General features: G+C 36.9%; 6 protein-coding genes and 1 pseudogene across 12 annotated transcripts; 1 reads left to right on the forward strand and 6 right to left on the reverse strand.

Moving 5' to 3' along the window:
* Window positions 1-1,142: 1,142 nt before the first annotated feature.
* On the forward strand, window positions 1,143-2,648 carry LOC149003867 (phospholipase A1-IIgamma-like). The gene is made up of 2 exons (XM_089169492.1): window positions 1,143-1,745; window positions 2,034-2,648. The coding sequence occupies exons 1-2, from the start codon at window positions 1,152-1,154 to the stop codon at window positions 2,646-2,648; spliced, it is 1,209 nt and encodes a 402-aa protein (XP_089025618.1). The 5' UTR covers window positions 1,143-1,151.
* A 184-nt stretch (window positions 2,649-2,832) lies between these two features.
* LOC149003868 (phospholipase A1-IIgamma-like) lies at window positions 2,833-4,996 on the reverse strand. Its single transcript, XM_089168914.1, has 2 exons — window positions 4,319-4,996; window positions 2,833-3,706 (listed from the first exon to the last, which is right to left on the reverse strand). Exons 1-2 carry the CDS (start codon window positions 4,913-4,915, stop codon window positions 3,092-3,094), a joined length of 1,212 nt encoding a protein of 403 aa, XP_089025040.1. The 5' UTR covers window positions 4,916-4,996; the 3' UTR covers window positions 2,833-3,091.
* Window positions 4,997-9,320: 4,324 nt separating this feature from the next.
* On the reverse strand, window positions 9,321-12,282 carry LOC149003869 (phospholipase A1-IIgamma pseudogene; annotated as a pseudogene). Its single transcript, XR_016175559.1, has 2 exons — window positions 11,643-12,282; window positions 9,321-10,322 (listed from the first exon to the last, which is right to left on the reverse strand). The product of XR_016175559.1 is annotated as a phospholipase A1-IIgamma pseudogene (transcript).
* A 6,108-nt stretch (window positions 12,283-18,390) lies between these two features.
* LOC149003870 (phospholipase A1-IIgamma-like) lies at window positions 18,391-23,108 on the reverse strand. The gene is made up of 4 exons (XM_089168475.1): window positions 22,512-23,108; window positions 20,341-21,318; window positions 19,560-19,851; window positions 18,391-18,656 (listed from the first exon to the last, which is right to left on the reverse strand). The coding sequence occupies exons 1-4, from the start codon at window positions 23,106-23,108 to the stop codon at window positions 18,391-18,393; spliced, it is 2,133 nt and encodes a 710-aa protein (XP_089024601.1).
* Window positions 23,109-25,546: 2,438 nt separating this feature from the next.
* On the reverse strand, window positions 25,547-41,276 carry LOC149003871 (WD repeat-containing protein 26 homolog). Of its 5 annotated transcripts, none has more exons than XM_089168243.1 (6): window positions 41,028-41,276; window positions 39,060-39,978; window positions 29,050-29,151; window positions 27,813-28,442; window positions 27,125-27,365; window positions 25,547-25,963 (listed from the first exon to the last, which is right to left on the reverse strand). In XM_089168243.1, exons 2-5 carry the CDS (start codon window positions 39,855-39,857, stop codon window positions 27,126-27,128), a joined length of 1,770 nt encoding a protein of 589 aa, XP_089024369.1. In that variant the 5' UTR covers window positions 39,858-39,978; window positions 41,028-41,276; the 3' UTR covers window positions 25,547-25,963; window position 27,125. The 5 variants fall into 5 exon arrangements, with proteins under 5 accessions (XP_089024369.1, XP_089024364.1, XP_089024367.1 ...); XM_089168238.1 differs by having other exon boundaries at window positions 27,077-27,365; XM_089168241.1 differs by lacking the exon at window positions 25,547-25,963 and adding an exon at window positions 40,147-40,245 and having other exon boundaries at window positions 26,070-27,365.
* A 3,799-nt stretch (window positions 41,277-45,075) lies between these two features.
* Window positions 45,076-51,485, reverse strand: LOC149003872 (lipoyl synthase, chloroplastic-like). Of its 2 annotated transcripts, XM_089168035.1 has the most exons (7): window positions 50,316-51,485; window positions 49,627-49,790; window positions 48,388-48,478; window positions 48,119-48,276; window positions 46,799-46,970; window positions 46,059-46,169; window positions 45,076-45,615 (listed from the first exon to the last, which is right to left on the reverse strand). In XM_089168035.1, the coding sequence occupies exons 1-7, from the start codon at window positions 50,676-50,678 to the stop codon at window positions 45,532-45,534; spliced, it is 1,143 nt and encodes a 380-aa protein (XP_089024161.1). In that variant the 5' UTR covers window positions 50,679-51,485; the 3' UTR covers window positions 45,076-45,531. The 2 variants fall into 2 exon arrangements, with proteins under 2 accessions (XP_089024161.1, XP_089024162.1); XM_089168036.1 differs by lacking the exon at window positions 45,076-45,615 and having other exon boundaries at window positions 46,068-46,169; window positions 46,794-46,970.
* Window positions 51,486-51,583: 98 nt separating this feature from the next.
* LOC149003873 (large ribosomal subunit protein P3y-like) lies at window positions 51,584-56,628 on the reverse strand. Its single transcript, XM_089168037.1, has 2 exons — window positions 56,333-56,628; window positions 51,584-51,934 (listed from the first exon to the last, which is right to left on the reverse strand). The coding sequence occupies exons 1-2, from the start codon at window positions 56,528-56,530 to the stop codon at window positions 51,764-51,766; spliced, it is 369 nt and encodes a 122-aa protein (XP_089024163.1). The 5' UTR covers window positions 56,531-56,628; the 3' UTR covers window positions 51,584-51,763.
* Window positions 56,629-70,775: the final 14,147 nt, after the last annotated feature.

Raw genomic sequence — 70,775 nt, forward strand, 5'->3', positions numbered from 1 at the left:
TACCCTAATTCCCATGAGGCTTTTTGGCTTAATGTTTCCTTCATGAGCATTAGAAAGCTAAGCATACGTATCAATGTATTATAAGCTAATAGTTAATTAATCTCTCTTTTAATTACCCTTTTGAATCGACATTTGACATTTATTACAAGGTGATGGTACCTTATAGGGCTACAACTTTGGTCTTGATGGCCATCCCGAGCCCAAATACGATTTAGGCTTAAAAGCAGTTAAAAAATTTTGGTGAGCTAGAGTCTGGTCACGGTTGAGTATATTTAACTGAGCGTCTTACCATTAAATAAGAGTTTCATAAAGTCGGGGAAAATCTAAAAATGGGTTGAGTTTATTGTTTTATGATAAGGGGTCAGACGGCCAGTGTTGTGTGTTTGGTTTCCACCCAACCAGACTCTATTGCTGCCCTATTACTATCACTCTTTGCTAATTTCATATTAGATTCTTAATTTTTTCTGTCAATCTGGTAGGCTAATTGGCTAACCAAGCAAGCATAGATATACGTGAGTCCAGTTGGTCTTCTAGTGTTAAAAGCACATTACTGGGTCCTAAGCCAACTTCATTCAACCTATTTCAATGCATGCTGGAAATGCATAGAAGTTCGTATTCTATATAGCTGAGGTAGAGTTCAGAAGGCACGAACTTGGAAATCAACCTGACAACAAAGCCAAGGCGAAGCTGCATACATTGTTAACTCTATAAACTCTGGCTGGAGCTTTGTGAATTGATTACATCTTTAAGAGTACAAAAGAAATATATAATTAAGTGCAGAAAAATTGTCTACAAGCTGTTTGTCATTGAACTCAAGTTAGTTAACTTCGTTTGTCATCCACGTTCCACTAGTGATGTTCAAAGAATCAATTAGTTTAAATTTCTGGATAACAGTTGTTGATGATGTAGCAATTAGTTTCACCAGCCTTCATCATTTATTTGTACAAACAACCAGTTTTAGTAAGTGGAAGCAATTTATAATGGTAAGTTCAAAGTTGCCCAAGCCATGCATGCAAAGAAAGAAACTTCTTTGCTTCTGGGTTTGAAAATCATCTAACCTAGTCCAAACTCCTGGGCTATAAATTGTTAATTCATTGGCATAATCTGACATTCAACCCAAGAAACCCCCAAGGATTTGGATCAGAGAAATAATGGGCGACAACGGCAAAAGCTTTGCGAAGAAATGGAGGCAGTTGAGCGGCCAAGATGAGTGGTACGGCATGCTAGACCCGCTCGACATCGATCTCCGGCGATACCTAATTCACTACGGTCACATGGCTCAAGCTACATATAATGCATTCAACTCAGAGCCAAAGTCCAAGTATGCCGGAAGCAGCTATTATTCTCGGTCGGATTTCTTCTCGAAGGTGGGGTATGAGATTGCGAATCCATACAAGTATAAGGTGACCAAGTTCATCTATGCTACATCTTCACTTGGCTTGCCAGATGCTTGGCTATTCAAGTCTTTGTCAAGAGAGTCATGGAGTGAGGAATCCAACTGGATAGGTTATATTGCTGTGGCCACTGATGAAGGGAAGAAGGTTTTGGGAAGAAGAGACATCGTAGTTGCATGGAGGGGAACAATACAGCCACTGGAATGGGGCAATGACTTGCAGTTCCTCCAGGTCCCTGCTGATCAAATATTTGGACCTGGCTCCAATGTTAAGGTGCATCAGGGCTGGTTGTCTCTCTATGCTTCTGATGATCCACATTCCCGTTACAATAAGCAGAGTGCTAGAGATCAGGTAAATAATTTTACTTTCCTCTCAGGAACTTTTGGGTTTTCCTTTTCATTCAAATCTTTAAATACGTAGTTAGCATAGTAATGATCCTAGCTCAAAAGGATAACCTTCATATGAGCCTTGAACCGATTCAATTTGGAGCCAAGGCCCATGCTTTTTAATGAAGAATGTTGTGGCAAAGATCTAACTTTTATCATGTGAAATGTTTTTTTTTTTGGCTTTTTCATCTGTTTATCTTAACAAAGAAGCACTACAGTGGATTAAAAATCGTCTGGTTTGTGAGTGTCTCAGGTGTTTGGTGAGTTGAAAAGACTAGTGGAAAAATACAAGCACGAAGAGACCACCATAACAGTAACAGGCCATAGCTTGGGTGCAGCAGTTGCAACACTAAATGCAGTAGACATTGTTGCCAATGCAGTGCACAAGCCTAAAGGGAAGCCCGACAATGATAGTTCAGTTACGGCTTTCGTCTTCGCCAGCCCCCGTGTTGGAGATTTCAACTTCTTGGATTTCTTCAGTGGATTAAATGACCTCCGAGTGTTGCGACTCCACAATATCCCTGACGTTGTCCCAACTTGGCCTCCCTTAGGTTACTCTGAAGTTGGGCAAGAACTGCTGATGGACACTCGAAAGTCTCAATACTTAAACATTCTGGGCGATTTCAAAACTTGGCATAACTTGCAAGTATATATGCATGGTGTCGCCGGCACACAAGGGCTTACAGGAGGGTTCAAGTTGGAAATTGATCTTGATCTTGCCCTTCTGAACACCGATGCCAATGAGCTGAAGGATGAATATCTTGTGCCTGCACAATGGCGGATCCAGAAGAATAATGGGATGGTTCAAGTTGCTGATGGTACCTGGAAACTAATGGACTCTCAGGGAGACATTAATATCGACCTCTGAGTGTTCATCTGATCTACTCAAATAAGTTGTAGTCTCATCAAGACTCTGACTCATGCCTTCTAGGTTATAATTAGCAATAACTAGTGTGGGGTGATATTCTACCCAAAATAAATAATTTAAAACTGGTGTGGTATGATCAACTATATTTGGTATCCAATAGTTCCAACTCTCATAAACTCCAAGATCTGTCAAGCTTCTGCTGCTATGTCCTTGACATGATTTATATTGTAACAGGAATATCCTTTACTATTTAATGACAAAAACTATTTGCTATAATGTGGAAAGAGCTACAATCATCTCAAAAGAATATAAGAGAAAAATATTAGTCCAATCAATATCCAGGACTCTTCATTATTCTAAAATCTGTCAAATTACAACACAATAACTTTTTCTAGATGAAAGCACAATCACATATTCACATTCAAAGTACGTCAATTGAACACCTAAAGGCCAAAATCAATTTCTTCCTCATGGTCTACTAACTTCCAAGAACCATCAGTAAGTTGAACCATCCCCTTATACTTCTCAACCCACCATGAAGCAGGTACTAGATATTCATCCTTCAGTGCATCTGAAAATTTGTTCACAAGTGCAATATCAAGATCAACTTCCAGCTTGAACCCTCCTTTGGCCCCTTGGGTGCCAGCAACAGCATGTTGGTATGCCTGCAAGCAATGCCAACTCGAAACATTGCCGGGACTCTTCAAGAAATTAGACTTCTGAGTGTCAATCACTAGTTCTTGACCAACATCAGAGTATCCCAAAGATGGGAATTTGGGGACAATATCAGGTTTGTTGCTGATACGCAACACTCGGAGATCATCTAATTCGGAGCAGAACCTCTGGAAATTAGCATCTCCGACGCGAGGGCTGGCGAAGGCAAAGGCTGTCACTAGGCAGCCATGGTTAGGGTGGTGTTTGGGTCTGTTCAGTCCATTGGCAACTATGTCTGCTGCGCTTATTGTTGCAAGTGCTGCACCCAAGCTATGGCCTGTTGTAGTTATGCTGATCTCTTCACCCTTGAATTTTTGCATTAGTTTTGCCACCTCACTCAATACCTGATCAGATGTAACCCATCAAAGCTCTAATCCATAAAATATAAACAAATTCTATATTGTTAGAACAAGCACCAAGAATTTGTAAACAACGGAAACAAGTCGAAGCAACACAGAGACTTCAGGTAATTCACACTCCTTGCGATGTGCTGCATCGATGGGCAAATAGAAGAATTTTCACTACAAGTTATCAAAATTGCATTACAAAAACTCTCGTCCAAATTCCAAGGCCAAAATCCCCTAATTGACACTATAAAAGCATAGAGTACATTTATATAGAGAGAATTTTAGTCATGTAAACAAGTTGATGTATCATATCAGGTTGTATCATACTACTGGGGCATGGCCCATGCAACACCCCCCCCCCCCCCCCCCAAAAAAAAAAAAAAAAAAAAAAAGGTAAGGACATTAGGGACGGGCCCCGGGTTTCGGCCGGCATCACAGATCCTACAACACAGAACATTCAAATTCCCCACCAAAATATGTCAGTTTGGATCAATCTTTAAAGTCAACTACTAGAAGTTGGCTCACACATAATACATGTTAATTCAGTCATGTTCATCTTATTTTGAGAAACCTCTTTTCATCATATTCGTAAGCTCTAATATTAGTTACCTGTTCCCTTGCATTGATCTTGTTGTAAGAGCTGAGTGGATCAAAGGATGTATAGATAGAATGAAAGCCCCTGTGCACTTGAGCATTCTCAGAACCTGCTTCACACATGGGTTGAGCAGGGATCAATATGAAGTTCATGTCGGTGGCCCATTCCAAAGGCTCTACAGTTCCTCTCCATGCAACCACAATGTCTCTCCTTCCCAAAGCTTGCTTTCCTTCATCAGTGACCACAGCAACGAATCCTATCCAATTGGATTCCTTACACCATGGCTCTCTTGATAAAGACTTCACCAAGATACCCTCTGGAACATCCACTGAGGATGTTGCGTAGAGGAACTTGGTCACCTCATACTCGTAAGGGTTGGCTATCTTCATACCCACCTTTGAGAAGAAATCCAACCGCCCATAGCGGCAGCTTCCGGCATACTTTGACACCTTATTTGCATTAAAAGCCTCGTATGTTGCCTCAGCCATTCCTCCGTAGTGGATAATATATCGCCGGAGATCGATGTTGAGCGGCTCTAGCATATTATTCCAGTTGTCTTGTCCGCTCAACTGCTTCCATATGTTTGAAATGCTCTGACTGTCGATTCCCATTCTTATTTTCTTGTACTGAACTTCCCTCACGAAGAACCAACTTATATCCTAAGAGTTTGGATTAGGTCAAATGGTTGCCAAATCAAGAAACCACAAAGGTGGGTAGTTTAGTGGGAAAAGATAACATTTTATTATAGAGTCGATCTCTCACCATTCATGAAATGTGGTCCTATGCCTCTATATGTCATGATTCAGCCAGTTTCACCTCCGCATATTCCATCTTAACTTCCAGCCATTTGCATGCTCCATTTTCAAGGCACAGTAAGCCACTTAACTAAAAAAAAATTGAGTAAAAGAACGAAATGGAAAAAATCCTCTCTTTTCACATCTGATTGGATCATGGGGATCCCTACCACCCGGATATAATATGTTTTTACCTTTGAAGGTTTCTGTACTTTTGGAACTAGAACCAAAGTATCTCATTTTTGAAGGAGTGACATTTTGTGAGTCTCTTTACTCAAGACTCTTATTTTCTTTAGAACTTCAAAGAAAAGTTATTAGGGTTCCATTATTCCTAAAATTCAAGATTTCATCACTAACAAAAATGTTTAAAAGAGTGAACAATTTGGAAAGCATACTCTAAGCTAGCGTGTTGAAAGGCATAGCCCATCAAGAATCAGATCTTCATGGTAGGTTTTTGAACTTAACTTTTTGAAGGTTTAAACACTCAAAGGATTCTAATTAATTAAGATGAACAAAGTCAAATTACAAATGGATGGAAAAAAATTGATAATATCAAGTTGACTTGATTATAGTTAACTAAGATGAACAAAGTCAAATTACAAATGGATGGAGAAAAATTGATAATATCAAGTGGATTTGAATATAGTTAACTAAGATGAACAAAGTCAAATTACAAATGGATGGAAAAAAATTGATAATATCAAGTGGATTTGATTATAGTTAACTAAGATGAACAAAGTCAAATTACAAATGGATGGAAAAATTTGATAATATCAAGTGGCTTTTCAATAGAAACAATATATTTTTGAAAAAACAGAAATGTTGTATGTTTGTCTTCAATTATATTTAAAATGGGTAGATTGGTTGTTAGCATCCAAGCAAAGTAGGGAAGATGCATGTAACTTAGTGGGAGTAAAATACATGGCAGCCGGCTCCGAGAGAATTCGAATTCTAATCTTTAAATTTCTTTCTAAGTGTCATTTTCAATGATATTATTCATATGAAAAATTCTTTTATTTAACATACTCCAGAAATGATAGGTGATTGACTTCAAAATTTTGATACCATTCGAAGAATCCAGACTCTAAAGCCTAGGGACTCAATTAAAATTCAACCCACCCGTTAAATTAAAAGGATATTTAGAAAAAATGTTCAAACTAAAAGCAATCAGTTCAATTGGGGTTCCTTTAAGTACTTTCTTCTCATTTTAAAGAATTGCTATCTGGGTGTCATGCTATGACAGTTTAAGGTATAGAGACATAACCTGTAATTACTGAATTTCTTTTTATTTTCTGAGAGTAATTTAGTTGAAAGTTCAATATGAAGAAATTTCCAGCAAAATAATTGTTACGAATTTAGGATAATTTTCATTTGAACTCTTTGAGATTTGATGCAAGTCATTTTTAATCCTCAAAAAAATGACATCTTGCATCTGTATTCTCTGTGATTTTTAAAAAAACCAATTAAAGACACAAAATTATTTTTATGACCAAAGTACCATTATGCATTTTCAATAGAAAATTTTGCGTTGAAGTCTTTGTTTCTAGGCTTAAATTCGGATTGGATCCCCATTGCATACGAATTCATAGGTATGAACACCAGATATGAAACAGTCATAGTGCCCTTATATAAAATTAAAAGAAATAAAATTACAAATCTACCCTATATTTTATTTTTAGAAATTATATAGGTGAATGAAGAGATTTTTCCTTTACCCATCTTCTTCGTTCACCCACCACGACACCTACCTCCAAGAACACCCACCACTAAGACATCACTATCACCCCATCTTCACCTTGCCAGAAATCACCCATCATCACCCAAAAAACATGAAGCTTACAAGTTTTAAATTTTTGGGAGAAGGTTTGTCATGTAGAGCTTCACTCTCTGATGAAGCATCTTCCATGTGTCAAATTCTCAAGTTGAATTGCAATTTTTTTTTTATATAAAGTTAAGTTAAGTTAAGTTGAGGGTATTTTGATCATTTCATATTTCTGGTTAACGCTCATGAACTCAAATGTAATTTTAACGACAGTAGGGACCCAATCCAAATTTAAGCCCAGAAATAGAGATTCTAGCATAAAATTTTCTATTAGAAAAGCATAAAGGTAATCTGGTCATAAAAGTGATTTTATGTCCTTAGTTGTCTTTTCAAAAACCATAGGAGAAGTTGATGCAAAGTATCATTTTTTTTTAATTAAAAACGTCTTAGGGCTTGTTTGGTTACATGAATCTAGAAATTTCAAACTCTGGATTCATAAATGGAAAATTAATATCTGTTTGGTTGTGTGAATCCCTGGATTCATGAAATCTAGGGATTCACCTTTTTACACTAAAAACGTGAATATATAGATTTATGAGTATGAGGTGAGATCCTTCACCTTTATAATAAAAGTGCTAAACATTTGTGCATTCACACAAGTACCTTGACGGAATTCTCCCAACCACAGATTCAGGTTAACCAAACAGTTAATTTTATGAATCATGACTCCATAGATTTGAAATATCTAGATATTTGAAATCTCCAGACTCAAGTTCCCTTAGATCAAACCTCAGGCAATCTAGACGAAAATTACCCTAATTGTTATTACATTTAACCATAGTTGGTTGAGTTTGATCATGAAGGCCATAGAAATCTTCAGAAAGTTAAATCAATGACTTGCATGCCATATTTATCATGATTAAATTTGTGTGTTGATAGGGGTGTAAACGGACCGGATTCGGATTCGGATTAGATAGTGGTAATACCATGGTCCGACATGTCGACCTGTGTCGCCGTGTCGGTGCCCGGCGACACAACCGACACGGCGATAAAGTTCGACATGTCGGACGACTTTCAATCTCCGTCGGACTGTCTCTCTCTGTTAAGCACTTCAACGAAAGGGCTAATAGTAAAAAGCTTATGCTTCTCTTCATCTACTCCAACAACTTTGGCCGTTTCTCGAATCACAATAGTTACTCTGGAGTCTGGAGATGGGTTCGTGTTGCTCACTTGCTCCTCAAAATCTGCTGCTAATCACGCCGATCAGAACACTACTGCTGTGATCTTCCACAGCCACAATAGCACGGCGGAGGTGGTCTTGCACAAGCATCGTACCAACATACCCCTCTTGGTACCCGTGGGAGGCAGGGTTCTGGACCTTTGAAGGTTGTTGATTATGGTTTTTTCTGGTTTGATGTATAGATATATGCGTAATTTGTTCGGTAGGCGATAAAAGTGAGCTGTGTCAAACTGGTAATGAAGAAAGTCGGTAAACCTTAAAAAACATAGGACTTCTGGTTAAGGTGGAGCCGTGGAGGTGGTTATGGGCCTTCTGGCTTGGGTGCCGGAGGTGGTTTTGTCAAAGGTCGTCCAGAAAGTCGATGTCGGCGATATATCGCCGACTTAATGTTAAGTCGGTGTCGCTGGGGGGGTATCGTGTCGCTAGGGGCAAAATATCGAGGTGTCATTTTTTAATATAGTTACGAATATAATTAACATTCAATATAGTTTCTAAAATTAAGGTAATGTCATTTTTTTTTACTTCTTAATTCTTAATTTAGTGAATAGCAAAATAGACATTACATATTCAATGTTAAAGCTGCAACTTAACACTATTATAAGTGAGGGAATAATAATAATTTCATAAAGAATGAGGTTTAATTAGTAATAAAACCAAAGTATAGAGGGCAATAATAATTATCCATCCACTTAATTAGTCATAAACATTCAAAATATCAAAAACATAAAGAGAAGAAAAATGGATAATTTAAGCTTGATCCTTGACATATTCTCCTCCTAATAGAAAATACTTATATATTTACATTATCTAAAAAACAACAAAAACTACGTGCGAATGCACATGAGAATTTTCTAATAATTAGTAAAAAAAAAATTGATGATACAAATTGCAATACCTATCATACTAGAGGACAAATTACCTAAAATTGCCATCAATCATCAATAATTAGAGTTATTTTTCTTTTCTCAATAAACATCAGACCTCTTAAGTGACGAATGACCAACCATTTTTCAAGATATTATGGTTCAGTTCTACTTCGTCATACATGTAATAACCTCATATAAAAAGCTCGCTTGTACCATTAAGAAAAATGTATTATTATTATTACTTAAGAAAACACCTTGTCATAGGCCACACCGGAGTCCATACCAGTGATAGCTATCAAAATCATCGTCATCCTGTCGATTCGGACAGTTGAGATTCTCTTCCACTTGGGAGAGCTATTCTTGTGGTCTGGAATACACAAAAGATTCCCACAGCTCAGAGAATGGGTCCCACGTAAGAGGTGTAGGGCCCACACCTTGTGAAGACTCCAGGTCATGGGGGTAGTTTCCTCCTAGTGGCAGTGGGTCTGGACTTTGGTGTGGATAATGCTTCTGGAGCTCTACTGTGGTAGGCTCCCAAAAATGTTGGAAGAAGGATGTGATGCTACTCCCAAATGATTGATTACTCTCTCCATCTGATTGGAGGCTTAGCTCAGATGTATAACTATATAGTGATGAATAGAATGACTCTGGTGGATCTATGGGCTGAGTTGGGTAGTCAAAGACACCATAATGTTGCATTTCTGTAATGTCTGGTGACTGAGTTTTCTGCTTCTTCTCCTCAGCATCAGATCTATGCATGTCTCCCTGATGATCCACTAACTTCCAAGAACCATCAGCAACTTGAACCATTCCTTTGTTCTTCTCAATCCACCATGAAACAGGCACATGATAATCATCCTTCAGTGCATCCGAAGATTTGTTCACCAATGCAATATCATGATCAACTTCCAGCTTGAACCTTCCCTTGACACCATGTGTACCAGCAATGCCATGCAAGTAAACCTGCAAATTATGCCAGTTTCTAATATTTCCTGGTTTCTTCAAGTAATGAGATTTCTGAGTGTCAATGACTAGCTTCTCTCCAACGTTGGAGTAGCCCAAGGGTGGCAAGTTGGGAACAATGTCTGGAAGGTTACGGACGCGCAACACTCGAAGATCATCTAATCTGGAGCAGAACTTCCGGAAGTTGGTGTCTCCAACGTGAGGGCTTGCGAAGACGAAAGCCGTCACTAGGCAGGGATTGTACGGCTGGTCCTTGGGCTTGTTTACTCCATTGGCAACTATATCTACTGCATTTAGTGTTGCAAGAGCTGCTCCCAAGCTGTGGCCTGTTATAGTTATGCTGATCTCTTCGTTCTTGAATTTATCTACAAGTCTTCTCAACTCATCTAATACCTGAAATGGAATCGAGCAAAGAATTAATGCATATTGGAGGGGTTCTCCGTGATCACACAAGTGCTTATGAAGGTGTTTTGCCAAACATATTGGCCTTAGTTTGGTTATCAAGTAAGAGCTTTTAGTGCTTAAGGAGGACTTGGTGCTGTCTACCGTGAAGGTCGTCCTAAAGTCCTTTTCTGTAGGTTCTGATCACTCACATCTTTAAAAATGCCAATGTTGCTGTTGATGATGCGAAAATAACAAAGAATCAAAGATCAAACAGAAGATTGGATGATAAAGGAGAAAACTCTGTTTCTGAAAAGTGTTCAACAAGAAGAACAACTATTGATCAGCTGCCTTCAGAAGACACACAAAACATAATTTTGTAATATCAAGTAATCCTGAAACGGGAAACACAAAATTACAAAAATGTCACTGCAAACAGAAAAATGCCTAAAACACCCTCAAAACGATTGCAAAACACGAAAAAAACAATTTGGTCACTACAACACAATGATTCTTTCTCATAAGCCCATTTTGAATCAACGTGATGAATTTTATCCCACTCCAAATCCCGGACCCTGAATTACCCCATTGCATAAGTTGATTGAATGCAAAAAATTGATTTTGAGGGAGTCCTTTGGTGTACTTTTCAGATTCACCTCTGAATCTGGAGGTGATCCTGCAGGGAGAGTTACCTCAAGTTTCTACTGAATAGTTTTCTTTTCCTCTTGGGTCTTTAATCTATTTATGTATCCAAAAGAATAGAAAAGAAAATTTAATATATAATTAAACATATAATAAGTAATCTTCAGTTGTGACATTTAGAGCTTGATTTGTATATAAGCTAGAGCACTTCTAGGAAGAAAGATGATAAATTTGTCAATGGAGAATGGAGAATTTCTGTCCCATGAAGCTGCGAGAAGTTATTTTATGTAGTCCATGTTTGATGATGTATTGAAAACCCTTTTCAATTTCCTTTTAACAAAGTCCATGAAGCTACCAAAACTGATGTTTACAGAAACCCAAATTATTAGGATCTGGGTTGTCTTGTATCTTATGTCTTTTCCTCTTTTCACATAAATGATCGTTAACAGAAAAGGGGAAAAATTAATTTATATTTGTCTTTTATTTTACTCTTTTTTAACGGAAAAAAGAAGAGATGATGAAGATGATCACTTGCTGTTGCAACTGTGTAGAAGGTATTACGCCAGCTTCCATTAAGAACTAGTTGCTGAAATTAAATAATAAATGGATTCATAGTTTTAGTTCTACGTACGCTAGCTTCTTCTTCTTTCAGAAACTAACTAAAAATGGCAAAAATAAAATAAAAATTACCTGATCTCTTGCACTGGATTTGTTGTAATGGGAGCGTGGATCATCAGAAGTATACAAGGAATAAAAGCCCTCATGCACCTTAGCCTTGCTAGAACCAGGTCCAAGTATAGAAGCACCAGAGACCAAGATGAATTCAAAATCATTAGCCCATTCCAGAGCTTGCCTTGTTCCCCTCCATGCAACCACTATATCTCTCCTTCCCAAAGCTTTCTTCCCTTCATCAGTGGCCACTGCAACATAACCTATCCAATTGGATTCCTTATTCCAAGCTTCTCTTGACAAAGATTTCACTAAGAAAGATTCTGGCAAGTCTATTGAAGATGTAGCATAGAGGAACTTTGTCACCTCGTACTTGTATGGATTTGCAATCTCCAAGCCTACTTCTGAGAAGAACTCCGACCGCCCGTACCGGCTGTTTCCGGCATGCTTCGAAGCCTTCTCTGCGATGAAAGCATCATAAGTTGCCTGAGCCATTTGGCCATAATGAATAATATATCGCCGGAGATCGTTGTCAAGCGGGTCCAGCATTTTCTTCCATTTATCTTGCCCACTTAGCTTCTTCCATTTTCTGGCAATGCTATCGTTCAAACTACCCATCTTCTTGGTTTTCAATTCAAAGGAGTGAAAAGAAGCCAAGAAGAAGAAGATGCTGGGTTTTCATGCATGGAAGGACAACCGTGTATATATCAACAAGTCTATTGACTTGACTTGGCTCCACAAATGAAACTGACTGCCATACTCTAACCAGAGAGTGATCCAGAAAATACAAGTAAGTGGGTTTGTTTGATAAGTTCCATAGCGTAAACGGCATTGCTTCTACAGATGGGTGCCAAACCCACTAGAACTGTATGGGTGAAAAGAGAATCCAAAAAGATGTAAAAACAAATCAAACAATGCACAAAATAATTTATTTGTTTGACGAAATCGTGATTCATGACTAAGAAAAGAGTAACAGTAGCTCATCCTCACCTCAATTATGAAAAAGAACTCAATCTTAGTAAATTTATATCAAAACACCATACGTGAAATACTCATACAATGTTTTGAACCCTACGATCTCTCAATAAACAATGAGACACAAGATATTAAACCTGGGTTTTGATCCTCTACTCGATTATTGAGATTGCACCACATAATAATGGTAGAATACAACCGATAGTTACACATGAAGGAAAAACATATGTGTATGTATTTTGCTATTTATGTCACACGATCGATCTCAATGGTTACATATCAATGACATCTATGCAGTTGATTATCAAAATCATATCAAAACAGGGGGATTCTTAAAATTCAGTTTATGGGAACAAGTTGGAGTCTATCATGCATTCAATTGAGAGACCCCACGTGGAGGGTGAGTTGGCCATTGATAAAATGTCTCATGATTTAGGGGTTGATTCAGTGGTTCGGTTGGGTGTTGTGGCAAGGCCAAGATGTCCCGGTAAGAAATATTATGGGATTGATTGATGGGGAAAAAGTGTGACTTAGTGGGCGAAGCTTAGTGTTTGTGGTCTAGAGGAAGAATAGGAGATCTAAAAAAAAAAAAGGTAAAGGGAGATTGCTTTTGAAGAATTTGCTAGAATTGATAAAGTCTTGGTGGAGAGAGAAAACAGTAGGGGGAAAAATCAAACTTAGATCATTGACTATTATAATAGGAAAGCGGCTTAAAATATTCTAGAATGATATTCTTTTGGGATATTAAGGGTGAGATAGAAGACAGGACTCATGCTTTGCAAATGTAATTTTCTACTGATATTTTTTTTTTCTTGAATTTTTTTTTTTCATTCTTACTTTAATAAAATGACCTTTCAGTAAAGAATAATCAAAACAACACGGACTCACATTCTCTTTAATTTCATGCAATTATTACTACAATTAGGGTTTAAGATTGTGACACGTGACAAATAGTTATCCAGTGATCACAAATAAAATCTAATTAAAACTCAGTTAGAAATTACCTCTATTGCAAAGAATTGCAGAAAAATAAATTACAGAGGATGTCGATCCAAACAACACTACCCAACAAAATACGATTTTTTAAAGAAAATATCAAATCGTTACAACAATGCTTACTTGGTCAGCAAGGTTACCAAATTTGATACCAAGAAAATAGATACATTGAACTATACCATCTATTAAGGATCCTTTCATTAGTCTCAATTTCTCTTCAAGGAATAAAATAAAAGACATCAAACATCACCGACAAGATAGGATTTGAGCGAAAATTATTGAATCACAACAATGCTTACTTGGTCAGCTAGCCTACCAAATTGGAGACCAGGATCACTTGTTGAAAGGGTCATGGTGTTTTTGGTTCATTATTTTCTTTGTTTATTTTGTTATTTTTGACTTAAAATCAAAGCTTGCATAATTTAGTCAAAGTTTTTTAGTTCAGCGATAGCTATCAAAGACTCATTATACCCCCATTTTATGGATACAGAGTTACTATTACCACAGTTTATGCCTCGTGGGAAGTTTTTGATTTGTTAAAGAAATTGATTTCCCAGTAGATAGAAGACACGTAGATTGACATAGGAAGGGATACATAAAGATGGAAGTTTAAGCAAACAAGAAATTCTCATTTTTAATTGGTTTAAGAGCTTTCTTTTCTCCTTCTTTTCGTCTTCCATCAGCCAACCACCTCACAAGAGTCTTTTCTTCTTTCATTTAAAAACTCAATATTTGAAAGTGTGCAATCTATAGAGACATAAGGTGAGAATTACTTGGAATCTCTTCTTCAAGGAGATTTTACCCGAAGAAGAAATTATCGTAACCATAATTTGTGTTATTAGTTTTATCAATAAGCAGGATTCTAGGTTTGCGGTTGAAAATGATCGAGTTCATACCAAGAAATGATCTCTATCTTGCTCATTATTTAGGTACTCTCCACGAGGCATTAAAAAAATTATTGAGGTACTCTCACATTGCTTATGGGTTTTTTGTATATATATCAAGTTAAGAACATGTTTGGTCAAATAAAGCAAATTTTCAAATAAGAGATTGTCCATCATTGAAATAGAAATCAACCCAAATCAAAGACTTTTATCCTTTCAAATTTGCCGTATGAGTTAATACACTTATATAATGCATCTATCAGCATCTATCACTCGGAAGGATAAAACCTCAAAAATACTTTATTATTGATACACTGTTATGGACCTATGGTGCACTGAACTTGAGACAATAAAAAATAGCAAATCAGCCCTAAAGTGGGTTCTTTTGAAAATTTATTACATTGATGCCTTGCATGGTTAAATTTGGCTAAGAAAGCTCCTACTTTGGAAATATATACCTCCCTTTGAAATTATTTGAGCCACCACACACCCCCCCCCTTTCTTTTTCTCCTGATTCAATTGAGGCCGGTTTCAAGTACTAATACCCTACCTTTTCAGTACCATACATTTAAGGAGATCAATCTTATTTATTTTTATTTTTTTTGGTAAACAAAGAGGGGAGATGCAGTTGCGGCAACCTAGCGCCCCCCCCCCCAACTACACAATGTTCGGACTTTTTATCGAGTACGATCTATGCAAGCACTAGCCATGTGCACTACCAGTGCAAGCACTGGCCTCGTCAGCGGAGCCCCACCGGAGGCCTAGTATAGTCCACAGAAGCCGGTATGACTCATGCCCAGACTAAAGAGCACACAACTGTCCAATGCAAGAAACAGAGGAGCAGAGGGGATTCAAATCTGGGACATGAGGTTTACCAAACCACCTGGGAGTGAGCTTGGGGTCACTAGACCACCACCCCCAGTGGTAGGAGATCAATCTTATCAATGTTTAGAATAAGTCATCTTGAATGTGTGATAAAGAAAGCATGTTATCAATCAAAGATTCTTCACCCACTACAATATAAAAAGTCTTCAGTCTTTTGATGTCTTATCTAGCGGAGGATTCACTTGACCGGGTAATATTTTGTTAAGAAAATGATCGAACATGTTTTAGTGGCAACTTGAATGACTCAAATTTTGAGATTTACAGTGAAAATAATCTAAGTCACTAGACGCTAGCACGGAGTCCATCATTGATCTCCTTTCTTGCTCCATAGTAATAGTATAATCTGACACAAGTCACTCAATGGATTGGCCCATTATTATTTTTTACTTGTAATCATTTTTGAATGTTTTTAGGATCTCCATTGTAATCTTCTTTCTTTATATGGCAAAAACCTTGATTTCTAACTTTGCCTATGAACATAACATGCAGCACGTTATATTGATGTGTGAACCATGACACATTTCTTACGCTATTTATTTTCACTTTTAATATAAAAAGAAAGATAAACAAAACCAAGTGATCTACTCAATCCAACATCCAATATCTAGATCATGTAGATTAAGGATTTTCACATTTGAAAACCTCTTTCCCAACGACAGGAATCAAGTCTCATACATCTCAATTACTGTCTTAAATTGGAAGGACTGTTGAGGTAAGACTTCAAACAACTGTCTCTATACTATTGGAAACTTCAAAGAGCTGCATGCAACATCATATGGAAGAATATGTAGTTATATATATTTAAAAAAAAATTAAACCTTTCAAGATTTTTTTTTAAGAAAAAATAAAAGGAAAAATCATTAAAGAGAATAATTGGGATTTGAGTATCATTAGTAATTCAGTAATAAAGAAGGTAGATGCAGCTTTAGCGAAAGTATCCACAGGTGCATCGAGCCTCCCATTGAGAGAGGATAGTGCTGCTATGTAACTATTGTTTTGAAGCTATTCTTAAAGATCTTGATTTGGATGCATCTAGACGTCCTACATTTCGTTTCTGATGATTTAGTTGTTGTCAATTATGAGTAGGAACCAGTGAGGAAGGGTATATTGGGGGCAACTGTTGTTGCGGGTGAGCAAAGTAGGTACTAATTGTTGTATTTCTTTTCTTTTTCTTATTTTCGTTATAAAATGACCCTTTTAGCGAAAAAGTAATACCTACAATCTTCTTATTTCTTATGTATGTAATCTGCAAGTTGGAGAAAGCATGACTGATAATTTGAATGAATAAATCGCAAAAACTATGAAACCAAATAAAAATAAAGAAAATTACTATCTATCCCTGTATTTATTCTCTATTCACTCCTGCTCCTCTCTTAACTCAAAAAAAATAAAAAATGAACTATTACCTCTCATTCCCCCTGAAATTTTAAAAAGCTAAATTACTCTTTATTGTTACCTTTTCGATTGAGGGGATTAAGGATAAACAATCATAAAATGAATTGCTATGTCAAAAGCAATTTTACTATTAAGACATTTCCCACCTAATAAAGCATTTTAACTTGTAAACAAAAACATTCCCACACCATCCTTGGAGTCAAATTTTAATTTTATCTAGCACTGCACTAATCGTGGTCGAGCGACCCTCCCTTAAAGATATCCACTCCAAGATTATGAGTTTGGAAAGAGAGATTTGAAGTAACTCCCCAATTTTTTGCTTTCTATGAGGAGGCATATGACCAAGGAACAATTTGCTCTTTTCAAGGTTAATGTATTGCCCCAAAAATTCTTGATATTTAGCCATAAAAGCCATAAGGGATTTTACATAACACAAATAAGTATTAGCAAAAATAAAAATATCATCAGCGTACAGGAGAACTGAGGGAACTTCCACCCCCTAGTAGGACCAGGCAAAGCCTTAAGCTTACCATCAAGAATCAAAGCACGTAGACCCTACTAAAGACCTCTTCAGCCAACAAAAATAATATAGGAGAGATAGGACCCCCTTGGTGTAACCCTTTTTCAACCCAAAAAAAAAAAACCAACACGCCACCATTCAACAAAAAAGAAATTTTTAAGAGATGAACAACTCATGGATCCATCCCACCCACTTTTCAGAGAAGCCAAAACATCTCAAAACAACAAACAAAAATTCCCACGATGGTGTATCATAAGCCTTCATCATATCCAATTTTAACCCCATCCATCCCTCCCAACAGAAAAGTGCACTAAATTAGAAAGTTATGAAGTAACAACAATATTTTTTGAAAATCAACTTACATCTCTGGAAAGCGCCTTGCTCTTCTGAGACAAGTCTTGGAAGTAGGGGACATATGTGACTGGCCATCACTTTGGAGAGAACCTTGGAGAAGAAATTTTTCATCCATGCAGATAGGTCTAGATTTCTCAAGGGTAACTACATTCTCTACTTTGGGGATGAGCGTAATGAAGTTATTGTTCAGCCCCTTCGGCAATTTTCCTTTTCGAGAAAAAGACCTCCTGTTGCCCCCAAAATCAAACAAAACGACAATCTCCCAACATCTTCTAAAGAAACTACCAGAAAACCATCAGGGCCAAGAGCACTGTTAGGGTCAAGATTCCATGCCACCCTTTGGATTTCCTCATCAGTGGGCAGCACCTTAAGAGACCTATAGTCCTCACATGATTCTATAGCTCATCTTTTCCTGAAGTCCAAGAACCATCCTCTTCTCAATGTCATAATTTTTTTGCCCTAAAAAGCTTAGCAAACAAATAAAAGAATTTAGAATTATGATCTCCTTCCTTTAACCAACGTACCTTGGCTTTTTGTTGTGGAAGAGAATCCTTCCACTAGTAACTTGGTTTTCCAAGCTGCCTCTTGATCGAATAGCTCATCAGTCAATCCATGTTGATCAATATAATTCTGAAATTTTTTTTCCAACTGCCTCTGATTGCTGAACTTCTAATCTAAGAAGATGTTTGGGAAAGCTTGCTTAGCCCATATTTTGAACACTTTTTTCAGCTTCTTCAGTTTACAAATATTGGGTCTCCCATCATATGATCTCTCCAAGCCTCTTGCACCACCTCCTTGAAAGAACCATCAAACATCCAGAAATTATTAAATTTGAAAGGCAAATTGGTTGGTTTCTCTCCACGCTCTGGTCAGACGCCTGCACTTTAAGGGTCCTTTGTTTAGCATCACCAAAGCAATCTAGCCATTCTGCATTGCTAAAATTTATGTCCAACACTGGACGATCATTACCACGACGCCACTGATTTGACCAAGTGAACTTCCTACCCAACGTCAAAAGTGTAGAAGCTGGAAGTTGAAAAAAGTGTTCAAAATATGTACACAAAGTCAAAAGAAAATCCCAATCGATTAAGTAGAAGGATTGGGCACTTAGATGCCTCCACCTTATGTTCAGCAATACAAAAAATATCCGGCTCTTGAGTTGTTAATACGTGTTTCAGAGCTCTCATTCCAGCGACTTTGTTGATGCCGTGAACATTCCAAAAGAAGAGGTTCATGCATATTAGAAGAAAGGTTAGAGAGCTAAATTATCCTCCCTCTCAGAGAGGCCTCCGACTGTGATAACCCCTTCCTCATCAGTCATGGTCGCCTTGTTGCTCGGATTCGCAGCTGATTTATAAGTTTGTCACAGCTATATCGACTTCCCTCACTCACTAGGGGCACATAATCCAAGCACAGTCAAATTTTCTTCGAACAATTCATTCTTCAACTCTTCTAGATGCATTTTGAATCCAACAACAGGATATGGAAGTTCAGGTACATCAACAAACCCTATTTAATAGCAGAGGCACACCAAAACCTACGCCCATAATTGGTGTTTGTTGATGTTGTATACTTGTATGGTCAGTTCTTCCATCTTACATAGAAACGATTTGTTGTCACACCAGTTTTCAAATTGCAATTCCATCCCACATAACCTACGAACGTCTTCATCCAGTTGGGAGATTTTAATGGAATAAAATCTTCTGGAAAAAATTCCATGGTGGGGCCTTACAGCGCTTCTTAAGTAGCTTTTCTCCTTCCTTCAACTTCACAATCATGTCCTTGAGCTTCTTCGATTTATGATCGTTCAACTCTAGATCCAAATGCCTCCCTTCTTTAATCAAAGGAATCACATAGTGGAATGTATTTTGCAGCTTTTCAACATCTTTCAGGAAATTATGACTTTCTGCTTGAGTTCTAATATCATACCCAACACCTCTTCAGTAATGGCGCCCAAGACTGGATCAGTCCAAAGTTTCTTAGTCTTGTAAACTCTTAGCTCCTCCGATGGAGAGTCGCAGAGATAAGCTGAAGCAGGCGAACGAAAGGATGCCAAGTAAGCGAAAGGCTGAGACGAGAGCACATTCACAAGACTAATCTGTTTGACAATTTTTATAATTTGCTCTTTTTTGGCAGAGGAAGTGGGTGCTAGTTGTCGGCCGTGGTGGCCAGTAGGGGGAGGGGTGGTGAATAGAGTGAACCAGGGAGTCTTATTATAAGTCTAAAAAAATTAAGTGAAGTTTGATAAAAGTCAAAACTTTTATTTTCCTTGAAATTTTGAAATAAGTGAATTGTAAATTGTTTGAAATTTTTTCTCAGGACATTCACGAATTGAGATCCAAGTTAAGTGGGCACTAGAGATAAAACTCCAACATTTATCATACCAGAGTACAAATTACCCTAAAATTGTCATCGATCATCAATAACTAGAATTAATTGCTTTTATCAATAAGCATTAAACCTATTAAGTTGGTAATGACTAACGCGGGTTCAATTCTCCTTCATGAAATGTATAATAATCTCCATTTATATATAGAAGCTCTCTTGTACCTAAGAGAAAAAAGTATTACTTTAAAGAAAACACCTTGAATATCGTAGTCCATCCCAGTGATAGCTACCTAAATCACCATCATTCTATCGATTTGGATAGTTGAGATCCTCTTCCACCTGGGAGAGCCTAGCTATTCTTGTGATCTGAAAGAGACAAAACATGTAGGCCCCATAACTCAGAAAATGGGTCCCAAGCCAGATGTGTGCGACCTACACCTTGTGAAGAGTCCAAATCATAGGGGTAGTTTCTTCCCGGTGGCACTGGGTCTGCACTTTGGTGTGGATACTGTTTCTGGAGCTCTACTGGAGTAGGCTCCCAAAAATGTTGGAAGAAGGATGTGATGCTACTCTCAAAAGATTGATTACTCTCTCCATCTGATTGGAGGCTTAGCTCAGATGTATAACTATACAGTGATGAATAGAATGACTCTGGTGGATCTATGGGCTGAGTTGGGTAGTCAAAGACTCCATAATGTTGCATTTCTACAATGTCTGGTGACTGAGTTTTTTGCTTCTGCTCCTCAGCATGAGATCTATCCTTTTCTCCTTGACGATCCATTAACTTCCAAGAACCATCAGCAACTTGAACCATTCCTTTGTTCTTCTCGATCCACCATGAAACAGGCACATGATATTCATCCTTCAATGCATCTGAAGACTTGTTCACCAGTGCAATATCATGATCAACTTCCAGCTTGAACCTTCCCTTGACACCATGTGTACCAGCAATGCCATGCAAGTAAACCTGCAAATTATGCCAGTTGCTAACATTTCCTGGTTTTTTCAAGTAATGAGATTTCTGGGTGTCAATGACTAGCTCCTCTCCAACATTGGAGTAGCCCAAGGGTGGTAAATTGGGAACAATGTCAGGAATGTTACGGGTGCGTAACACTCGAAGATCATCTAATCTGGAGCAGAACTTCCGGAAGTTGGTGTCTCCAACGTGAGGGCTTGCGAAGACGAAGGCCGTCACTAGGCTGGGATTGTATGGCTGGTTCTTAGGCTTGTTTACTCCATTAGCAACTATATCTACCGCATTTAGTGTTGCCAGAGCTGCTCCCAAGCTGTGGCCTGTTATAGTTATGCTGATCTCTTCGTTCTTGAATTTATCTACAAGTCTTCTCAACTCATCTAATACCTGAAATGCAATCGAGCAAAGATTTAATGCATATTGGAGGGGTTATCTGTGATCACAGAAGTGCTTATAAAGGTGCATGGTTATGCCAAACATAAGAGCTCAGTTATTGAGTAAGAACTTTTTGTTAAGGTTAGGGTTTAAGCATAAAGTTGGTTAAAGCATTACACCCTAAGTATTTAAATTGGAGTACTCAAACTTTTGCTTCCAGCTAATATTTATAAATCAACACTATGTTCTACAGTTAGTTGGACTCTTCTATAAAGGCCCATTATACCATTGGATCTTAACTGATCCGATGGCTTATATTAAAACATACGTTGGGTATAACTCAAATACCTCAACCCTATATTTGAGTATGACTCAATACTTCAACACTTTTAGTGCTCAAGGAAGACTTGGTGTTGTCTTTCATGAAGACCATCTTAAAGTCCTTTCTGCAAGTCTGGATCACTTACATCTTTAGAAATGCCAATGTTGCTGCTGATTGAATGTAACAGATGCCTTGGTTTTGAGAGTCTTTTGGTGTTCGTTTCAGATTCACCTCTGAATCTGGAGGTGATCCTGTAGGGAGAGTTACCTCAAGTTTCTATTTAGTTCTTTTTGTCTCAGGTCTTTAACCCCTTATATACCCAAAAAAAAAAAAAAAAAGGATTTAATACATAATTAAACATATAATAAGTAGTCTTTAATTGTAACATAGAGCTTAATTAATATATAAGAGCAAACTTCTAGAAAGAAAGATGAAAAGTCTGTGAATGAAGATAGGAGAATTCTGTCACTGAAGTTATTTTATGTACTCCATGTTTGATGATGTATTGAAAATCCTTTTCAATTTCCTTTTAACAAAGTCCATGAAGCTACCAAAACTGATGTTTACAGAAACCCAAATTATTAGGATCTGGGTTGTCTTGTATCTTATGTATTTTCCTCTTTTCACATAAATGATCGTTAACAGAAAAGGGGAAAAAATTAATTTATATTTGTCTTTTATTTTACTCTTTTTTAACGGAAAAAAGAAGAGATGATGAAGATGATCACTTGCTGTTGCAACTGTGTAGAAGGTATTACGCCAGCTTCCATTAAGAACTAGTTGCTGAAATTAGATTATAAATGGATTCATAGTTTTAGTTCTACGCTAGCTTCTTCTTCTTTCAGAAAATAACTAAAAATGGCAAAAATAAAATAAAAATTACCTGCTCTCTTGCACTGGATTTGTTGTAATGGGAGCGTGGATCATCAGAAGTATACAAGGAATAAAAGCCCTCATGCACCTTAGCCTTGCTAGAACCAGGTCCAAGTATAGAAGCACCAGAGACCAAGATGAATTCAAAATCATTAGCCCATTCCAGAGCTTGCCATGCTCCCCTCCATGCAACCACTATATCTCTCCTTCCCAAAGCTTTCTTCCCTTCATCAGTGGCCACTGCAACATAACCTATCCAATTGGATTCCTTACTCCAAGCTTCTCTTGACAAAGATTTCACCAAGAAAGATTCTGGTAAGTCTATTGAAGATGTAGCATAGAGGAACTTTGTCACCTCGTACTTGTATGGATTCGCAGTCTCCAAACCTACTTCTGAGAAGAACTCCGACCGCCCGTACCGGCTGTTTCCGGCATTCTTCGAAGCCTTCTCTGCGATGAAAGCATCATAAGTTGCCTGAGCCATTTGGCCATAATGAATAATATATCGCCGGAGATCGTTGTCAAACGGGTCCAGCATTTTCTTCCATTTACCTTGCCCACTTAGCTTCTTCCATTTTCTGGGAATGCTATCGTCCAAGCTACCCATCTTCTTGGTTTTCAATTCAAGAAGTGAAAAGAAGCCGGCCAAGATGAAGAAGATGCTAGGTTTTCATGCATGGAAGGACAACCGTGTATATATCAACAAGTCTATTGACTTGGCTCCACAAATGAAACTGACTGCTACACTCTAACCAGAGAGTGATCCAGAAAATACAAGTGGGTTTGTTTGATAAGTTTCATAGCGTAAACGGCATTGCTTCTACACATGGATGCCAAACCCACTAGAACTGTATGGGTGAAAAGAGAATCCAAAAGGTTGAAAAAACAAAATCAAATAATGCACAAAATAATTACTTGTTTGACGAGATCGTGATTCATGACTAAGAAAAGAGTTACAGTCGCTCATCCTCACACCTCAATTATGAAAAAGAAGAACTTCTTCTTCTTCTTCTTCTTCTTATTGAACTCAAACTTAGTAAATTTATAACCAAACACCATACGTGAAATACTCAAACAATGTTTCGAACCCTACTGTCTCTCAACAAACAATGGAATACAAGATATTAAACCAGAGTTTGGATCCTCTACTCGATTATTGAGATTGTATCACACAAATGGTAGAATACAATTGATAGTTACACATGACGGAAAAACGTAACTATGGATGTATTTTGCTATTTATGTCACACAATCTCAATGCTTGCATAGCAATGATAATAAGATATTTATGCAGTTGATTATCAAAATCACATCAAAACAACAGAACTCACATTCTCTGTAATTTCCTGCAATTAATGTTTTTTTTGTGATACATGACAAATAGTTATCCAATGATCACAATTAAACCCAATTGGAAATTACCTCTATTGCAAAGAATTACAGAAAAATAAATTAAAAGGATGTCAATCCAAAAAACACCACCCAACAAAATACAATTTCAAAAAGAAAATATCAAATCATCACAAGAATGCTTACTTGTTCAGCAACGTTACCAAATTTGATACCAAGAAAATAGATACATTAAACTATACAATCTATTAAGGATCATTTAATTAGTCTCAATTTATCTGTTCAGGGAATGAAATACAAGACATCAAACATCACCGACATGATAGGATTTTTACCAAAATATTGATCACTACAATCCTTACTTGGTCACCTAGCCTACCAAATTGGAGACCAAGATCACTTGTTGAAAGGGTCATGGTGTTTCCATTTCATTTTTGTTTGTTTGTTTATTTTGTTGTTTTTTCCTTAAATCAAAGCTACTACTAATTTAGTCAAAGACTTTTAGTTCAGTAGTAGCTATCAAAGACTCATGATACACCACTCTAATGGTTATAGTGTTACTATTGGCACAGTTTATGCCTCGTGGGTAATTTTGATTTGTTAAAGAAATTGATTTCCCAGTAGATAGAAACATGTGGATTGACATCTGAAGAGATACAAAAAGATGGAAGTTTAAGCAAACAAGAAAATCTCATTTTTAATTGGTTTAAGTGCTTTCTTTTCTCTTCTTTTCGTTTTCTATCAGCCAACCACCTCACAAGAGTCTTTTCTTCTTTCATTTAAAAACCCAATTAGAAGTATGCAATCTATAGAGACATAAGGTGGTAATTACTTGGAATCTCTTCTTCAAGGAGATTCTACCCAAAGAAGAAATTCACGTAATCATAATTTATATAATTAGTTTTATCAATAACCAGGATTTTAGGTTTGGGTTTGGAAATGATCGAGTTCATACCAAGAAATGATTTCTATCTTGCTCATTATTGAAGTACTCTCCACGAGGCATTAAAAAAATTATTGAGGTACTCTCACATTGCTTATGGGTTTTTCGAATATCAAAGTTAAGAACATGTCTAGTCAAAATAAAACAAAATTTTCAAATGAGATATTGTCCACAATTGAAATAGAAATCAACCCAAATCAAAGACTTTTATCCTTTCAAATTTTCGGTGTGAGTTAATGCACTTACATAATGCATCCATCAGTGGGAAGGATAAAACTTCAAAGTTACTTTATTGATACACTGCCATGGTGCAGTAAACTTAGAGACAATAAAAAACTGCAAATCGGCCCTTAAGTGGGTTCTTTTGAAAAGTTATGACACTGGGGATTTAAATTTTGTTAAGAAAAGTTCTACTTTGGAAATATATAGCTCCTTTGAAATGATTTAACCCAACAACATCAGGTTTCAAATACTAATATCTTAGCTTTTAAGTTCCATACATTTAAGGATCAGTGAGCCATTTTGAATGTGTGATAGAGAAAGCATCTTATCAATCTGGGTTCCATCACCAACTACAATATGAGAAAAGTCTTCAGTCCTTTGATGTGGAGATTCACTTGCCCAGATAATATTTTGTCAAGAAAATGATTAACATATTTTAGTGGCAACTCGAATGACTTATATTTTGAGATTTACAGTAGAAGTGATCTAAGTGATCCCAGCAATGATCTTGCTTCTTGCCCCATAGTACAGTATAATCTGACATAAGTCACCCAATGGATCAACCCATTATTGTTTTCTACTTGGAATTCCTGAAATGTCATTTTGAATGTTTTTAAAATCTCCATTGTAATCTTCTTTTTGTATATGATTAACTTTACCTGTGGATATAACACGTTATATGGATGTGTGAACCATGACACATTTCTTACGTTATTTATTTCTTGTTTAATAAAACAAGAAAGGAAAAAAAAAAAAGATAAACAAAACAAAGAGAATATAACTTAAATTCATCAATCCTACATTTCAATATCTAGATTAAGGATTTTCACAATTGAAAATCTCTTTCCAAAAGACAGGAATCGTCTCATACATTTCAATGGACTGGTGAGGAAAGACTTCCGCGAACAAAAAACAACTGCCTCTATACCATTGGATACTTCAAAGAGCTGCATGCAACATGATATGGAAGAATATGTAAATAAAAATAAATAAATAAATAAAAATCAACCTTTCAAGATCTTTTTAAGAAAAGAAAAAAAGGAAGAATCATTAACAACAATAATAGGGATTTGAGTATCATTAGTCTATCTACAATCTTCTTATGTAGATAAGACTGATTTGAATGAATAAATCCGAGAAACTATGAAACCAAAAAAAAGAAGAAAAAAAAGAAATTACTATCCATCCTGACTTAAATCTCTATTTACTTTTATTTCCCCCTTGAAAGTTTCTCTTCTAATTCCACCCAAAGAAATGAACTATTACATCTCATTCTTCCCTGATATTTTAAAATGGCTAAATTATTTTTTATTTAGGGGATTAAAGATGAACAACCATAAAATGAATTGCTGTCAAAAGCAATTTTACTATTAAGACATTTCCCTACCTAATAAAACATTTTCACTGGTAACAAAAAGCATTCCACTAATCAATTCATTTCTGGATGCTAAGACAGTACAAAAAGTTGCTATAGGAATACCATTGATGTTGCTCAGTCAGTAGTAATGACTAGCACCTCTTAGTGAAAAGGTCATGAAGGAAGAAGAAAGAAGGCTATAGGAAAGCAACAATCACATGATGACAGATAACTTCCTGGAAAGTAAAATAAATCAACTAATGGGCTCAGTAGGATATGATTTCACAGTTTCTGGAAGGCTTTGAGTAATGTTGATGGAGCAAAGGAATGGTTGTGCGTGGTAAGGACATTAGACAAGCCAAGAATTTTGTTCTATCAAGATAAGCGCACTGAAGTGCCCCTATACATTTAAATTTTACATTTTTGTCGCATCATCTAATAACCTCAATGCACCTTCAAGGAAACAACAAACAATACAGACATCTATTTAATGAAACATGCTGTGAACAATCTTCAATTTGAAGAAAACTAATTGAGAGAATTGAAGAAGGAAAAACAAAAGTTCATCAGTAAATGGTTTATTGGCAGAAGGCAGCAGCAGAACTTACGAGTTCGTAAATTTACATGCTTGTTTGCTATGAATGCCAAGACAACAACAGGAAGAATTTACAAGACGCAATGGGCTTGAAATTAACAATAATACCTGACAAATTCAAGTAATAATTTGTTTCTTTTCCTCTAGTATTCGCACCTTATGTTCCTCCATTGCAGTGATTGATGATGCCATTGCTGGGATGGATTATGCCATTACAGTATGTGTCCTTGCGCTTAAGGTTCAACCTTTTTAAACCCCATATACGAATTGTACGATCATCACTCGCAGATGCCAACATGTGGGGGTCTGCAGGATTCCAGCTGACACAGTTAACAGCTCCCGAGTGTCCAGGCAATGTCTCCACAATGTTCCCAGTTCCTCTATGCCAGATATAGACCTGTTGTAATAGCAGAGTTGCTCATTACCACCAAGGTTTACAATTGCATTAATTGCAATAAGGAACATAATGAAGGATCCACTTTTGAGTCTGGAAAAATAACTCGGTCTAGACAGAAAACACACAATTAGTACTCAACCATTACTTCCCCAGAAAACAGTCTAAATAGGTGGGACATTCCTAACATCACCACCCCAGATCTTCCTTTATTATGAGTTAAAGGCTAGTAATACAATCATGTACATGACAGTCAGGTTCCACAAATGAATCCTGAGTGATAACCATGTTGAATAACTCCCTAGGGGGGAGGAATGCTCGTGGTGATAAATTGACAGAGTAGAATTAAAATGGTTGATTTCAATTAAAACTCTCATTAATATACTTCACACCCATGAGGGCAAAATGGATGAACAAAAATAAGGAAAAAAGAAAAAGAACATATCATACCTGTGAATCTTCACTTCCACTAGCAATGAAGGCTTGGTGAAAGCCTCCAAAGCAAGACCTAATGACAAACCGACTGCGTTTGTGACCAAAGTACTTGGAGACGAGCCTCAGATCACCATCAATACTCCACAAATGGATTTCTTGGTCACAAAGATTAATCAGCAAGAACTTGTTGTCCCTTGATAATGAGAATGAAGTAATTGTTTGATTCTCTTCAATCTCACCCTCCACTTTTGCTTCCCTGTCAAGCAGAAGTATCGCATTTTCCTTACACATGCTTATAATCCTCTTCCCATCATTTGTGATAGCCATGTCCGAGATTTTCAGTGTCCGCAAACCTTTCCAACACTCGAGCTCTTTGCCGTCCACATCCCACATACAGATACTCTTGTCAGTCATACCAGAGAACAATCGTCTCCCATCAGGAAGCCATCCACAGGAAATTGAACCGACCCCATCTTTCGCATAAGCTTGGAGACATTCACCGGAAACTGCATCCCAACATCTAATAACTTCTTCCATTCCACAGGTGAGGAGCTTCCGGTCATCAGGACTCCAAGAAACAGTCAGCACAGGTTTCTGGTGTCCAGTTAATCTATGCTTCAAGGATACTCCACCATCCTTGTTCACCTAAGATATTTGATTTCTTAAAATAAGGAGTAGCAAACATTATTGAGTGAAACAAAAGGGAAAAAAGACACTTGTAGAAGAATAACAATCCATAGAGTCTTCAACACAAACATCTCACATCAAAGGCCTGAAATCACTAAGCTGCAGAGAAATGCCTCATATATGGAAACACTGGGGGTCTACCAAGCTTAGTTGTGAAGGACCAAGGTGACCCAAGGCAGTGGAGGGATGTCTACTTGCCTAGACAACAAGGCATCCTGGTGTTTTTATTCTCCCTGCCCATCTATCTAGTATTGACAGATCATAAACATCATAATCACAAGTAAATTAAAAGACAATTAAAGAAACTAAAAATTACATATACATAAATGTCCATTGTAAGACCGACCAACGTTTGACAGAATATTAAGAAATTAAAAATAAATTAAAAAAGCAGGAAAAATATCATTTCAAATGATATTTGAAAGCCATTTCTGCATTGCATCGTTTTGCTTGGATTAATTAATAAGCAATGAGTTTTGTTCTACCAAAAGGATGATATATTAAATGATAGAAAAGAAACACTAGACGGAACAATTCCATATCAAAGCTTAGAAGCAAACAATACCTCCCATATGATTGCTGATCGATCATTAGATGATGACGCCAAGTATTTCCCGTTATGCGAAAATTCCAAATGCCAAACTTCATCATGGTGGCCTTGCAAGACCTGTTTCACATAATAAATTAAGAAGATCCCTTTAAGAAAATATAAACTAGAAAATGCAGGTCCTCTCAACAAGAAAAAGAATTCTTCAGTGAGACAATAGTTTGTAATCACTGTGCCCAAATGCACACTAAGAGATTCAAACAAGATCCATTCAATATACAAAATGCAAACAGAGTGTAGAGCATAAAAAGCTCTGGAAACTAAAAATCATTCTAAAGGGCAAAATACTCCCTGTTAATCCGGTGGATCATGTTTCCCCTTTCTAAATTCCTTAATGCATACCCACTGATATCATGTAGCAATATACATAAAAGGAGAAATATCGGCCACCCAGAGGGGGCGGGAAGAATTGGTCTGAAATGTCCAGAAAACAGTTTTCATTCTAAAGGGCAAAATACTCCCTGTTAATCCGGTAGATCTTGTTTCCCCTTTCTATATTCCTTAATGCATACCCACGGATATCATGTAGCAATATACATAAAAGGAGAAACATCGGCCACCCAGAGGGGCGGGAAGAATTGGTCTGAAATGTCCAGAAAACAGTTTTCAGAAACCAGTATAAGTCTCTGGTCAAATGCTGAAGGATTAAAAGAAATCAGTTTGTGCTGGATAAAACTCAGGTCAAGTAGCTACTAGGCAGAGCATAAAATCCGTCAAACTTTTAAGTACCAACATTTGAATTTTGATTTACTGAAAAAGGGACATACTTGGAGGGGTCAGAAATCAACAGCAAACAATGGTGATTTAATGAATGGCAAGTTAATAAAACAGGAACAATATCTAGTTTTAACAGAAAAAACTATGGATAGTTTACCTGGTGATTAAACAAGGAACAACCTAGAAACTAAACTGGAATTAAGCACAAATAACAGATGAGATAGAAAAGAGGATGAGAGAAAAGGGTAGGAGACCATATTGTAATGAGCAACCACTTATTTTGCACTTTGGGAGAGAAGAAAGAGAATAATGTGAAGGGAGAGATGACAGATTAGCCACATATGACTATTCCCAATAACACACTAATCCATTCATTCAATCAACTCTTATTATAAAGGACAAAAAACAGCAAGTAAATCCAACAAGGGTGCAAGTTTGGCCTTGAGCCCTAACATGGTACGGGCTAACAATTATGCCCCAAAGGCAGGTCAGGGTGGAATCGAGGGCAACAAGATGAAATTATGCATGTTTTATTGTTTTGTGGTTAGGGTTAGGGTCAGGATCAGGGTTTTAAAAAGCCCAGACCAACCCAACACTATTGCATCCCTAAACTCCAATAAAGTCTCTTAACCTACGTAATGAGTATAAATTAGGTTAAACTAACATAAAACAACTCAACTTAAACGTACTCTTTCTTGATTTGGTTACTTAATGATCCCCACACCTTTATTCCTATACATAATTTTGTATCCCAATTTTGAGCTTATCCAATAGGGGCCCGCTAAACTAACCATCCCAAAAAATAAACATCCCATGCCGAAGGACCCAACCTTGTTTCAAATAGTGTTATGAGACCCAGTTGGCCCGACTGGAAACTCTTGACACCCTCAGAATTGGAAAGATTATGGTACAGGATAATTAACGCCACTTAACTGGCATGATGATTGGTCACTTAAATTCAACAATTTGATGTTTCTCACAAACAACATGAACGAAACCCACCACCAGACTTTTACTGCTGGAAATCTAAAGTGAAAGAACAAATTAACACTTCTGATTCTGCTGAATGGTGAATCTGATCAGAATCTATACTTAGTTTCATATTTACAATTTAAGCATCAGTCAACTTATTAATTATTTTGATCCATGTTTTTTCTTGATCATCGATTTTTTGTGCCACCTTTCTTCCACTTATGGTTTGTTTTCTGAAGCTTCCTTCATACTCAACACTTTGTCAAAGGCTGTTGGAAGAATCAGCAATATCTCCAAATCCTGTTCTAAGGTCAGGACATCCATCCACAAATCCCTTTATGCTTCTCTCCATGTGTAATTGAAGAGTGAGAATTTGAGGTCCCAGTATTCCAGAATCAATTACTATGCGATTTTCTGCTTTGGTACCAATAAATTTGGTCCAAAGTGTCCTAAAAGATTCTACAAAGCACAGTAGTGTAGGATACCTGGCCAAGAGAAGAAATCACACTTCAGGAGGAATCAGATATCTAAGGACTGAAGGATCTGGCTATATCTCAGGTGAAAAAAGTCTAATTAAGCAGTAGAATATACGCTAAAATTTTGAAAGCTGACAGTCATGGAAGTCCCCCCGGGGCCGCCGGCAGCAGACAGGAGGGGGCATAGTCAAATTTTGAAAGCTGACAGTCATATTTTGTGAAGTTCCCCACAACAGTAGGCAAACTAGAACCAGGAAACTAGCAGAATCAATAGGAGTTGAAAGCATAGTACTATTTTTCAGGAAATCTCACCTAAATTTCTTAGTAGTCCTTACCCTTATGACACTTTCTTTAAGATGGGTTGGCTGTTTTATGAGGACAATGCTACCCGCATAAGGGCAGTGTCCAACTACATGGGGCACTACATCGGTTCGATGACATGGGCTGAGTATGTGCACCATTAGTAGAGGCAGACCTATAGGTTTGAGCCGATAGAGCCATCACAGCACAACAACTATCATTAGGTTATTCATAGGTGTGATGTATATGGTAAATTTGTAATTTATAATTCATTCATATACTGTTATGTTATACATTTATACTATGTTAACCGTGCACTACTGACTTCTGCACTTGTACTTGACTACTTGTATATTGAAGTTTAGTTATTATCTTTTTTTGTTGCAGTTTAATGCAGATCTTAGTGTGCTCTTGCATCATATCCATATTTACATTGGTTAAAATTCATGTTCCATACTTCCAATTTCGCCCCGTATATAGCCGGGCATGTACCTATCAAAAAAACCACTTTGGATTAGGTTTTAGGCAAAAATAACGCTCCCAATGTGTTTACTGGCCTCAAATTAGGCTGGATACCAAAAACTAGACCATGATGACCCCAAAAACCCACCGAAACTTAAGGTCGAAATCTTAAGAAAAGATTCCAAAATTTCAGTCTTTGGTTGAAAGAGAACTGACAATAACTAATGAGAAACAACTGGAACTATGATTCGATTTTAACAGAGGAATAAATGGGCAGCTTCAACATGTGATTTAACAACGAATAACCCTAAAGATCCACCAAAACCAGGATCAATGAAGGTATGAGCAGGAGCATTACCAGCTGGGAAATTATGTTATTCCGTAGATAAAGATTTTCTTCACCCTCAACCTGCAAAGCACAATGCAAGAACAGCTTGGCTTTCATGTGAGAGGGTGATCCTGTTTAGAACCCCTTTAACACAAGATTACAGAAATAAGTTTCTTCCCAAATCCTTTCGCTTTAATTCACACAATCTCATATTGGCTTAGCCTTCTTTCTAACAAGCTGATTCACTGCTCGGAACCTCAATCTTATTTAAACCAAGTCGATCAAAACACATCTAGTATTAGTCCAGACTTGACTTGTTTAACAACCACCACTCTTGTTGTGGCAGGAATTTCAGGAGGAGCTGGGGCATTTTGCGTCATTAGTAATGAAGAGTGCAAGCTTACCAAGATGCACATGTCATCTAAACAGCACGTTGCTGAAATTCTGATGGAAGCTATTATAGAAGGATGTTTGCTGGCTAGCAGGTGGCATTTGAAGATAGAATCAATTGTTACCAATTTTTATTGGAGTCACTGCTCCCCGGAACCAAAAACTCCCTGGCCATTTTATCTTATTCCTAGTTTCTTTTGGCAATTAAATAACTTAGGGCAGGTTAGGTTTGACCAGTCTTCAGACTTAGTAGATAACAACACAGCTTGATATATTTGTATTGAACTCATCTCAAGTAGGGTAAATGGATAACCGAAATCCACTCCTGAATTTGCTTAACGGTATCCGAATCCGTCCGATCACTAATCGGATGCGAATATGGTATACCCCTTTACAAACGATATAATCTGTCTGATGAAATTATCCGATTAAATTACTTATTTGGATTTATTTTTCTTATTTTTATAATTTTTTTACTTGAGATATGTGACTATTTTTATAGATTTCTTACTAAAATAACTACCAAAGTTTTAAATTCTTAAATTTCGAACCTAACCTCACAAATAAAATGGTAAAGATGTCAACAGGTAGTCGAAAACTTGTATTCAATCTATATTCATGCACATTTAGAAGAATCTACTTAACTATCCGATTATCATTTGAATCCGACTAAAGCCGTTCGAAAACCAATAAGATATTATTTGAATCCGTATAGAATGCGGATATGGTATTACGGTATTACCACTATCCGATCCAAATCCAATCCGTATACACCCCTACTCTCAAGTATGTATGTTTTTTCTTTCTATCATCAAAAGAAAAGAAAAAAAAGAGTTTTTTTCCATGTGGGTCTTCTTAGTGGATCATAAACTAATGTTGGGTCCCTTTAGTAAAATAAATTATGTTTGGGTCCTAAAGCAACTAACACCATCTACCTCTATTAAGTTTTTTTCAAACTTCAAACATAGAGGGACCAAAATACCCCTCAAGTTGTTTAGTGCATAACTGCACATGATAAGAATAAAATAACCCTAATATTCTTTTGTTATCCATCATATAGGTGTGTTCCCCCTTCACCCATCTTCTTTCTTCGCCTGCCGGAACCACTTCCGGATCCATCGCCAAAAACCACACTGCTGGAAACCACCCAGAAAAAAAAAGGAAGATCCTTTTTACCATACATATGCATTGTTTCTGGATTCGAAATTGCAATTTGCTCATTGCAGCAATAATTTGCTTTCTGCTGGATTGTCGGGACTAGTTGTGTTCGATTTAGCATCATGATGTTGTCGTCTTTTGTTGAGTAACATCATTTTTGTAAATTGAACGTTTAAATGTTTGTCAAGAGTTTTTAAAAAGTTCTGGAACTTGAATGAAGATTCTACTGAGGTAAAATAAGCTGACAGTTTTTTGGTTTTCAACTACCATTTCTTAACTTCTGGTGAATTCATTCCAAAGTTAAACAAGTTTTGCAGATTAAACGTGGAATTCAGAGTAAGCTCATGTAATGCTAGGTTCAATTGATGTTCTTAGTTCTTAACAAATGGTGGTTTAACATCTAACTGTTCATTCTATGATTTACTTGAAGTTAATGTATGGAAATTATTATTGATAATAACGTTTTGTGGAAGACAGACACATTCAATTGTTGATGGAATCAGGTGGGAGGAAAATGGCTCAGATGGACAGGAATCAGATGACCATATTATATTGTTTTTTATTTAGTATGTATTTTGTAGAAATTAACTGAACACTTCCATGTGTTCTATGACAGAAACACCTTGGCTACTTGCAGCTAGCCAGAGTTTTGTTTTTCCTCCCCTAACTGCAGTAAGAGGTCTGCTGAAATTTGATTGCCGATTCAAACCATGAAATGCCCCATTTAAAGATCCTTTTGACCGACCATTTCTCCTCCCTTTCTCCGACCTGCAACCCATCTCTTCCTCCACGGCCATGATCACCATCACCATCCTGCTGCTGCCTCCTCTAGAGATGATTCTATTGAGGGTAAATTAATGGTGGGGAGAAAGCAGGGCAGTGATGGGGATTGATGAGCAGAGATTGAAAATAAAAGTCGATTTGGATTTCAAATGTAGGGTTTTGGTTATGTTTGGGTGGGGAGGGAGATTTCCCCTTCACCCACCTATATGGTTGATAACAACAAAGTGTTAGGTATTTTAGTCATACCATATTTACCAAACAGCCTGACGGGCATTTTGGTCCCTCCAGCTGTAAAGTTTGAAAAAACTTAATGGAGGTAGATGGTGTTAGTAGCTTTGGGACCCAGACGTAATTTACTATACGAAGGGGACCCAACATTAGTTTATGCTCTACTAAGAGGACCCACACATAAAAAACTCTAAAAAAAGAAAAAAGAAGTTTCTCCCCATGGGCCTTCCAACTATGACAGGTAAAAACTGAAAGAAAAAGCTACAAGAGAATAGAATCCATATGAATCAAGGTCTGGCAGAGATGAGATAACAGGTATATGCTTCAAATTGAAAGTCTGGATTTCATAAAGTTTCAAGTTCAGCAGCAAAGGTCACTAAAGTCACCACTCCGAATACAAAGTTTGGAAGGTAACAGGAAAATTATATATGACAGATTAAACATATCTATCATTTATCAATCATTTTATTAACAGCAATAAAATTTTAAATTCAGGGTATTGGTTGAGGAAGAAGAATGATGCCAGAGACAAAATGAAACTGGGAATACAAAGTTACTGTTGTTACCATAGAACAGCAATTGAGAACACATGTAAAGAGATTGATGGGAAAGGATGATGGACCCTCAAGTTCTGATACTAAAACGGTGGAAGCCCAGCCATTAGAAGAAAGTAGAATTTGGAAATAGGATTTTAAAGTTGCAGAAAAAAACATGGGGAAAGGAGGAAACTGCATATGGGGGGGGGGGGAGAGAGAGAGAGAGGAAATATAATTAAAAAAAAAAGCAAATTGCACTGACACCCCCAAAATGGAGGCCTTAAAGCACTGACACCCCACTTTATGTTTAAAAAGCACAGAGACCCCAAAAATAGATTTTCATTGGATATATTTGTCAAAATTATCACTGAAAACCTTTCATACACTGTTTATTATAGGGATTTTTTGAAAATAAACAGTGACTTAACTGTTTTCAGTGATAATTTTGACAAATATATCCAATGAAATCCAATTTTGGGGTCTCTATGCTTTTTAAACATAAAGTGGGGTGTCAGTGCTTTAAGGCCTCCATTTTGGGGTGCCAATGCAATTTGCTCTTAAAAAAAACAACAACAACAAAACAAAAGTAGGGGAAGGGGGGATGCACCAAATCAGCCACACAAACTCTTCACAGAAACAATTCAATTAATTATTATCCCAATAAGCAAATGGAAAGACAAATAAAGCAAACAGAGGGAATAAAGAAGTAGACTGCAACAGAGATTTATAACTGTTGGAAGTAGGACAAACGTTTCCTAACTGGAATAAGACTACTCTTTAAAACTTCTATTTTAATTATCTTTTCTTATATTTTCTACTTTGTGTTAGACTGGTCTCCTAATAAGTCTAGGATTAGTTTTATATCTCTCTTTGTTTTTGTATTCCTATTCCTACTCAGAGTGGGACCTACTCACATTGTAATTATAAATACCCCATGGCCTACGAATAAAACATATTTTCTAAGCAAAAATCTCTCAAAACAAGGTATCAAAGTCTACTTGAAATTGCTGTTTTGGAACCCTAGATCAATGAAGAAGATGAACTAGAGTTGCCAAAAAAATTTAACACAAGAAATCTCCCTCTTTGTTTCTGCTAACCAATGTGATTTTTATTGAAGACAAAGATTAAAGATGGTTGTGGTTGCTGAGCCTTGCCGTACTTATGCTGCCTTGGTCTTATGATAGTTTATCTAGGAATTCTGCTGTCCGTCAACATATGGGTGATTCTATATTATTCTTTTTTTTCCAATTCCTTTTTGCTGAATCCATCATTCGTCGGTGTCGAGCAAAGACGCTTATTGTCCTTTAGTTCTCTTTTAAAGGTTTCAATTGTTTCCGGTGTCAAGTTAACCCCCCAATTTATCATATTTATCCATTATTTTTTGTTTATTTTCCTCTCACCTCACCTTACCTTTTTTACTTAGTTCATCTTTCCATTTTTTAGGTAACTTATTCAATGATTATTTCTTTACCAAAAAAAGAAAAATTCAATGATTCTTTCCAACCTTAACTTCCACCCATTCTTTTTCATGCTATTTACATCTTGTCATTAAAGTTCTTACCTTACAAGTTTACCCTCTGGCTATAATTCGTGTTTTCTTTTGATAATTCTCCTAATTATATTCATGTCATTCCCATTTATGTTTGGACATATTCGTCATACTTTTCTTATATTTACCAAAAATCCCCTGAAAATTTCTGGTTGATTATGATATTGCCATTATTTCCTTAAGTAGGGTCAATTTTCCAATTTTGGAAGCCTATGGTCACGTGTAAAGCTACACGTGAGGGGGAGATCGAAGATGTCTACAATCCAACGTCTACTTCGAGAAATATTGTCTTTTATGGACTCCACAATGAGTCAAATCATTATCAAAGTGCCTTTCTTCAGAACTGTGCAGAACCTTATCTCTGATGGCCTTAGAGATATGCCCCATATATTGGCAAATTTCCTCTTTGGAGAGCTAACATTGCTGCAGATCTTTTATTTTTTCTGTTGTACCCTAACAATTGTTACCCCCTAAAATATATTTCCCCTTAGACCTGCACAGAAATTGGTCTCGTCAATATTTGAAGATTCTACCATTTTCCTTAGCATTCTTCCTTGGAGACCTAAAGTTGCAGCAGATACGAGAACAAAGCAAGTAGAAATTGACAAATATTTTATCAAAGAAAAATTGGAAAGTGGACATAATCTATATGCCATTAGTGAAGTTTGAAGATCAAATTGCAGAGGTTTACCAAGACAGATATTTCATCCTATTTTGAGTATTTGACCAAGTTCGGCACATGTGATATCTTTGCCTCAACTTGAGGGGGTTGGAACTGAGGATTCCTAATTGAAAAAAGACTACTCTTTATACCAAGACAGATATTTCATCATAATTATGTTTTCTTATATTTTCTATTTTGTGTTAGATTGGTTTCCTTATAAGTCTATGATTAGATTCTCTATTTCTATTTGTTTTTCTAGTTCTTTTCCTACTCAGAGTGTGACTTACTCACATTGTAATTATAAATACTCCATTGGGCCTAGGAATAAAACACATCTTCTGAGAAATAATCTCTCAAAATTACAACAATAACCCTCCAACCCAACACCCCCCCCCCCAAAAAAAATCAAGATATTTAATTAACCAATGATCACTTGAAGGTAATGAAACTTACTCTATTAAACGATCCACTTCAAACTGACTATCAAGTTGGGTAAACTTATTGTGTAAGTACCCAAAAAATTGAGGTAAGAAATTTACTTTTTGCTTGGGTTAGTGGAGATAATGTATAGAGATTATTTTGTTCTCCAGATTGTGCATTATAAATCCATCCTAAACCTATTCCTTCACTTAAAAACTCACACTTCTCCAATAAATTAATGTACAAAATTACGGTTTATAATATATGTTCCCCACTTGGAATCAGATAACATAAACCAAATAAAGTATAATTTTAAGAGGCTAGAGAGGAAGACTTCCATTTAGAAAATAGAATCCAATTTGCTGACAGTCTCACTGATTAACAACAATTCTAAGAGACTTCCTTTCTTCACCCATTTTCACACACCAAAACCATCAACATTCTTTTTCTAGGTATCTATCACATCCCTTCCATTGTAAGTAATTTCAAAAGTCATAGTTAATGGTACAATCAAATGAAACAGGATCCAAAATTTAATCAACCCTAATAATTTCAGCCTTCTCTATGATACATAAACTAGAAGTCACATTTATAAATTCTATATTCTAACTTTTAGGCAAACATGTGAAATAGAAACTCCCAATCCACCATACACGGGTAATGGACTAAAGGAAAGTTTGCTTTCACACACATCCTATCAGGAACAAATAACAACTATGCATCAAGTACAAGAAAATCAACTGCGTGAGATACAATTTGGAAATAATTAGTATCCGATGGTGTAAAGGGCATTGAATACAGATAATGGTATTAAAGATTCACTTGAAATTTTAGTAACTTTGTAAGACAAAGATAATCGAGGCAGGTAGCAATACCATAGAAGATTGTCATCAAACTAGTCATGCCAAAAGAGGAGGTGCACAATAAGAAAAAGAATAAGAATAGATATGAAACTACATGTACAACTTCTAAAATGATTCCTGACCTGTAAAGTATGAGAAGGAATCTGATCCTTTCCACATTGATGATCAGCGTACAATGACAGTGTACTCTCCAAAGAGTTGTGAAAGATACAAGCTTCCCGTTGCAAATTAAGAGCCTGCTCAACCAAACATTCTAATCTTCTTTCAGGTATCATAACTGTCGGGGGAAGCAGCTTCTGCAATTTTTCCAGAAGCTTTGCTCGTGAGTTTGCACTCACAGTATCTTCACTGGAAAGCCCAGATAATAAGCAGTGAGAAGGACACACAATACAGGCAGAGAGCTCATGCACCCGACTTGTGTTAATGCATAGAGGTGCTATCTCAGACCTTAATGTCTTCAAAGCATCCATGAAGTTATCCTTTTCCAAAAGCTCAATGAATTTACGCTCCAATATCAAGAAAGATGCTGACTTTACAATTGTTTCATCAGCAATACCAATTTTATGCAATGTGGCTACACTTTCATCCCAATTTCCATCAAGAACTTGTTGTCTTAATGACTTAACCAAGGAGAACTGTAAAGGTATTCCTGATTCTTTCTCTAGAAGAGCCCCACTCTTCTCATATCCAAGAGAGTACAATGCCTCGGTTATGATCCTGACAAACTCTACTCTTTTAATTATTCCTTTAGTACCAACCACCTCTTCGTCCCCTTGTGAAGGTAGAGGACGAGCCATCAAGTCTCCCAAAGAGCCAACAAGAGGCTCTGTAAGAGATGAGTTGTTCAAGAGGCTCCTCAATTCACCTGAGGATACTTTCACACGTTTTGTGGGTGGTTCATCATCTTCTACACCTCCCATGAAATGTCCAAACTCAGCCCATACCAGATAATGGTCCAAGAAATTTAAATAGCAAACAAATAGTGACCCCAATGCCTCTTGGTGAATAACAAGTCAAAGCTTAAAACGAAAAAAGCTCCAGCTTCACATAGACAACATGAAAAATTACAACAGAGAATATTAGTAAGCAGTGAAAACACAAAGCTTGCTTCTAAGCCTTGCAGAATTCCAATTGCCCAGGATAAAGTAATACTGAGAAAAATGTAGAAAAAGAATAAGCAGAGAAGAGGAGGGAGAGGTGAAATGCAACAAGTAATGTCACTTCAAAATATCAAGAAGCTGTATGCTCTTTGTAATGACATTGTGAAGACTTGTTGTCACCTAGTTCCACTTTGTCTAAAGAGTAAATCTGATCAAAAGACAAATTAATACCGGGCAACTTCAGTATCATTTGTCAAGTTACATAAGCAACTGCAAAACTAGGAGAAACCCACCTATAAACTAATATCAATATAAAATGATTTTGCAAATTTTGATAGCAATTGTGTTACTGATATGTAGTTTGCTTAAGTATTGTAGAATTGGAAACAGGTAGTTCTTACTTCACAATTTAGTCACATGAGTTTGCAAATGGACAGAGAAATCAAAACCCACTTCATCAAAAGCACATGTATCATTCCCTTAAAAGGTGAACGACAATGACGATAATAATAAGAAAATTAAAACTCCCAAATACCCACAAATATTCTCTAGAAAACAGCAATGACGATAACTTTAAAAGATTAACATTTTCTTATCACAGTCCAAAGGGAAAATATATCTAAACCAATCAGACCCCCCCCCCCAACAAAGAACAAGGAATCAAAACCAGTGAACAAAAGGGAACCCGTCCCAACTAGGCCACAGTAAAATATCAAAACAATAAAGATCAATCTAGAGCAGATTCCTGACCTGTAAATAAATCCACTAATGAAGCCTCCCTGGATCTAACCCCAACTAAAAGCCCCAAGACCAGAATCTTGCAAGAATTACAGTAACCAGGAATGGAAGATACAATCGGATTTGGGAAACCCAGTAATCTATTTCAGTCGGCGCCGCTTCAGGTCAAAAGGGCTCAAACCCAGTCAAGAAATCCATCAAAAACCTCATAGATAATGCATAAATCAAGTGAGATGAGAAAACGGACCAAACCTTAAAGAAGCCTTCGTTTTTCTTGTGTTTCTGTTCACTTATGTTGATTTCTGTGGGTCTGTTTTAGCATTACAAGTAAATAAAGGAGACCATGATCAAAAAATGAAAAGGGGCAAGAAAGAGCGAAAGAAACTGAAATAAAAATAGATGATGCCGCAAAAACAGATTCTAAGTTTTTATACCCATGCGAGGAAGGGTAATGAATTGTTCTTATCAGATATGGCAGAAGGGAAAGGTGGAGCGTATGAGCATTGTACACTGAGATGTCATGGCGTGGAGAAAACAACTCAAAAGGGCAATAGGGGGAATCAAGACAAGGGGTAAAAGTGTAATTATAGATGATTTTAAAATACCAAAAGTGCTAGGCATACTCCAGTGCATTGTAGGTTGGTGTCCACTTTGTCAATTGCTTTCCAACTGAAACTCTAGTCAATGTGTTTTTCCCATAGTGATGGCACCCTCCTATGTAGAGGTGATAAGACTAATAAGCTTTTGGAATCAGTTGTCTTCGATTGTAACTTGACTGCCAAGAAACCTACAACTAACAAGATGACCTTGGTTGATTGGTGGTAATTAGAATTTCGTTTGTGTTATGGGCAATCCGACATGAGCCCCTGAACTGGGACGAGTCGACCGAATCGGATCAAAGACCCAAGGATTAATGTAAATGAAGCTTGCTAGACAAGTCACTACAGTGGCACTTTTTAGAGAGGGCGGCAGAGCTCGATGACAACCCCTGTCGCCTTATAGCTTTTCAGCCAAGCCAGCGGAAGATAAGGGATTTGGGATATCCTTTTTTCTCTCTCTCAAATGTCATCTCTCAGCATTTCAGCAATAAATGTCGTGAGCATTGTTTAACATTAAGGTAGAGATGTCAACGGTGCAGTTTGGAGCGTTTTCGGGCCGGGCTTAACGGTTTCGGGCTGAAAAACCCCCAACCCAAACCAGCCCATTTAAAAGATAACGGTTTTGGTTTTGTGCGGTTTGGGTTCGGGTTGACTAACGGTTTGGCCTAATGGTTTGGATTCGGTTTGACTAACGGTTTGGACTAAATTAAAAATCAATATTGAAATTTATTTTTATTTTTCCTCAACTCCAAATCCTAGTTTCTCACACACAAAAGTGAAAATGTGAAAATGTGAAAAACTAAAACTGAAACAACATTAACAATTAAGACTTAAGAGTTATCAGTTAAGACTAAATGAAATTTGAAATTTTAAAATAACTAAATGAAATTTGAAAATAAAAAAGTTAAAACTTAACGTGTTAAAGTTAAACACTCAACTATTCAAATTCAAGTCTCAAAGTCTCAAACAGACTGAAATTCAATGGGTCATAAATTCAATTTAATATCTCAATTTTATTTTTGTAAAAGGCTACCGGGCTGACATTGCCGCACACCGGTTGGCCTGGCCCAACCAAAAAACCGTTCGGGCTGAGGACCCTCAGCCCAATTACGGTCCAGGAGTGATGAGCACTTCCTTCTTTAAGGATTGACTTAATCATTGGAGGTGGCTTCCCAGGCGGCTCACTTTCACTGTTGCTTTCTTTCTAGAAGAACCGGATTCAAGGAGAACCTAAACTAGAGGAAATCAATCCTCCCCCAACAGTTTAAAAATGTGTTTAGTAAATATTATTATTCTTGTGTAAAACCATTTTTACATGTTGTGCTAAGAGACCTTTCTTTGTTATGAAATGGGTGTTTGATAAACCTATTTTGAGCAAGGGCACTAGTAGGCATGCAAGGTAAATTGGTTTGCGAGCAAGTTGGAGGTGTGGGTGGTCTTGATAGGCTTTTACCATTGGGACAATTTTATCAAGTTTTCGTTCTTCAAATCACTTTTAGAAGCAAACCATTTTAAAACATATGTCACTCGCTCTTCTATATTCGGATAACAAAAACATGACAGAACTATTCTCCAAGAACATCATCATAGGCATTCCCCCAACTAGAGCTGGCTGTTAGTAGTTTGTAATGCATTTTGTTTGCATATTATGAAATTAATATCTGAAAGTTGATCTATGAAGCTTACCATTACACCTTGAAGAACACTCAAAGCGATATCCCTCTATCTTTTTCTCATCTCTTCCCCTCTATACATATGCTACACCTAAGCTGAATTAGAGAGAGATTGATTTGTGTGCCATGGGAAATGAGGGAAAAGAGAGTGCTATAGGATGGACATCACTATTGGAAAAAAAATTGCAAAGTTGGGGAAGAATCAAAATTGAGAGATGAGGGGAGTGTTACAGGAATATGGTTATTATTAATTCTTACTTTGATCTTTGTCTCACTGTACATTGAAGAGGTTAGAGTTTACTTTGTTAGTGTCCGGAATTGAGTTTCCCTCCTAAATGTATGATGCAAGGATAAAAAAAAAACAAGATTAGCCTCCATTCTCGAAAGTAGAAGATCCTAATTCATGTTACGAAGATGAATTTACATCAAGAAATTAAATATATGGCAAGAAAAAACCATTGGTGGAGAGATGAAGTTACTCTCCACATATAAAGAGTATGATTTAGCTTGTATTTATAACCATTGAAGAGAGATCTCTAAATATGCCAAAATAAATTTAAAAAAAAAAAAAAAACAGGGTTTGGGCTCAAAATGATAGCCTTGAAGAGAAGTCAAAGCCAGATTAAGATGGCCTTGATTAGGACTAGGGTTGACTCTTTGTTAGAACATAGCATTTCCAAACCATGAAACCTTCTTAGGGTTCGCTCATGGATGTAGCCATCTAAAAAACCATATAAAACTTTCTTTAATTTTTTTTGGGTAAAAAACTGTAAAACACCTTTGCCCGGTGTATGAATGACTTTCATCATTTTTTTTGAGCAAATTGCACCAGCACTCCAAAATGGAAGCCTTATAGCATTGACACCTCACTTTATGTTTAAAAAACACTAAGACCCAAAATTTGATTTTATTGGATATATTTGTCTAATTTTATCACTAAAAACAATTAAATCAATGTTTATTTTATTTCAATTCTCAAAATATCCCTATAATAAACAGTATCTGGACTGTTTTTAGTGATAAATTGGACAAATATATCTAATGAAAATTCAATTTTAGGGTCTTTATGTCTTTTAAACATAAAGTGGGGTATCAGTGCTTTAAGTCCTCTATTTTGGGGTGCCAGAGCAATTTGCTCTTTCTTTTTTTTCATTATAAATTTCATTAATATATATTGACTTTACAATCGCAAGAATAAGAACCACTGAACTTTCAATTAAAACGGTGAAGGACACTAAAGACTCCTGTGAATAACCTCAAGGAAACCATGAGTCAAATTCAAAACCAAACTTAATTTATTTAAACCTTTTGTAAATATAACAATTATAAACACAACTAAAATGACCACCTTGCCTTTAATCCTCTAGATATTGAAGAACCACTTAGAAATTCTTAAAATGTGGAAAAAAATGAGAGCCCTAATCATCCCCCAACATTATGTAGAAAACAATCCGAATTCCAACTGCCATTTATATTCAATCAAATTCCTCAAGGTGGCACAACCCAAGTGATCATTTTCTATTTTTCTTTAAATGAATTGTTTGTTGAGCCATAATAATGCTGTCACGCACCAATGCTCTCTCTTCCCATTAGAGAAAACATAGAGTGGAAATGTCAACTACCTATTTTTGATTGTCACTCAAAAGTGATCAGCAAGAAGCATGAATTACTAACGAATGACCAACACGTTATTATAAGAATATGCCTAGAACTAAAACATGGATCACTATAAGAATGTTTGTCTAATTTTGCTTATCTCATTTGCAAAAGTATACCTTTTTTGCTTCCCTTTTTCCTTGATTCTCTGTTAATCAAATGCAACACCACAAGTATATAGCGTGGGGACAAGCGTTTCTAGAACGAGCAAGACATGCATGACCCTAGTAGGTAAAGATATATTATGGACAAACATTTTAGAAAAAAGAGCATATCTTAATAATGATACTTCATTCATAGAGATCTTGACACAACTACTCACATGATAATGTAAAATATTATGATTACCCATTTATATGTAACATTAAAATAAGGTATCAAATGCTCTCTTTTTTGTCTCCAAAGTTTTATTTAAGAGCAATAATGCAATTCACCTAACAGATGTCATTTCAATGTTTACCTATGAGTAAAAGGAAAACATAATCTTTGAAACTAAACAGAGAGGGATATATAGAAAAGTTAACACTTTGCCCTACAGGAATCATCACTATGTATTGACTAAGATTTTACAGTTAGTCCTGGTATGTCAAACAAGAATATATTTAAGATTCAAAGAAGTAAAACATTAAGAAGATTGATTGTCATGTTACTTCTCAATTACATATGACAGCAAATTCTTGGTATCCTTCTTGGCATTCCTTGTATCTAGCAACAATTCATGACCAAATTGATTTGAGATTGCCACTTCCAGAGCTGCTTGCAACCTCAGTTTCCCACCTCTGGCTGCCTGGAAGTGAAATGCTTAATGGAAGCTATCATCATTAGTCTCTAGGAACTGCTGGAGCTGGTTCTGGACGTTTCTCTCACCATGGTCTTGACGAAGAGCTCACCTGCCCTGTATGAAGATCGAACCTAAAAAACCACACATTACATTAGACATGTGTGTTATGGAGATCTATCCATACAAAAAATCAATTAGGATACTGTTAGAACATAGCATTTCAAAACAGAGATCAATAATTTTGCAACTTAAGACTCCTAACTAAAAAAAAGAATTTTGCTTCGCTCAATCTCAGATAGGTTTGGTGGATCATTATCAGAAAAGAATTCTGGAATCAGACAATGAGGTACAAGATTTTTTTCTAGGTTCACAAAATTAATGTACAAACCCAAAATTTTAGTTAGCAACTATGCATGGACCAATTTAACCAAGCCAACTATGACACAATCAAACCTGCTTATCCATAGGGCGTTTGTTTCTCCTCTAATATAACAATCTCTGCTTCTTCTGCTGGGAAATGACTGAGAATTATGAAATGAATAGTTTTGAATGAACAAATAGTAGATGAAATTACCAAGGGTCCACTGGCTACATAACGGAAACCAATTGATTCTCCATAGTCCTTCCAAAAAGCAAACTTCTCTGGGGTGACGTACTCCTTTACCGTCAAGTGCAATGGAGTTGGCTGCAAGAACATAACAACAATCTCACTAAGTCCAGGCATCGAGATGTCAATTATCTAAGCTGGCATCATGGACTGGCCAAACCAACCTGGCATCTAAGCTTGGTCTCTTTCTGCATGGACAAATCAAATTCTGAACTCCTATTGGGATTGCAAATGGGTAGGACCCCTTATGGATAGGGCAGGGTATGACCCCTATTAGGCTAGAAGCCTAGAACCAAGATGGAATTTGAAAAAAAAGACAGTACCACCCTACCAAAGCCCCACCTCAGCCCCATATGTCCTGTTTCAGTTAACTTGTAAAATTTGGGAGACCCGTGCATGCTTTGGAGGAGGTATTAGGACTGAAACATCCTCACTGCATTCCAACAGCCTGGCTTGAGACACAAATCTAGGCCCAATTGTACACAGGCTGCCATTGTCAGAATAGGAGGGACAAATAACAGAATAACGTCAGGCCAGGCTTGAACTAAAAGGATGACATGAATCTTGAAAGATTAAAATGGGAAGTATTGTACAGTAGTTTGTTTTGATCTTCCCATGCACCGACTGCTGACAGGCCAACTAGAAAAATCCTAGTCTATGTGCATCCATCACTAGTCGCCATGAAAGCAGGTTTAAACTTACTTCACCTGTAAATACTGTCCAAGTGTCAAGATGTCAACATCTATGGCCCTTAAATCAGCCATGGCTTCTTTCAATTCTTCATCAGATTCACCGAGACCTAACATAATAGAAGATTTTGTTATCATCCCCTCCTTGCAGAGCTTCGCATGTTTCAGAACAGATAAACTTTGCTCATACCTGCTTCATCAAGGTAATAATCCGTTAGTGGCAGCATTGAAAAATTAAATGTGACAACATAAAAGAGGGACCGATGGACATCAATCTGAATGTATGAGCTTGAACAGGAATCTAATTGGATCAGATCCAACTTGAACCAGGTGAAAAGTTTTTATGCAGATCAATGCATCTTTGCAGTGTTCAAGACAGATAAGAGGAAAGCTTCCTTGATGGCCCAGGGAAAAAATTAATGGGTGACCTTAGCATCTGCATTATAGAAGGTCAATAAAGGCAAAGTTTTTGCTGCAGCTAAGGGCTAGGGGTCTCCTGCTCACATGTCAAGTTCCCGCACGTACAGAGTTCAACTTGTGGCAAAGTAAGCCATTGAAAATCCACCCAAAAAATAAACATTGAAATTCCATCAAAAAACAAAAAGATGATATATGATTGAATATGGCTCCAAAATCTAAAATTTGACATGGCTAACCTAGACGTTGTCCTATCTAATGGTATGAATTGCCACGTCATCTCTTTCACTTGGCACAATTAGGTAAACCACCAAGGAAAACCTTGTGAACTCAACAAAGAAGCTTTTAAGTGAAGATATTTAACTACTGAAATAATACAACCCATAAATCAAGAGAGATTGATGATAGGGTCCATCGTCGGTGAAATGACAGTACACATGGCAAATCCCTCTGGACATTGTGCAGACATGGTCCACATGGATGGACAAACCCTGAACAGCTAATAGGGGCATAGTAACTAATGGTGCAAAAGTTGGGCAGAAGTTATAGGGCCTAGAACAATGGCATAAATGTCAGCTATGAGGGGCTTCAAAATTAACAACTTCCAGGAAGTACTTCTGGTTGCACAACTAATTACTCATTACTAGTATCTTCTGTCTAGAATTATTTATTTATTTAAATTAATCATAAGGAAAAGGGCAGACATTAATAATAGAGATAATTATTTAGGGAAAATAGTTTGGAAAAGGATAGAATAACCATGTTATATACATACACACATTACATTTTAAGAAAAACACATAAACAAGCAAGAGTAACCTTCCTTTCTTGAATGTTACAAAAACATTCAAACAAGGTGAACAAAACAAAATTATAATCACACGTGTGATCAAGAAGAAAAAAAGTGTTAGTGCTAATAACCCTGCTCGTGGATCTCTGACAATTCGCTGAAGCCGTTTCACAGTCTCAATGTTGTGGGCAAACACATCCAACCCTGAGTGTACCAGAGTTGTTACGGCATTTAAATCACCACGAAAATCAGAAGTCAAACACTCAACCATGATCTCAGGCTTGAGCTTCTGCACAGAAAATCGTGAATTTGACTGATAATGTTTGATTTCACCATGTGTTCCAAATGTCAATGTGTATAGATGCTAAATGCAATAAACCATGCAGAAATGAATACACACCTTCATTGCTCTGACTGTTTGAGCAAAATGACCACTTCCTCCATCAGGTAGATCATCACGATCAACACTTGTCAGAACAATATAGTCCACACTGCAGAGAATATTGGAACAGAAAAACACTGATTATTGCTTAAATCCCTAGATAACTAAAGGTGAAAACACAACATTTCAAATGTTCAGGTTGCAAATAAGAAAACAAAATGGACAAGAATTTCAAGGCTTGGCTTGATTCCTGACTACTTTGAATGCTCTTGGTTCTTGTGCCTCAGCTTTGTTGGGGAGAAGCATACCTAGACTAACAACTTATCATAAAACTGGTTATCTCGATTGAGCAGAGTTGTTTCAATTTGTGAAGCTAAAAATGGGAGCAATTCTGGGATTTGGAGAGCTGGGCGGGATTTGGAGAACAGTAGGGTTGCCCAGCTCTCCAAAGCTCTTGTTGGATTGGTTATGGAGGCTTGGTAGGTGAAGGACCATGACAGTAGCAGAGGCACCATTGAGAAAGTAGGCTGTGGCACTTCATTCCTAAGATGCTCATTCTGTCAATGGACTAATACAATGCCCGGGATTAAAAAAGAAAACAGGAAAGAGAGGTTCAATTGAATCTTGGTCTATACTTGAAAGCCTCTTCAAGAGCTTTACTGCTTCTTCATGGAGGTCAACTTGACCACCATTTACCTCTCTCTCATCCTAACTCGCTTACTTGATCTGGTCTAACAACAAAAACTGATTCTTTCTTTTCATCTTCAGGTGATCAAGAAAAAAGTGTACAACTTGTCAATACAGAGGGATGTTGTGGCAACAGGGGAGGCTGGGCCACTGGGTGGCAGAATCAATCAATCGCGAATGCAGAAACAGAGGAGGTTCCAGAGATGATTCAACGGATTATATATAAGGGCAATTCCTTCATAAAATTTACTAATATGTTTAAAGCTAATGGAGTTTCCTTATTTAATTGTTTCTGGATATCACAGGAGAGCCAGATGCAACATGGGTTTTTTTTGGATTGAATGTGACTTGGTCAAACCTCAGGGAGGTCCAACTGAAAACTACCCTTAAAATTCAAAACCTATGCCTTTACAGTGTATAGAACAGAGGAGGCCACCCTAGCTTTCTGGCAATGAGATCTTCTGAAAACAGATGTAAAGCAAGCACTCATGAATCATGTCGCAATAATATCCTCTCTTTCTTCCATATATTAAAGGTCATAAAGTTAGAAACTCAATGCTGATGACCTACCCCCAGCTTGTAATAGCCCTTGCAGTGTTCTCAGGCTCCATTGGGTCAGGTGGAGCTGGGTTCCTGCTGGTTTTCACAGCACAAAACCTACAGCCACGGGTGCAAGTATCTCCTAGAAGCATTATTGTTGCAGTTGCAATACCATCTCCACCTCCATTCCAGCACTATCCAGCAAAAGAGGAGAGTAAACTAAATCAAATTGTTAACCCATTTGCCTAATGCACTGGTAAAACAAGAAGATGAAGCAGATAATAATCAAATTCAATGAACCAAGAAACCAGTTAACCTTTCCATTATGCCTCTTTAAGTAACCATCCTAGAGTTGAGAAAAGGAGAAGGAAGATAGACTACAAGGAGTCGTTTGATGAAAGAAAACTACTATGAACAAGGAAAGTATCGTCGGGCAGGATGAGGGTGTCCCCCTTTTTCGGGTTTGTTTGCTCGCTGTATTTTGTTTTCTGGGGCGCGGGCGGTTGGTCGGTCGCTCGGGGCCCTGCTTGAATATACCACATAGGATAATGAACAAAACCTTCTGTATTTTCTTGGCTTAAAAAATAACGAAAATGAAGAAGAAAAAATAAATCATCTGTTAGAAAGCCACAGAACATTAAGTTCTAGACAATAATAGACGAAATAAAGAATTTTCCAGAACTTAGAAAGAACCCCTTACACAAAGAGGTATAATTTACCTCTCCCATATTGGGGCATTGTGCTTCTTCACAAACAGTATTGAGCTTCAAGCTCGACAAGGAGTTCTTAACCTCCTGAAACCTCTGCCCCTGGGGTGCTTTCTGTCGCAACCATTCAGGTTTCTTCACGTTCGGATCTCTACCAGTATGCAGCCCCATTCCACCAGGGTAGGGTCCCTTTGACGAATTCACATTACTTTCGAATAGCTTCGAAGGTGAAACCGGCTCGTAATCTACCTTCTTGCTCGAATCAACGACTTCAGATCGAATTCTCGACAGATAATTGATACATAGGGATCTCGAATTTGAAGATGCGAATGAGAAAGAAGGGATTGAGGGTTTTGAAATGGATTGGTGAATCATTTTAGTAGATGAAATGAGGCACAAGAGATGTCTCTGATATAGATTGGTGAACTCAGAGACACTACCGGTTGAGACTCAGCGGAATTTACGAGGGATCATGAGAGAAAATTTGGAGGAAGATATTAGAGAAGGGAAAGTTTTAAATTTGTTGTCTTCCACCTAGATATCTCCGTTTAAGTTGGTGATCCACCAACGTTTGAATTCAATGGGTTGAACATACTAATTTTTTTTGGTAATCAATGGAAACAGAAAGAAGATGATGACCGTTGGACGTCACTTTAACAACAGTTCTAGTTGAATGACGTCATTTTATTTCAAAATTAAGATATAGCATTTATTTTTTCTTCCATTTTCTTGCATTTTTTTTGAAAATTGTTACATCCAATTTTTGCTCACTTTCCAAAAACATTAGCATGTAAATCCAGACTTTTCAGTTGTTAACCAAAGAGCCCTTAATGCATAAGATAAAATAAAGAACAGGTTTGAAGTTGATCTTCATTGCAATCTGTATCACCCAGTTGTTAGAACCTCTCAGCTTCATTAAATATTTTCTTCCTTCTTCTTCCTTCTTCTGTAGAAAAGCATCCAGCAACTTCGATCCCGAACAGAATTTTGAACATAGATCAGCACCACTCTTAGGATCTGCATTACATTGCAATGACAAACAATTTTACCGTCTTCTTTGATCCATACAGCCTTAAAGATCTGGAGAGACAAGTCCTCATAACCAACGTGCTTGATCACAATAGAGATCTGAGATTGATCGGTCGGAGAAATATCTCATGAGAACGGACAAGTTAGGGTCAACATGTCACCTGGTCATGAAAAACATTAAAACCTAAAGAACAAGAAAGGAAAGTGGTGAAGCAGTGAAGATGGGAAAGACGGGCAACAATTTTCAAAGATTTTCCAAACAACACTTCATTTGCTAACACTATAATTTGCTAGGCCAAGTTGATAATAGAAACTAACAACGTCACAATGGCAACATTTCTCAAACAAAATTTGCATCCTTGAGAGAACTGACACAAAACAGCCTACAAAATAAATCTCGTCACATTAGAAATAAAACAAACACAATGCTACTAATCGAAGAGTGAGAATCCCATATCGTCATCGCTCTCCTCTTTCTCTTCTTTCTTCTCCTCAGCAGGAGGTGCTTCAGCAGCTGGTGCACCACCTCCAGAACTTGCTGGGCCTGCAGCAGCAGCTCCACCTCCGATGAAACCACCACCACCACCTCCTCCGATGATTACCTGCAGCAAAAAACCCCATGTATTTAAGTTAATCTCTTGAGATTACTATTGATGTCCTGATGAGCCTCAGTGCAAGCAGGGGATATCGCTGCATTAGATTGAACCTCAATAGTTACCCCATTGGAAGGTAGCCTCTTACACTGGGTAAGCACTGCTATGTTGGTTAGGGTCAATGGAGAGAGTACAGGAAAAAACTATATATGCATGTCATAAGCCAACATTCAAAACTATTTCATTAAGAATGGAATAAGAAAGAACATCCAACAGTTGTAATAGTAGATATTGATCGTTCTGCTAATAAGGTCACAAGCTACACAACATAGTAATATTCCATAGAAAAATCAAGAAACATGCTGGTTTTGTCAGACTAAGTAAAATTACCCCAATAACAAGCAACCAAAATGATTATCAATAGAAAGTAAATACTTGTGACAACAACATAAATTCCCAGCAGACAAATTGCAGTCTTGCTATTTCAACATGAAATACATGGCAACTACAACTGGAATCTATTTTCTGGGACTAAATGCATTCCGGGCTAGTAACTTCCTTTTGATTGATTGCCTCCAGTCTTTTTTATAGAGGTCATTAAAGTTGGGAAAATGAATTTTTAAAAGTAATCGAAGTCAAAACAAAGACCACAGAGGACAGAAAGAGAGAGTCAATGGACAAGTTAGGTAACTAAAAAGCAATTCAAACTTCCCTGGACAAATTAAATTAAATCCACAACTTGTTAAAACCCAAAAAAGAAGCATAAAAATCATCTACCATATCAAATTCTCTTTCATGGTGTTGTATCCAGTTGACTGACCTATGTACATGCTCCTACTAATGAATAGAAACAATAAGGGGGGGGGGGGGGGGGGGGGGGGGGGGGGAAATCAAATTATAAGAAAATAAGGGGAGAGGGTTTCCCACAGAAAAAATGAGGAGGAACCTCCCAAACTACACCAACCATGGCACTAGAACCGTTTTGTCCAAATAGGAGACCCACATGGTCAAAGAGAAGAGAAAGTGTCAATGCAGGACCCACATGGTCAAGATGTCAAAGAGAATACAAAACCATTCTTGCATTATCAGCATTCACATCTTTTTCCCCAAACTATAAAATCTTCAAGTTTTCTATGACCGTTGAACTGCTTTAACTAGTTTAATAATAACAAGACCTAGTAACAAATATGGGAAAAAGAAGGATGCAGTGTTAAGAGTGCAAAAGAATCCATACTCCCTCTCAACATAGTGACCCATGGGGCCCACACTGACACTCTCTCTCCTCATTAAATGCGTTGGCCTCCTACTGGACAATTACATTTCTAGATCCTCCCATTGGTGGCATTTTCCAATCTGGCATCATGTGAAATCTTTGGTCTCAAAATATAGAGTAAACTATATATCTGGACTTACAATTAACTACAACTACTACCCCTGAAAAAAATCAATAACAATTGCATCATGTTTATGTAATTTGCATAAACAGATTTTACTCTTCTTATTTTCTTCCTCACTATTCCCGTTGCGCAACTTTTGCAAAAACCGCTGTGAACATTCGGCGACTGGAGATGGAGAGTATGAAAAAGAACTTCAAAATAAAGGTTGCAGCTTTAAAATGAACATTGTATCACACAACGCCAGCAACCCAAAAAAGTCAACAAACTAAGGTTTAGTTCTCTTTGGAGGACCTATAGTATCTTGCAATTGGACTGAAGCAGGGTTATGGTCATATGATGGTGGGCAAAAACAATGGGAAATGATTAGGCTCGATAATCAGGGAGTTGTTTCAAGTTTTGAGGCTTAACAGAATGTGAGATTGGATTGAGTAGTTGAAGGACAATCCTCCTTGCTTGAAACAAGTCCTCAAATTCATCAATTAGGCATAGATATCATGTAGCAACAGGGAGCATTAACAGGAACCAAAAAAAGGAAGCAGCAGCAGAGTGAAGTACAGGACAGGTCTGATTTCTCAACTTTTGCTTCACACAAGCTGAAAAGGCCTTGCAGTATTTGCAGATTTAAAAACCATCTCTTTTCCTCTTGGGTTTTATCTACTTTTAAAATGGTAAATGTCTGGTCCAGCGAGAGTATACGTAATTTACTATAAGATAAATATTCTACATTGAAAAACTTTGAAACTTTACTGAGGCCTCTAGTTGTGCACATCATGGGAAATGTTTGGTCTAAACATACAAACTTTTAGAATTGAAAAACTTCTAAACTTTACCAAGGACTTCAGTTGCATAATCTTACATACAATAGGGAATTATCACTACTAACAATGGGGCCCACAAGTAAAATTTGATTTACATGTGCAGCTTAACACCAGCACTTCCTTTGCCCTGTATTCCTCCCAATAAAATAATAAAAGATCAAACAAAAGGTCCAATGCAAATTACTGAAGTCTAACACAAACTTAATATGTCCAAAAGTAACTTCTGTCTTGCCATAAGAGAATTGAATAATCAAGTGGATAATATGTAGGGAAACTGATACCCATCTACTAGTCAAGTTTTAGCACAAAAGCATAGGTCAGTAAAGGTGTGTTCATAAAGTTGCATAAAATCACAGAATACCATTCCACAAAAAGCTTCAATGGCAGTTCTGTAATTTTTGTAACCTTATAATCACTTTTAAGGCCCCATCCCTTTCTTCTAGCTGAATCTTGACTAATTAGATGGATTTGGGCTCACTATTCCATGGAACCCCCATGTTCACCAACAATTGGAAATGACATAATAGGTCACTTTTCTATTGGCATAATAACTGAATGTATCCGTCGTTGGATGTACATAATTCTCTTTTGTATATGACAAATCACAATCTGTCCTAACATGCTAAAAATTCATCTAAATTTAAAAAGGTAACTAAACACACCAATGACAAGCACATTCAATTATTATGCTGGACACCAAAGGAATAGAAAAAATGTTACTGCCAAGCCTGCAATTCCCTTTCTTACCAAAACTTTGGGTTATGCATCTTACACTTCAAAATAAAGAATATCACAAAACATTATAAAAACACTCAGAAGAAATGTCATTCTCAAAATAGTATTCAAGGATGCAAGATCAGCATTCAGGAGTAGGGGTCACACAAAAACCTAATGATGACCTAACGATGGTGTTTCCCAATGACAACCCCCAGATGATCGAAACCCAAAATTACACCCCAATCACAACAACGTTTAATTAGTGTGGAATTGAAGCAAAGAAAACTATATCAAAAAAATAAAAAAAGGAAAATTGAAACTTCTCTAAACATCAATAACTCACTAACTAAAGAATTGGTACAGCGGTTCAGAATAGGCCACTCTACTCCCAAACACCAATGCAAGTTAAGGAATAATACTATTTTCCCTAACTACGAAAATTATTGCAGCAGGTTCAGTTAACCAGAGGCATTACTTATTGAAAAGTTTTTTTCTAACACTAATAACTAAGCAATTGACCAACAAACAGTAACAATGGCAGAGAACTTTTTTGAGCTCCTTCATCCAATTGTCCCAATTCATGAGTTCAACTAAACCAAGTGTTTGGCAATAGGAGCCAAAATGTTGAACAAGCTTCTGATGCTTAAACAGTTGAGTGGGCTCAGCCACAATAATTTAAACACTATAGGAGGAACAACAATCACCTTCAGTTCATAAAAGCAGGACCCATGACAAAGGGTGCAAAATCTTCATAAATAATATGTTCGGTGCAGTGCAAAATAGACAAACAGTAAATAATTTTTTTATTAAAAGAATTTAAATACTTGGCAGTTTAATAAAAGAAATTATTTTTTAAAATACAAAATTTTACACCTTCAAACAGTCGCATTGAGATGTTGTGTTACTCTACGTTCCGCAATAATGGTTGTCAACAACAACTCAACCTTATCCCAAGACTTAAACAAATAGATGGGATAAGGTGCACGCCACTCTCCAATCAACTCTACTCAGCATCAAACTAAATAATTGCACGCTACACCCACCAAGCCACCATTAGTAATTGTCAACTAACTTAAACTGCTAAGCCATTTAGACGATGATCAACTATAGACTTCCCCATAACTGCGAAAGTAGCATCTCATAAAATAAGCTACGAATACTTAAGATACTCATATTCATAAGATGAACATACAAAGAGACATCAAATTTCCTTCTCAAACAGAAATTCTCCGCTTGACAGAGAGGGGAAAAGGTGCTTCCCACTATATTGAAACATAACCAAAAACTTCAATTCAATGGAACGGCAAAATAAAGACAAGACCAGCAAAATAGCCAATATTCATAAGATCAAGTAAAGAACATTAAACAATAGAAACATTAAGTGACGACTAAAAACATATCACCCGAACCACCCATATTAATAGGGTTAAGTAAATCAGGAAAACAGATCACACACAAGATCTCATTGATCTAACCTGAAAAACGGCCGAAGATGGTGTGATAACAGAGAAAGACGACTGAACTCCTCCCGAGGAATCACTGGAGAGTGCTGCTTGAACAAGCTTTCTCTGCAAATCATAGGTCGATGAAGACGAAGCCTCAAGATCACCGTTAAGCTGCTTTGCATTCCATTCACTGCCGGAACTTCTGCAGACAAAAGTGAAGACTCCCATTGTTTTCCCTTTCGATCGAAGCTACCACCAACAATGGATGATTAGCAGACTTCGGGTAAGAAAAATGAGCTCGTATTTCGTTTGCTGGCCTGTAAGCGAATATATAAACCCTAACCCTAAACCTTAAAGTGAGAGTACCTAAAGTAAATGGACCCATTTATCCCCTCACAGATTTCTTTTCCCGGTGGAGGTCCCCTCACAGATTCTTGCTCTTTGACGTTTTTTTCGGTAAAGCCCCTCACAGATTTAAAACTTTAGAAAAACCCATCGTTCATGGGCCATGGGCCATTGCCGAGATCAGCTAGAAAGAGGCTAGAAAGAGAAGATATGTGTTGGACTAATATTTAGTCCATTTCGTCAATGCAGGGTTGGTAGAGTGGTAAGATCCATACTTCTCAGTGGAGAGATCATGGGTTCGACCCTTGAACAACAAAGCTTCTTCTGAGGATGTAATCAAGTGTCGTTCCTTCCCAATTCGACCTCTAGCATTACCTACTTGGGCACCCCTCTCTTGGTACATTTTCTAAACAGTAGCATTTGGAAAATAATTTATTCTTAAACACATTTGCAGTGTTTGCCCTTGTGCAAAACAAACTCATTTACCTTTTGCATCAACTATGATATCTACATTTGCTTGTTTGGAATGAATACATACGGATATTTGGGGTCCTTATCATACACCAACGTTTTTAAGAACACGCTATTTTTAACCATTGTAGATGATTTTTCCCATGCAACTTGGGTCTATCTTATAAAATTGAGGCTAATTTCCTCATCTAGTCTTTCTTTATTATAGTCAACACTCAATTTGGAGCCTTGATTCATCAAGTATGCTATGACAATGCCCGCAAATTTTTAATAATAGCATCTTTGCCTTTTTTTCACATCATTGGGGTCTATAAGAATCAAGTTGTGATAAAACTCCACAATAGAATGGTGTTGTAGAACGCAAAAATTGCCCTTGTTTGGCCATTGCCCATTTCCTTCGCTTTCAAGCCAACTTATGTCTTCCTTTTTGGGTGATTGTATCTTTCACTCCTCAATGCTTGTCATTTAATAAATCGCCTACCCACCACTGTTCTTCAAGGGACAACATTTCATGAAATTTTATTTAAAAAATCTCCTTCCTTCTCACATCTCCGATTTTTTGATTGTCTTTGTTTTGGGTGTAACACTTCTATAAGTCACAAATTTGACCCCGCACCCTCTCTGGAATTTTTATTGGTTATCCATCTGGCTAGAAAGGTTACAAGATTTATGACCTCACCACCAAATCCACTTATATTTTTCGTGATGTCGTGTTTCAAGAAACCATATTTCCATTCCACCTACAAACCCTACCCAACCCAACCCATCCCCATCTCGTGTTCATCCTCTTCCTATATCGGATCACGACGAGTTCTCTTACCCTCCTAATGGCAACCACCCTATTGACGGTCCAACTTGCACATTCATAGTCTCCATGCTCCACCTTGAGAGGGAGGGTTATCTTATATTATTCTCGATATCTTCAATATTAGGAAGTTAGTTATTGTAATATAGCTATACCCATATATATCTTGTATTTTAGGTAAATTTATTAATTATTGTAATTTTCTATTCAAGGTAGGTTACTTTTCTTGTGGAGAAAGTCAATCTCTCATTCATGTATTTATATGCGTCAATTCTCAATAACCCTTATATACCAATATTCATCCAAATCCAGCCTTAACACAATAGTTTGTGACACTCAACCGAAAAATAGAATTTCTATAAATATGATAAAATTTGAAGAGAAAAATTCATCTTAAAAGTCGGTGGAAAAAGTCATGGTTGTCATGTGGAATTATTTGTTGTAGAGTGTTGAAATAGGGAAGACAGTGATGGAGACTTACAAGTAATAGTTGGTCCTTACAACATCAATGATGATGGTTTGCTGGATCGCTAAAGAGGGGATGAGTAGGGGAGGAAGGAGGAGGAAAAGTTGAAATTAGAGCCTCAAGGGGTTGCTTAATTGGTTGGTAAAATATGAACCCTTCATAGCATTGAGGTCAAGGGTCCGAATCCCCTCAGTGTTAGGGGAGAAACGCTGCCTTATATATAAATTATGTGTAAGAGTTACCCTACTGAATATGTAGTCAACTTGCACGCAAACTGGCTCAGACAAATTGCAGTTCAAAAAATAGCGAAAAAAAAATGCTGAAATTAGAGTCTGATAGATAGTTGAGTTTGGATAGTACTTTTTGAGCATAGAATCAAAAAATATTTTTATATTATAAATTAGCAAGTGTATGTTGATCTCCCATGCATAACATAGATGAGTATGATACAGTTATTTCTGTATGAATCATTTGGGTTCTCACAAATCATGAATGCTCAAAATGCAAAACCGAATTAATGATTAATATTTCTATGTATTTGGTATGAGAGGTGGATAAAAGAACTACAACGTATTGTTTATAGAAATTAACTCCTAATCGCTCCAAATTTTCAAATGATCTTGAAAGCTTAATTTTTATTTTGTTTGATGGAATTTTCTTTTCAACAAAATTATACAAGAAAATTGAACTTCAAGATTCTCGATCTGAATGCTCAGTTAGCAATGAGTTACATTTTGTATTATTATTCTTAGAATTTTTGTACCAATTTGAGAACACTTCTGATTTCGTGAAGAACTTTGAAACTGAAGGTTATCCCAATTTCTGGTCAAAATAGTTGAGAGACTCAAGTGAATCATGACAAAAATTGATGAAAACAGAGGTGCGGGCCGCGAGAGCGGTACCAAATCTTGGCTGGTGCAGGCTTTCGGGTCAGGTCGTCACTCTATTCATCCAAACGCTCAAAGCGTTGGGAACGTTTGTGGTGCTCAGGACGGCACTTATTCGCTCATGGAGTTTCTTCTTTTCTTCGCTTGGAGAGAAAAATGATTTTATCGCGCGGCAATGTTAAGAAAACCAACAGAACCAATAGAATAGATTAATGGTCTCAAAAAAGATTGCAAAAGAGAATATTAGGTTGTTGATTGAAGCTTAATTAGAGGAGAAAATGCCTAAACCACACTGTTACATCCTCCTCGCCACTCTTACCGACAAACATTAGCATTTTTTGGATTCTTTTAGGGCCTGATTGGTTACATGAATCCAGAGATTTCAAATCTTTGGATTCATGAATGCGAGATTTATACCCGTTTGGTTGTGAAAATCTGTAGATTCATGAAATCTAGAGATTCATATTTTTACACTAAAAACGTGAATCTATAAATTTATGGGTACGAGTGAAATCTAGAGATTTCATCCCTAGTATAAAAAAGCTAAACATTTGCACATTCACAAAAATCACTAGCGAATCCACATATTTCATTCCACATATTTGGTTAACCAAACAGTTAATTTTATAAATTATGACTCCATTAATTTGAAATCTATAGAAATTTGAAATCTCCAGACTCATGTAACCAAACAGGCCCTTAGACAAATAATTCATTCTCAATGAAATCCTCTCTCTCCATTCTCAAATAAACTTTCCATCTCTAACCATGACACCTTTGTGTAAACCTTCAACAAAATTATGGTTTGTAAAGAGATCCATTCTAGAGAATATTTTGTAAATACATCATAGTTAAGACAAATAATCTCATAACAGAAAATATCAGAATAATCAAACCTCTTGCTATTGTAAGTTTGTAACCAATAAAACTGCTCAATATTAAATCTTTTTTCAAATAGATAAATAAATAAAAATGTGCCAACAAAGAAAAGCACAAAAATTAACAATCAATTACAAAAGCTAGCAAAGCTAATTGAGACCTTCACGCTTCGGTGATTCTACGATTAAGTTGATCAAACAAAGTAAGATACGTGAGATAAATAAGACGATCCTTGGCGCCAGTACGATGATTCCTTGTGTACTTGCAGAAGTACTTCAATTGATTAAGCGTGCAATAAACAAGCATTTGCCCAAGAAATAAGAAAAGCCAATTGACCTCGTTCTTCTTTTCAATAATGGGCTTTACACAATTTACCTTTCCACAGAAACTGCAGTCGGGAAGCAAAGGAGTCAACCATTCTTTTGGAGCTCGATCATGCATGTTTCTCCCATTCCTTCTAATGAAACCTGCAACCTCAGAGAACTTTGTTTCTAAGTCAAATTCAATCTGGTGAGCAAACTTACACTTCTTGCATTCGACTGCACCAGATATAGTGAATATTCTATGGCATAAAAGGTATTCAAGGCTATATACAGTAGCACGCCTGTTGGTAGCCCATGGATAGGGCGCAGGGATTATCTCATTCCTTCCCGGGTCTCTTCTCCGTCGTCTGCCGTGCTGTGGAGGATCAATAACATAAGGGTTTGGATGGACTGGAGGATCAGCAACATTAAGGTTTGAATGGACTGGATGATCAGCAACATTAGGGTTTGGATGGACTATTACAGGTGGTGTTAATCTTGAAGGATCACCAACGTTAGGGTTTGGATGAACTGGATGATAAGCAACATTAGGGTTTGGATGGACTATTATAGGTGGTGTTAATCTTGAAGGATCACCAACTTTAGGGTTTGGATGGACTATTATTGATAATCTTGAAGGATCACCAACATTAGAGTTTGGATAGACTAATGATGCTGTTGATGTTGAGGTGGTCAAAGTTGAAGGATCAACAACCATATGTATTGATGTTGAAGAACTCGGGGAGGGAGGATAACGAATTGGAAACAGAAATACTGATGGTGAAACTGTATTTTGTAATGGTTTTGCTTGAAATGGAGGTCTAAGGGAAAGATCGAGTGAATCTTGATCATCATCATCCAATACCATCCTCCTGAAAAAAATTAGATGAGAATAATCTGATCAGAGTTAGTCCAAAGAGGTCAATAATTATGACTAAAGAAGCTGGTTTGATCTTGTACTCTAATCATGAAAGTTCTTTCTTTTTTAATCATTAAATAGATAAGAAAGAAGCATCGGAAACACTCAAAATTAAAAGAAAAAACAAAAACATTAATTTCAGAGGAAAAGCAACAAAATTAGAATGCAGCACATAACTAAATAGGGTTTCCTGAAACTAGTCTCTTTGTGAGAAGAACTGAAGACAGACTTTGCTTCTACAGAGTCTCGCGAATCTTTGCCATCAAGTTTAGATGGATTCACAGCAAACAATTGAAGATCCAAAGAGGTTAGTAGCTATAATTAGGGAAGCATGTTTATGATGCATGACAACTACAGGTGAAGAGGAAAAGGAAATTCAACCTTGAAATTTATCTGAAACCGCAGCACTGTGATTCAGATTTCAGAAGATCTTCTTATAAATTTCAACCGCAGCAGATCTTCTCCAATATAAGAGACAGTTAAACTGTAGGAGATATTAATATAGTATTAGAGTCCGTAGTGGATGCAATTCCCGATGGAAGCAATAAGAAAGGAGAGTGGGAGTGGAAGTCGGAAACGGACAACTACAAAATAGATTTTTTTAAAACTTTGTTAATTATTTGTAGGAAAATACGAAAGTGAAATCCAACAGAAAATTTGAAATTAGAACATTAAGGAATTGTTTAGAAAAAATTAATACTTCGTAGTATGAAGTCAAGAGTTCTAAGTCCCTAAGGATAAGGACAAAATCGACCTATCTTATATTTAAATTATATATTTATATGTAATGGTTATCCCATTGTCAAGTTGTCGTAAACTAGCTCGGATGAACCTCAGTTCAAAAAAGGGAAAGAAAAAAAAACAAATAAAAAGAAAATTGACATTAGTGTCTGTAGTTGAGTTTGAATAGTTCTTTATAAACTCTAAAAGGTTAATTTGTGGACTAAGACCATTCATAAAGATTGATCCACTGCTAAAGAGTAAGTGTACCATGTATGTTCATCTCCCATGCACATATAAGAACATAGATGAAGATGACACTTTTGTTGGTGCATTTTGGTTCTCACAAATCATGAATGCTTAAAATGAAAAATGGATCAAATTAATGATTAATATTTCCTTGTATTTGGTATGAGAGGATGAAAAGAATTACTTCACATTGTTTGCATGACATTATATATAAAAACTCCCAATCCCCTCAAAATTTTCAAATGATTTGGGAAGCACTACGAATACAATATACTCTATATGATAACAATCAATGGCCTCTTTGATTATTCTTCTCTCCAATGTAAAATAATTTTTATGTTTTTTCCATGAGAAAAAAAAAATTGTGACTCACAAAATTCTAAAAGGTTAAGATATTGGAGGATTTCAACAAAATTATACAGTGGATGAAAAAGAAGAATTATGTGCATCTTGCCTGGTAAGGTTGTATAATGTTGAAAGCAAGTTTTAAGCCCACATCAAAGATGTGGTAGAAGTTGGGATGGGGAGAGATTATAAAAGGATGCCTTTCACTTTATATGAAATTAATATCAAAATGTGCCTTCCACTTTATATGAAATTAATCTCAAAATTCTTCTTTCTTGTATTTTTCATGTAAATTCTTATGTTCTTCTTTTATGCAAATTTTCTTTTATTTGCTGATTGCTCTATTATATGGATTTTTATAACCCGACATATAAAGCTTAAATTGAAAAGACCATTTAACTTTGTAGCCATATGTTTGTACAAGCTACGAAACCCCAACCATTTTCCAAGATTTACAAGAACGAAACTTAAATACCTAAAAAACCAAATATATTTACTAATAAATACCAGTTAACAATGAATTAGATCATCTTGCATTGTATTCCTAAGATTCTCGGTAGTAGATTAATGGTATAAAGAAGATGTAAAAGAGAGCATCATGTTACTGGTTTGTTGATTGAAGTTCAATGGCCTTGAGGAGATCCCCTTACAGGGTTAGAAGGCTTAAACCATTGTGGGAACCTACTCGTCACTTTCATGACAACAATGAGAATCACTTTTCAATAACTTTTAGGCATTCAATCTTTGTTCTCCCTTTCCATTGTCAATAAACATTATATCTCTTTAATTGTTGTTGTAGCCATTAAAGAGATATCTCCAATTTAGCCAGCGTTAGAGTCCTTGTGTAATGCAACAAAGGAGATGAGGGAACCCAATAGAAGATAAGAGTAGGTGGGCGAATGTAAGTCCAAAACTGACATGTAAAAAAGATATTTTTTTTCGCTGCATTCTTGAAAAAAATAGAAATAAAGCTATGGACATTTTTCAAACTTGATAGTTTCCATCTTGAAATCAAACGGAAAATTCTACAGTTGGGTAAGTTGGTAGTAATTTCAAAATGTACTAAAAATAAGGTGTGTAATTAAACAATAGTACAAAAGGAGCATCAGTAACTATTTCTTTCTTTTTTTTCATAATTTTGTTACGAAAGGCATATTTGGATACTTAAAATATTGGATAATTATTTTTATGATAATTATTTTTTAGAAGAATTTAAATGAGAAAGAAGGAGAATAAAAAGTCTTACAAGCTGACCCATTGACACCCTAGGGTTAGGCTATATTTTTTTATTAACAGGAAAAGACCAAACTAGACTCGTCCCGTTTGTCCAGGTCTCCGGAGCATGGGCAGAGTTCAACCCTATTACATGCATGTCTTCCAAAAACCATAATTGTGCAGCTTCTTCGTGTGCTTGTTTATACTTGTGACAATTATATAATAACTATTCAGTTGTTTTTTTTAATCTAAACCCAATTAAAATTAGAGAAAATTTATTTAACTTTCTTCTACTTATTTCCTGTTTACTCAAACTTGTCCTCCCTGATTCCCCTTAAATGTGAACTCTTATCTCTTTCGTTTCCCTGGTATTTTGAATGAACAAATAGTTAAGAAAAGCAAAGCAAGATCAAGAACACAAGACATAAGGGTGTCGATTCGGTACGGTATCGGTAATTCGGTACGGTATGGTACGGTATTGAATTTGAAAACCTCAAACCATAACCGTACCGTACCATATTTATACGGTACGGTATGAAAACGGTAATTTTAAAAACGGTACGGTATGAAAACGGTATAAAATCGGTATGGAAAAATGGCACGGTTCGGTATACGGTGCGGTTTTGTTACGGTATTGTCTTGCTTCTCTGTTGCCCTCTTCTTCTTGTTTTGTCACTTGTAATGGGTTTTTTATATGGTAATAGTTCTTGCTTTTTTTTAAGTCTAGATATGTGATGGTGGAAGAAGCCACATTTGCTGATATGCAATTGCTAAAGCTGCTGAAATGCTTGAGCTCAGCAACATTGCCATGATCTACAAAAACCCATAAAAGAGCAATCATTAAATCTATTCATTATTTTCTGTCTTTGCTTGTCAACCAAGGGAGAGGGAATTCTTCTCTCAAAACTTCCAATTCATTCACTAGACTTCTGTCTATTCCACTGCCCCTTCTGACTATGTCTACTTCAGTTTACTTGACTACAGTCCATGTCTACGTTTTCAAACAGAATAAGAAAGAGTAGTTAATAATTAATTAGATCTATAACATTTGATTAGTTATTTACCTCAAGCATTATATAATATCACTCTCTATGCTCCCAACACTGGCAGTGTTCTCTATCTTTGTGACTCTTGTCCTCTGATTCTTCGAAGTGAAGCATGACTCTTTGACATAAGTTTAGGGTTTAAACTTTAAAAGGGTTAATATCTTTACGGTATATGGTACGGTAAATGGTAATCGGTAATCGGTAAAACGGTACGGTAAACGGTATTTACCGACGGTATGACACTGTTTACCGTAACCGTACCGTACTGAATTACCAAATTCGGTAACGGTAAAAACCGTACTGAATTTGGAAACGGTACAGTATGGTAAGGTTTAAACGGTTCAGTACGGTACGGTTTAACGGTTTTTTAACCAAATTGACACCCTTAACAAGACATGATTTTGCATGGTTCACTTGAAAACTACATCCATGGCCAAACAAATGTGATTCTTTCAATGTGAGCAAGAAGAAGATAATTACGAGCTAGCCATTTTTCTCTACCACTCTATGCAAACACTTCTCAACCCTCAAATGACAAGTTTCATCACCATGTTAGGGAAGTGAATTTGTGCGTGGATTGTCTGGCTGGATTTGTTCAACTCGCATAAGACATTCATTTCAATCATTTGGCTCTTTCGGTAGCACTGTCAAATGTTGTGAGAAATGATGCTAAGAGATAGAAGTATCTTACATTGTATTTGCTCCCAAAAAAAATTCAAATAGACACTGACATATAGGCCCCTATACCCACAAGAAATGCCAAAAGATAAATATTAGTGTTTCAAAAATTTTCAGGTCAACCCAATATTGCAAATTTCCCATTGCAAGAACTTACTTGTGTATTGCGTTTATACATAGAACCAACCAACCCAACCTCTCCTAATGAGTTCAGACACTTAATTTACATGTGATGTCATTACAACACAGTTATCTTCATTTTATCCTGTCGTCCGTCAGTTTTCTTCTTTTTTTCCTTTTGACTTCTTCTGCTTTCCTCCAACATCTTACTTGCCACTTTGATAATGGACAAGACTTTGAAAACATTTTTCAAAAACTTCTAGAGATGCGTCTTTCATTTTCAATGAAATTCTCTATCTCTATTCTCAACCTTCCATTGCTTACTACCACACTTGGGAAACAAAAAAAGTGATCGGATCTATAGGAGCCACTATCACCTATGCTCTATGGAACCATGGAATCCAAAAAATTGACCTGCTCAACATAGTTTTTGTTTTCTTGAATTCCATCGCTACCTTCTTTTTCTTATCAGATTACCAATATTTGTGACTTGATGGGATTAGATCTTAGAATAAGCAATATTAATAATTTCATAGCAGAAAAATATCAAAAAAATATAGAATGATTAGAAATAGACTACATAAATCGATCCTCCTATTGCTATTGTTGACATTAAAACTGTTCAATATTAAATCCTTCTACATTTTGGGAAAAGGGAAAAGACTTCTAGCAAAGAAAAGCATAACAAAGAACAAACAATAAGAAAAACTAGCAAGGCTAACTGAGACCTTCAAGCTTCAGTGATTCTACGATTAAGTTGATCAGCCAAAGTAAGATATGTGAGATAAAGAACACGGTCCTTGTCGCCAGAACGATGATTCCTTGTGTGCTTGCAGAAGTACTTCAATTGATTAAGCGTGCAACAACCAAACATTTTCCCAAGAAAATAAGAAAAGCCAATTGATCTCTTTCTTCTTCTTTTCAGTAATGGGCTTTACACAGTTTACCTTTCCACAGAAACTACAGTCAGGAAGCAAAGAAGTCAACCATTCTTTTGAAGCTTGATCATGCATGTTGCTCCCGTTTCCTCTAATGAAACTTGCAACCTCAGAGAACTTTGTTTCTAGGTGAAATTCAATCCGGTGAGCAACATTACACTTCTTACATTCGACTGCACATATATTGTTGGGGGGGGGGGGGAATTATGATTTCCTTGTTCTGATTCCTGGTTCACTTCTGATCTAGTTCTCCTGAAATCAAAAGAGAGGTGAGAGTAGGTTGCCTCTGAGGATGGGAAGCCACCTCCAATGATTAAGTTAGTCCTTAAAGGAGAACTGTGGATTACTCTTTGAGAAGTAAATGCCCAATGAGGATGCAGGAGAAAGAAGAAGAGAATGTTCTTTGTGAATTTATGAAGGAGAGTAATGGCTGAATAGCTGCCCCTTTACCTGCGTAGTCACTTGCCATTTATACTGCAAACTCCTACCTTTGGAGATCCTCAGATCTGTTTTTGGCCCTTCGATTGGGAGTATTCTTGTGAGTCGTTGATATGGCTTTATGAGGTGGCAAGCCGAGCTATCAGATGATTTAGCCGTTGGAAGGTCTCATCAACGAGAGGTAGACCTGTGTTATCCTACTGCCAACGTGATCAAAGCTCATAAAAGATGGGTCAATCGAGCCGCCAGCTCTGGGCTCGAGAGAGGCTTTGAGTGTATTAGAAGTTTCTACTACCCGTAGGGAGATAACGAAGATCTTGGGAGCATTTAATGCTGGCCCACCATGTGGGGAGCCTTTTTATCTCTGTCAAGTCCCATGTTACCAAGAGGGAGTCAAGCCTACTTCTCTCTTCATGTAACTTCTCAAAAAAAAGGGGCTTGGATGAGTGCCCGAGCCGAGAAGTGCCTGATCCAGATATAACCTACAGAGGCTGGCTCTAAAGCCAATCTTCCGGTCCAAGGATTGTAAGCTAAATGCTGATGACAGATATACTGACTATTCCATGGTATAAAAGGTGTTTAAGGCAACATACAGTAGCACAACGGTCGGTAGCCCATGGATAGGGCACAACAATTATCTCATTCCTTCCCTTTATAGGGTCTCATTACTGCCGTTTGCTTTGCTGTGGAGGATCAACAAGGGTTTGGATGGACTGGAAGATCAGTAATATTAAGGTTTGGATGGACTGGATGATCAACAACATTAGGGTTAGGGTTTGGATGGACTATTACAGGTAGTGTTAATCTTGAAGGATCACCAACGTTAGGGTTTGGATGAACCAATTTGTAATGTTTTTGCTTGTGGTGATAGCAGTTGAAATGGAGGTTTAAGGGAAAGGTCTAGTGTTTCTTGATCATCATGCAATATCCTAATCCTAAAAAATAAGCATAATCTGATCAGAGTTGAGGATCCAAAGAGGTTAATAAATATGATTGAGGAAGCAGGTTTGATCTTGTCCCTTTTAATGGAAATTTTATTCGTTAATCATTAGATAGATTATAATAGATCAAATAAGAAAAAATATCGAAAACCCTCAAAATTAAAAGGAAAAAGAAACACTAATCTCACAGGAAAACCGACAAAACTAGAATTCAGCACCTAAAATGGGGTTTATTGAAACTGAAATGGTCACTTTTTGAGAACTGGAGACAAACTTTGCTTCACCGAGTCTTATTGAATCTTTTAATTAGGGAAGCTGGTTTAATGATGCAATGAACGACAAGGAAAGGTGAAGAAAGGTAAAGGAAATTCAACTGTGAAAATTTACCTGAAAGGCCAATACTGTAATTCAAAAGATCTTCTCCAATATGAGAGACAAAGTTAAACACTAGCAGATATTTATACAGTATTCGTGGTTACACTAATGATGGTAAGAGACATCTCCAAGATACCTACCTTTTAAGAGTTAGTGAATTCAAACCAGTGTCACACTCTGCTCGCCACTCTCATGATCGACAACATTGAGATACACTTTTCAAAACCTTACCAGCATTCTCAATGAAATTTTCTCTTTCCATTCTCTATAAACATTACATCCCTTCCCATGACACTTGGGGGTTAGAATTTCAACTGTGGTTGGATCTATAGGAGCTGCGACGATCATATGATCAACCAAGACTATGGAATAATGGAAGCCAATGTCCAAGGTGATCTGGTGAACATACTTTTTGTTTTTTCTGGATTCCATGCCATTTCTACCTTCTTCTTTCTCTTAATTATCACTAATATATGTGTGATTCTGATGGGATAGATCTTAGAAGGTGCCATTTCTACCTTCTTCTTTCTCTTAGATCACTAATATATATATGATTTTGATGAGATTAGATCTTAGAAGGGCCAATTCTTAACCTGATCTGCTTCTGTTAGGGACTCTTAGTCATTACCTTTTATCATAAAGGGTAATTGTGGTATTACATATACTTTAGAGATTACATTGTAATTTCCTTTATAATAGTACTTGTATTCCTTCATTACTAAATACAATTAGAATCGTTAACATGGTATCAGTTTTCTCTCACGGGCATTTGCCCTAATTTCGCTCTCAGGGTTTTGTTCTTGAGCGATTTCGGTTCTGGTCATGGCGTCCTCGTCTTCTGCTATGATTGTTCTCTACTTTGGATCTAGTCTTCCTATTAAGCTTGATTCTACAAATTTTCTTCTATGGCGAGCTCAATTTCTTCCCTTTCTTCGTGGATATGAGTTGCTTGGGTTTATCGATGGATCGACTCCTCGTCCTTGTTGTGATTCTTCATCTAATGGTGCTTCTGATTCGGTTTTGGAGTCGCAGAGGTTATGGGATCGTCAAGATCAATTGATTCTTGGTTTCTTGGTTTCATCTCTTTCCTCTGGTGTGCTGCCGCATGTTATTTCTGCAACTACATCGGCTGAAGCTTGGAATGTATTGAACATGATCTTTGCATCTACTTCTAACTCAAGAATTCTTGATTTGAGAGATCGCGAATCCCCTACTCAGTAGCTAAGTGGGAGCCCCCTATCTAAGTGTTGGGGGTCGAGCGGTTATCATATTGAGTGTTCCGTATGGGCTCGCATTTTTGTTCAATAAGATACCAAAGTGGATGATTGACTCATTCCATATTACAAATAATCGCAGGAAATCCTGATCAAGCGGATCATCAACCGAATCCACTGCTTCATCGTTTGTTTCATGTTCAAAGAGGATCTTCAACTATAGCTGATTACCTTCTTGAGATTCAATCTTTCTCAGATGCTTTGGCTACTGTTAATCATCCTGTTCCTGACTGCAATCTAGTGTTAGCAATATTGCGTGGTCTTGGAGATGACTTTAATGATTTTTCCACTTCTATGAGATTATGTGCTGAGTTAGTCTCGTTTGATGAGCTTTCTGGTTTGCTCCTTTCTCAAGAAGTTCATATGAGGCGCTCGGCATCTTCCTCTGTTTCATCTATTTTGACAGCAAATTTTGCTAATCAGGGATCTTCAAATCGGCAATATAATTCTGATAACTCTCGGTCTATTTCGAATTCTTAGTCTGTGATGCGATTTGGTGGTGAGTCTTCTAACTGGAATCGTTGGTCTTGGAATAGACGTGGTGGTCGTCATCGATTTGGGGCTAGAACTCATGGTTCTGGTAGCCGGAGCAATGACTTCGGTTCTGTTGCTTATGATTCTCGCAGTATTGAAACTACTCCTTCCTTCTTGAATGAATCCCGAATAATTTGTCAATTGTGCGATGCTCCAGGACATAAATCCAAGCAGTGTCCACAACGCTTCAATCATGCGTTTGTAGGTAAGTTCTTATGTTCGTCTGCTATTCTTGCATCTACAAAATATTCTGATAAATTGGTATGGGTCTTGGACACTGGGTCTAATTCACATATGACTGCAGACCTAGCCAATCTGGCTGTTCAAGAACCATATACAAGCATTGAGAATGTCTTCATAGGTGACGGCCAAGCTCTACTAATTTCTCATATTGGTGCTTTTCTATTACTGCATCTGGTAGAAAATTTTTGATGACAAATCTTTTGTGTGTGCCCTCTGTTTCATACAACTTCTTGTCTGTTTCTCGATTTTCTCTTAACAACAATGCTTATTTTGAGTTTTTTCC

The sequence above is a fragment of the Hakea prostrata genome, chromosome 9, assembly GCF_041222555.1.
Source record: "Hakea prostrata isolate BN-2017 chromosome 9, UWA_Hpros_2, whole genome shotgun sequence".
Lineage (NCBI taxonomy): Eukaryota > Viridiplantae > Streptophyta > Magnoliopsida > Proteales > Proteaceae > Hakea > Hakea prostrata.

What these genes read in the sequence shown, in the direction of transcription:
- LOC149003867 (XM_089169492.1), top strand. Translation starts at nt 1,152, where the DNA reads ATGGGCGACAACGGCAAAAGCTTTGCGAAGAAATGGAGGCAGTTGAGC. An exon ending in AGCAGAGTGCTAGAGATCAG is followed by an intron (nt 1,746 to 2,033) that starts GTAAATAATTTT and finishes TGAGTGTCTCAG; the next exon opens with GTGTTTGGTGAGTTGAAAAG.
- LOC149003868 (XM_089168914.1), bottom strand. Translation starts at nt 4,915, where the DNA reads ATGGGAATCGACAGTCAGAGCATTTCAAACATATGGAAGCAGTTGAGC. An exon ending in AGATCAATGCAAGGGAACAG is followed by an intron (nt 3,707 to 4,318) that starts GTAACTAATATT and finishes ACATCTGATCAG; the next exon opens with GTATTGAGTGAGGTGGCAAA.
- LOC149003870 (XM_089168475.1), bottom strand. Translation starts at nt 23,108, where the DNA reads ATGGGTAGCTTGGACGATAGCATTCCCAGAAAATGGAAGAAGCTAAGT. An exon ending in AATCCAGTGCAAGAGAGCAG is followed by an intron (nt 21,319 to 22,511) that starts GTAATTTTTATT and finishes ATTGCATTTCAG; the next exon opens with GTATTAGATGAGTTGAGAAG. An exon ending in CTGAGTTATGGGGCCTACAT is followed by an intron (nt 19,852 to 20,340) that starts GTTTTGTCTCTT and finishes TAATTTTTTTAG; the next exon opens with ACTTATAATAAGACTCCCTG.
- LOC149003871 (XM_089168243.1), bottom strand. Translation starts at nt 39,857, where the DNA reads ATGGGAGGTGTAGAAGATGATGAACCACCCACAAAACGTGTGAAAGTA. An exon ending in TTCCTTCTCATACTTTACAG is followed by an intron (nt 29,152 to 39,059) that starts GTCAGGAATCAT and finishes TATGTGAAACAG; the next exon opens with GTCTTGCAAGGCCACCATGA. An exon ending in GTGGAAGTGAAGATTCACAG is followed by an intron (nt 27,366 to 27,812) that starts GTATGATATGTT and finishes CTATTACAACAG; the next exon opens with GTCTATATCTGGCATAGAGG.
- LOC149003872 (XM_089168035.1), bottom strand. Translation starts at nt 50,678, where the DNA reads ATGATTCACCAATCCATTTCAAAACCCTCAATCCCTTCTTTCTCATTC. An exon ending in GTCAGAGATCCACGAGCAGG is followed by an intron (nt 46,971 to 48,118) that starts GTTATTAGCACT and finishes TTGATGAAGCAG; the next exon opens with GTATGAGCAAAGTTTATCTG. An exon ending in CACTTGGACAGTATTTACAG is followed by an intron (nt 46,170 to 46,798) that starts GTGAAGTAAGTT and finishes ATGTTCTTGCAG; the next exon opens with CCAACTCCATTGCACTTGAC.
- LOC149003873 (XM_089168037.1), bottom strand. Translation starts at nt 56,530, where the DNA reads ATGGGAGTCTTCACTTTTGTCTGCAGAAGTTCCGGCAGTGAATGGAAT. An exon ending in CATCTTCGGCCGTTTTTCAG is followed by an intron (nt 51,935 to 56,332) that starts GTTAGATCAATG and finishes TTTTTGCTGCAG; the next exon opens with GTAATCATCGGAGGAGGTGG.